Genomic DNA, 72,089 nt, shown 5'->3' with positions numbered 1-72,089 from the left:
CAGCCACGCTTGCACTCCTCCGCCATGTGAGTCAACCGCCTACTTTCCAAAGCTTTCAGCCACGGAACGCTGAGTGAATCATGACGTGAATCATTAGATTCGGCCAAACTTTGTTTAAGAAGTTGAAAACCGCTAATGCTATGGTGGAAAACAGGGAAGCGAGACAAGACGGAGATGACCCACTTAGTGCAATTATCACTAACGAAGACACAGAAGAGTCGCCGGCTCGGGAAAACACACAATCCTAAATGCGTTAAATTAATCCAGATAATTCAATATGCGATGATAAAAGGCCACAATCAAGGCTGGGGTGTTTGACTGATAACGCACCGGGGCGGTTTTATGCAAATACTAGCGCGTAAACCTTGCTGCTTTGTGTCGGGCACCGCGACTGCACGATGCTATGTTGTGTTTGTCGGCGGAACGTGACGCACACAACGCATTTGCATGCAGGCATTAATACACACACACACAGGGTAATCTATTGTCACCCTCGGACATTTCATGTGAGATTCATACGATGCGCTCAACCATGGTTTGCCCCCCCTCCGGGTGTATGCAAGTGCAATGTCTGTGGTTCAGTAACAAGATCATTAAAATAATCAAATTATGATAAGCGCGAGTCGGTGATGCTGAAAGGAGTTGTTTTGAGTCCATCAGCGGCGAAGCCGTTCGACTGAGCGAGGAGCATCATCAACATTAGCAGGCATCATGGGAACAAGCCCGCGGTGGAGCTGAGCAATAATAACATTAGCGTCGCTTTCTCACAATAACAGAGGAGGGAAAGTTGTTTTTTTTTTTTGTGTGTGTGTAAGTTTGGAACCGCGGAGCAAAAAGAATACACACACACATCACGGAGGAGGTGTGACCTGTACGGTTTTTGAACTGGAGGCCAACCAGACACGGAGACAAGACGGCAAAGAGACTCACAAGTGTCTTCAGAGCGGATGTAAGCACTTTTATCTCCTCGTTATATATTTGTTTGGTAATGGTAATGGTTTAATTTCATTTGAACATGCATCAGATTACAATTGAATGCATCACATAATCAGTTCACAGCTCCACATGTCCAAAAGGAGTAGGAAGAAGCAAAGCTTATTAAATCCTACCCCTCCATCTGGTACTTTTACAATCAGTAACTGTTACATTTGTTCACTTCCTGCTTTCCATAATACAGTTTAAGGGTTTTTTTTTAATAATGCACCTCGTCCCAAAGTACAAAGTGATATGACCAATTTTAATTTTAATTTTAATTTTTTGTCACGTACCAAAATACCATACAAGACTCTTCATCCTTGTAATTTTAATTTTAATTTTAATTTTAATTTTAATTTTAATTTTAATTTTAATTTTAATTTTAATTTTAATTTTAATTTTAATTTTAATTTTAATTTTAATTTTAATTTTTTGTCATGTACCAAAATACCATACAAGACTCTTCATGCTTGAATTTTAATTTTAATTTTTTGTCACATACCAAAATACCATACAAGACTCTTCATCCTTTAATTTTAATTTTAATTTTAATTTTAATTTTAATTTAACATGTCCAAAAGGAGTAGGAAGAAGCAAAGCTTATTAAATCCTACTCCTCATCTGGTACTTTTGCAATCAGTAACTGTTACATTTGTTCACTTCCTGCTTTCCATAATACAGTTTGTTAGTTTTTTTAATAATGTACCTCGTACCCAAGTACAAGGTGATATGAGCATCCAATGCCATAATGGGTACCATAGTAAGTGTCAATATAGTGATATATATAGCACATCATGACTGGTTCAAGACTCTTCATCCTTGTATTTAGCAAACATCAACTGCTTGTATTGTTTCTTGAATTGGCTCATTTGTTCATGAGAAAAATATGAGTCCACCTTTAATTACAATTGTCTCTCCTCCCTCCCCTTGCTTACAAACATCTCCGCCGAGGCTGCATCTTATTACAATTGCAGTTTAATCTGGAAAAGAATTAAAAGCGCGGTAATTAGTTTACAGGGGAGTTTAATTGTCTTATTGTGCTTTTAAAAAAAACATTGCTTCGGGAACTTTGAAAGTTTCCCCCTTGCTCATCATTTCTCTCATCCGACCCAGCAAAGCTATTCATTTAAAACAATCATCTCAAAGTCATTATCATCTATGAAGAAAAGCCCGCAAATCAATTACGTTTACTACGTGACTGTTCATTAGATATGTAAATTTGTACACATCACTTCCGAGAACCCGACCATTTGATCACAGTTGATTTATTTTCATTTAATTAAGTGTTTCTGTATTGCGGCCCCCTCATTATTATTATTATCAATGCGGGCTTTAATGTTATGGGGGGAAGAAAAAAAAGAAAAACTTAACCCCATCCTTTATCTATTCTGACACACTTTTACAGCAGAAGATTGGAGAGCGACATATCTTCATTTGTCGTGTATCAAACTGTCGTTACTTGAACGATTGGGGAATGAAACGTGGCTAATCGGTGCTGACGAAGACACGGCGTTTGTCGAGAAGATAAGGAGTCCGCCCGAGCGAAGTGGAGAAACAAATAGCCGAGAAGAGCAGAGACACATCGGACGCCGTAGACACCCACATTGGTCAACACATTGGGTCAACACCCCCATGTGACATTATTTTTAGATGTAAAAAAGGAAATGGAACCAAAGACAACCGTCCAGGCTGGTCAGTACAATATAGCTCAAGCAATACTAATCCAAATTCTAATAAAACAGAAGAAATATGGAACGTTACTGACTTATACCTCCTACAGTAATCCTCCATGTAAACACAAGTACTCGTTTATCAGTATTTACGTTAGCCAATCACAGGGCACATATAGACAAACAACCATTCACACTCACATTCAAACCTATGGATAATTTGGAGTCGCTAATTAACCTAGCATGTTTTTGGAATGTGGGAGGAAACCGGAGTACCCGGAGAAAACCCACGCATGCACGGGGAGAACATGCAAACTCCACACAGAGATGGCCGAGGGTGGGGAAAGTCAAAATAAGAAGCCATAAAGTTACCACTTCCACACAAAATAGGAGGAGAACTCATTCATTCATTCATTTTCTACCGCTTATCCTCACCAGGGTTGTGAGGGTGCTGGAGCCTATCCCAGCTGTCTTCAGGCGAGAGGCGGGCGGGGTACACCCTGGACTGGTGGCCAGCCAATCACAGGGCACATATAGACAAACAACCATTCACACTCACATTCATACCGATGGACAATTTGGAGTCGCTAATTAACCTAGCATGTTTTTGGAATGTGGGAGGAAACCGGAGTACCCGGAGAAAACCCACACATGCACGGGGAGAACATGCAAACTCCACACAGAGATGGCCGAGGGTGGAATTGAACTCAGGTCTCCTATCTGTGAGGTTCGTACTGTCTGTCAAACGTTTGCAGCATTTCTTGAAATGCTGTCTTTTCGCTGTGTTAAAGAGCAGCATTCCTTTTGACTTCCTCCACCAGCGGTTCGTGCTGTCTGTCAAACTTTTGCAGCATTTCTTGAAATGCTGTTTTTTCACTGTGTTAAAGAGCAGCATTCCTTTTGACTTTCTCCACCAGCGGTTTGTACTGTCTGTCAAACATTTGCAGCATTTCTTGAAATGCTGTCTTTTCGCAGTGTTAAAGAGCAGCGTTCCTTTGACTTTCTCCACCAGCGGTTCGTGCTGTCTGTCGAACTTTTGCAGCAGTTCTTGAAATGCTGTCTTTTCGCAGTGTTAAAGAGCAGCATTACTTTTGACTTTCTCCACCAGCGGTTCGTACTGTCTGTCAAACTTTTGCAGCATTTCTTGAAATGCTATCTTTTCGCAGTGTTAAAGAGCAGCATTCCTTTTGACTTTCTCCACCAGCGGTTCGTACTGTCTGTCAAACATTTGCAGCATTTCTTGAAATGCTGTCTTTTCGCTGTGTTAAAGAGCAGCATTCCTTTTGACTTTCTCCACCAGCGGTTCTTACTCTCTGTCAAACGTTTGCAGCATTTCTTGAAATGCTGTCTTTTCGCTGTGTTAAAGAGCAGCATTCCTTTTGACTTCCTCCACCAGCGGTTCGTACTCTCTGTCAAACGTTTGCAGCATTTCTTGAAATGCTGTCTTTTCGCTGTGTTAAAGAGCGGCATTCCTTTTGACTTTCTCCACCAGCGGTTCGTACTGTCTGTCAAACATTTGCAGCATTTCTTGAAATGCTGTCTTTTCGCTGTGTTAAAGAGCAGCATTCCTTTTGACTTGCTCTGAAAGCACACAATTTGTGCACTATTCCATTTTGCTGTGATAATCTTGGTGTGATAATCTTATTTTAAAATGCTAGAGAAATTATATGACTTTTTCTATATCATGAAAGAAAAGCAATGACTAAAACAGGTTAGAGTTGATCACTGTGAGAAAAAAAGATGAGTCCGAGTGAAAGAGGGAGGCAGAAAGTCGAAGACAAACTTTGGAAAAGAAAGCCAATTAAAAGATCCTCCTCAGTTCGGAACCACGCTGAGACCAAAGTCAACTATTTTTCACCTGGGAGGATGATGATGATGATGATGATTGATTTAATTGCGAGGCTCTAAAACCTGATTGATACCTTTCACGGACACACACACACACACGCGTGCTCAAGGATTATAGACATTGAAAATGCACCTGTGTGTGTTTTTTACCCGCCTCCACCTTAGACCCAAAATGTCACAAGGGCACAAGAACACACACGGACGAAAATATACACACACAGGTGCTGCTGGGTGGACCGTGGGGGAAGAGGTAAGAGCGCTTTTGCTCCACTGAGTGGAAAACTCAATCTTCTTATCTCAGCAACTTCAGATGGATGGACACAGTGGAGGTGTGTGTGTGTTTAAGTGTGTGTACAAAGAGAATAGTAATGGTAATGGTTTTATTTAGTTTGAACATGCATCAGATTACAATTGAATGCATCACATAATCAGTTCACAGTTCCACATGTCCAAAAGGAGTAGGAAGAAGCAAAGCTTATTAAATCCTACCCCTCCATCTGGTACTTTTACAATCAGTAACTGTTACATTTGTTCACTTCCTGCTTTCATAATACAGTTTTTTTTACAATTTTTTTTTAATTATTATTTTTTTTTTGTCACATAATCAGTTCACAGTTCCACATGTCCAAAAGGAGTAGGAAGAAGCAAAGCTTATTAAATCCTACCCCTCCATCTGGTACTTTTACAATCAGTAACTGTTACATTTGTTCACTTCCTGCTTTCATAATACAGTTTTTTTTACAATTTTTTTTTAATTATTATTTTTTTTTTGTCACATAATCAGTTCACAGTTCCACATGTCCAAAAGGAGTAGGAAGAAGCAAAGCTTATTAAATCCTACCCCTCCATCTGGTACTTTTACAATCAGTAACTGTTACATTTGTTCACTTCCTGCTTTCATAATACAGTTTGTTTGTTTGTTTTTTTATTATTATTATTATTTTTGCCACACAATCAGTTCACAGTTCCACGTGTCCAAAAGGAGTAGGAAGAAGCAAAGCTTATTAAATTCTACCCCTCCATCTGGTACTTTTACAATCAGTAACTGTTACATTTGTTCACTTCCTGCTTTCCATAATACAGTTTAAGGTTTTTTTTGTTATTATTATAATTTTTCTTTTTTCTTGTCACATAATCAGTTCACAGTTCCACATGTCCAAAAGGAGTAGGAAGAAGCAAAGCTTATTAAATCCTACCCCTCCATCTGGTACTTTTAGTAGTTCAGTAAATTTAATTTTGCTTCTTCCTACTCCTTTTCGACATGTGGAACTGTGAACTGATTATGTGATGCATTCAATTGTAATCTGATGCATGTTCAAATGAAATAAAACCATTACCATTACCATTACCATTACCAATACAATGACCAGGATGAATGAGAATATTCACAGGCATCCATTATAAGGGTGCTTCTAATGTCTCTTTCCAAGACAGGTAGTGGCAAAGATGAGACAATTAGTGTAAAAAAGAGCCATACTAATGTAACTGACACCAGTAGTCCAAACACTTAAGTGTGCCAGTAGGAGATAATTTCATCAGTCGAGCCTTTTATTCCACACTTTTGACCAAGTGTCTGCAATTACATTGTGACAGATGATGTTCTATTTCACACAAATTGATTTAAGTGGATTCGCCGCCAAACAATATCTTACTTTCTGTACCTCACACAAAGGTAAGCTCAGCCTTGGGAATAATAATAATAATATAATAAAAAAAAAAAAACTCACTCTCATCATTGTCGCAATTGTGGAAATAATCGTCATCGGATCCGTGTTGCGGCGCACGGCTCTGACAGAATTCAGCATGAACTCTGCTGGTGATAATTTGTGGCGATGTTGACGCATGTTCGAATACGGGAGTGCATCGCCAGTATTTACACAGCGCTATTATCTCAGCACATAATACCTTGCTGATTATCCTTTCAATGAAGGCGTCGCTATCTTAACGCTTATGATAATAGCGCCGCTATGATAATCCACACAACCGCTGCTCTTTCAGATGCTAATGGTCGATAGTGGGTGGTCGTACACACCGACGGTAATGGCTTCTTTTGGAGAGCGAACCAGCTGATGGATGAAGTAAATCGGGTAGGTGAGATGATGAAGAACGGCTGTCAGATCGTGCATCATAGCCAGTTTGCTGATTATGTCATTTGGGTGGACTAATTGAGTAATAGAGACACCTGCTTACCCCAATATGTTGCCATGACAACAAGCAAGAACCAAATGTATATATGTGCCCTGTGATTGGCTGGCCACCAGTCCAGGGTGTACCCCACCTCACGCCTGAAGACAGCTGGGATAGGCTCCAGCACCCCCCGTGACCCTCGTGAGGATAAGCGGTAGAAAATGAATGAATGAATGAGTTCTTCTCCTATTTTGTGTGGAAGTGGTAACTTTTTGGCTTCTTATTTTGTCTTTCCCCACCCTCGGCCATCTCTGTGTGGAGTTTGCATGTTCTCCCCGTGCATGCGTGGGTTTTTTCCGGGTACTCCGGTTTCCTCCCACATTCCAAAAACATGCTAGGTTAATTAGCGACTCCAAATTGTCCATAGGTATGAATGTGAGTGTGAATGGTTGTTTGTCTATATGTGCCCTGTGATTGGCTGGCCACCAGTCCAGGGTGTACCCCACCTCACGCCTGAAGACAGCTGGGATAGGCTCCAGCACCCCCCGTGACCCTCGTGAGGATAAGTGGTAGAAAATGAATGAATGAATGAGTTCTTCTCCTATTTTGTGTGGAAGTGGTAACTTTTTGGCTTCTTATTTTGTCTTTCCCCACCCTCGGCCATCTCTGTGTGGAGTTTGCATGTTCTCCCCGTGCATGCGTGGGTTTTTTCCGGGTACTCCGGTTTCCTCCCACATTCCAAAAACATGCTAGGTTAATTAGCGACTCCAAATTGTCCATAGGTATGAATGTGAGTGTGAATGGTTGTTTGTCTATATGTGCCCTGTGATTGGCTGTTGGCTAGTTTAAAGAACGTCCACTTCAGTGGACTGTGACGGACACGGGCCTGCTTCCGGAAGTAACGTGTGCGAAGTGCGTGCCGCCCGTTTGCTACCATGCTAAACGGCCTGACACTTTGCGGTCACAATCAATGCACAGATTCATCGGCTGCTCTTCTACTTCCGCCTTTTCGGTCTGATTTGAAGAGGGCAGCAATTTGGTTCTGCCCTCAGCACCCTCCCAATCAGCTGCCCAGAGATAATCAAGGTATTACGCGTGAAAAGTCAGAGTCATAAATCAGGAGCCCTCTCTTTTGCGCTCATGTTGTGTCACCCTCTTCATTACCTCCGCTGGCTCATCCAGGCTCAGATCCGGACTAGAGATGCACACCGTGATTCTAACAGAGTGAAACCATCATAATCATGAATTAGCCGCATTGTTGTTCAAAGCGTATAGTCTGGAAAAATGACAGTAAGTAAAATAATAGCGCTCAAGAAAGTTTCAAGTTGGAATATTTACACATATAGACAAACAACCATTCACACTCACATTCATACCTATGGACAATTTGGAGTCGCTAATTAACCTAGCATGTTTTTGGAATGTGGGAGGAAACCGGAGTACCCGGAGAAAACCCACGCATGCACGGGGAGAACATGCAAACTCCACACAGAGATGGCTGAGGGTGGGGAAAGACAAAATAAGAAGCCAAAAAGTTACCACTTCCACACAAAATAGGAGGAAAACTCATTCATTTTCTACCGCTTATCCTCAAGAGGGTCGCGGGAGTGCTGGAGCCTATCCCAGCTGTCTTCGGGCGTAGGGAAAGACAAAATAAGAAGCCAAAAAGTTACCACTTCCACACAAAATAGGAGGAGAACTCATTCATTTTCTACCGCTTATCCTCACGAGGGTCGCGGGGGTGCTGGAGCCTATCCCAGCTGTCTTGGGGCGTAGGGAAAGACAAAATAAGAAGCCAAAAAGTTACCACTTCCACACAAAATAGGAGGAGAACTCATTCATTTTCTACCGCTTATCCTCACGAGGATCGCGGGGGTGCTGGAGCCTATCCCAGCTGTCTTGGGGCGTAGGGAAAGACAAAATAAGAAACCAAAAAGTTACCACTTCCACACAAAATAGGAGGAGAACTCATTCATTCATTCATTTTCTACCGCTTATACTCACGAGGGTTGCGGGGGTGCTGGAGCCTATCCCAGCTGTCTTGGGGCGTAGGGAAAGACAAAATAAGAAGCCAAAAAGTTACCACTTCCACACAAAACAGGAGGAGAACTCATTCATTCATTCATTTTCTACCGCTTATACTCACAAGGGTCGCGGGGGGTGCTGGAGCCTATCCCTGCATGTTTTTAGAATGTGGGAGGAAACCGGAATATGTGAAACAAACATGTCAAATTGTATTTTTCGAATTGCTTAATTGCTACTGAATCCTGTCAGATTTTATTTTTTTTTACACAATAAAAAACTGCCTGTGTGAAAGGTGCAGCTGTGAAAATATTCCCCGCTGAACAGACTTGCTGCTGTTTCAAACTGAAGGAGCGAAAAAAAAAAAAAGAGAGAGAGAGAGATGTCGCCTCCATCCAGGTGTCAGACAAGTGATGTACAAGCTGACGGAAGAAGAGCAAAAAGAGGAAAAAGAGAGAGATAAAGAGAGGGTGGGATGTGTGTGTGTGTGTCCCCCGTCAGTCACTCACAGAGGGGGGACAACGACAGGCCACAATGGGGCCTTCAGTGCCTTGCTGAAAGTTGTAATTTAACATGAAGAGCCATTGAAGGGGGGGGGAGACTAAATATAGCCGCGCATATACATTGTGTCTTGTCGAGAGGGTAGCAATTAACAGCCAATTAAACGAACGGCTGGGGTCAGTCGTGGCAGAGCACCATGGTGGGGGTGTTGCTGCGCTGCTGGATCATCTAAGGAGACCAAAAAAAAAAGATTTTGAGGAACATTATGTGATTGAAAGTGGTCCAATTATCTGTCACCTGTTCGTCTGCTCTCATCCCAAGACAAGACTTACATTGCTTACATGCTAATCAATTTAGCGGCGTGTTGCTTTTTCGGAATAATTTATGTCCCGGATGCGGGTACTACCCATTGTTCCCTCCTAGCTTCTCAAGCCCACAGGCCTGTCATCCGATTTTCAGACGCTGGAGGCAGATGTCCGCCCTGCCTGGTGTCTGGAACTGTTTCAAAGGTAGTTTTTGTCTTTATACTTTCAATTCTTGCTGGTGGTGTTTTTGGCTTAGTGCAGTATTTGTAACAAGAATAAAAATGTCAAATATTGAATTTGAAACTGAAACTATGGGACATTTCTTCGGAAATTTGCATGAGAAGATCCGACTCAAGTCCAAGGATAATAACACTAACCCTAATCCCCCCTAACCCAGGGGTCAGCAACCCACAGCTCCAGAGCCGTATGTGGCTCTTCAGCCTCTTTGTTGTGGCTCCCTTTGCAATGTTTGTCAACAAATGTAAACATTCATTCATTCATTCATTTTCTACCGCTTATCCTCACGAGGGTCGCAAAGGTGCTGGAGCCTATCCCAGCTGTCTTCGGGCGTAAGGAAAGACAAAATAAGAAGCCAAAAAGTTACCACTTCCACACAAAATAGGAGGCGAACTCATTCATTTTCTACCGCTTATCCTCACGAGGGTCGCGGGGGTGCTGGAGCCTATCCCAGCTGTCTTCGGGCGTAGGGAAAGACAAAATAAGAAGCCAAAAAGTTACCACTTCCACACAAAATAGGAGGCGAACTCATTCATTTTCTACCGCTTATCCTCACGAGGGTCGCGGGGGTGCTGGAGCCTATCCCAGCTGTCTTGGGGCGTAGGGAAAGACAAAATAAGAAGCCAAAAAGTTACCACTTCCACACAAAATAGGAGGAGAACTCATTCATTTTCTACCGCTTATCCTCACGAGGGTTGTGGGGGGTGCTGGAGCCTATCCCAGCTGTCTTCGGGCGTAGGGAAAGACAAAATAAGAAGCCAAAAAGTTACCACTTCCACACAAAATAGGAGGAGAACTCATTAATTTTCTACCGCTTATACACACAAGGGTTGCGGGGGTGTTGGAGCCTATCCCAGCTGTCTTCGGGCGTGGGGAAAGACAAAATAAGAAGCCAAAAAGTTACCACTTCCACACAAAATAGGAGGAGAACTCATTAATTTTCTACCACTTATACTCACAAGGATTGCGGGGGTGTTGGAGCCTATCCCAACTGTCTTCGGGCGTGGGGAAAGACAAAATAAGAAGCCAAAAAGTTAATGTTAATGTAAATAAATGTAAACATTCATTCATTCATTTTCTACCGCTTATCCTCACAAGGGGTGCTGGAGCCTATCCCAGCTGTCTTCAGGCAAGAGGCAGGGTACACCCTGGACTGGTGGCCAGCCAATCACAGGGCACATATAGACAAACAACCATTCACACTCACATTCATACCTATGGACAATTTGGAGTTGCTAATTAGCCTAGCATGTTTTTGGAATGTGGGAGGAAACCGGAGTCCCCCGAGAAAACCCATGCATGCACGGGGAGAACATGCAAACTCCACACAGAGACGGCCGAGGGTGGGGAAAGACAAAAATAAGAAGCGAAAAAGTTACCACTTCCACACAAAATAGGAGGAGAACTCATTCATTCATTCATTTTCTACCGCTTATCCTTACAAGGGTCGTGAGGGTGCTGGAGCCTATCCCAGCTGTCTTCAGGCGCGAGGCGGGGTACACCCTTGGACTGGTGGCCAGCCAATCACAGGGCACATATAGGAATAGGAATAGGAAGGAACTGAACTAATATTGTTTGTTATTATGGTTGCTTTGGTGCAATTAATCTTAGTGCAGGTCAGTGCATGTCTACAATAGTAAAGTTATAAAAATAAATGAAAGAAAACTAGTATTACACTGTTAAATACACATGCTTGTTACACATTCTACAGAATGTGCATGCACTGTGTAGTACTAGGTTGTGTGTGTGTGTGTGTGTGTGTGTGTTTCACCATCCAGTGCTGTCATGCATTGATCGGCCAATAAATGAGAGCTTAGTAAGACACAGCAGTAGACCGAGCGCGGCCCAACAAGTCCCCTTCTAATTACCTTCGCCTTTGAAAAGGCGCCTCCTCGCTTCAAAAAACAAGGCACGTCATTAACGCCGCTCTGGCAAACACCCCATCTCTCACCCCCACCCCCATGCCCCCCCCCCCCCACCACCACCATCCATTTCTCTCCCCCTCGTCGCTGCAGCTGATAACACCTTGTTCAGAGGCCGTGATCAAGGCACAGCCATCTCCCTCCTCATCCTCGTCTCCTCTGCAACTCCACCTGCGTAATTGCTGCACCTAACCTTTTCAGCGCTGCCTCCGATGGGAGTCAGGCACCCCCCCCACACACAACCCCCCTCAATTGGGCTGCGGGTATTAATAGAATCTCATTTCATGCCTCCATCGGATAAAACAAAGGTTGGGTTTCACTGAGCAAGTTTGATCTTATTAATGCAACTGTTGAGAATGTGCGTTCCCTGGGAGTGTGTGTGTGTGTGTGTGTGTGTGTGTGTGTGTGTGTGTGTGTGTGTGTGTGTGTGTGTGTGTGTGTGTGTGTGTGTGTGGCCATGGTTGCTAAAAATGAGGCTGTAAGGGGATTATATGGTCAATTTGATCAGTCTTATGGTTCATGACCTTTCAGTGCTGCGTTTAAATGCTATGCATTAAGGTCTAAATACTCATAATGAGGGCGGCACGATGGTCGAGTGGTTAGCGCACAGACCTCACAGCTAGGAGACCAGGGTTCAATTCCACCCTCGGCTATCTATCTCTGTGTGGAGTTTGCATGTTGGGTTTCCTCCCACATTCCAAAAACATGCTAGGTTAATTAGCGACTCCAAATTGTCCATAGGTATGAATGTGAGTGTGAATGGTTGTTTGTCTATATGTGCCCTGTGATTGGCTGGCCAATCAGTCCAGGGTGTACCCCGCCTCTCGCCAGAAGACACCTGGGATAGGCTCCAGCACGCCCCACGACCCTTGTGAGGATAAGCGGTAGAAAATGAATGAATGAATAAGTTCTCCTCCTAGTTTGTGTGGAAGTGGTAACTTTTTGGCTTCTTATTTTGTCTTTCGCCATCTCTGTGTGGAGTTTGCATGTTCTCCCCGTGCATGCGTGTGTTTTCTCCGGGTACTCCGGTTTCCTCCCACATTCCAAAAACATGCTAGGTTAATTAGCGACTCCAAATTGTCCATAGGTATGAATGTGAGTATGAATGGTTGTTTGTCTATATGTGCCCTGTGATTGGCTGGCCACCAGTCCAGGGTGTACCCCGCCTCTCGCCAGAAGACACCTGGGATAGGCCCCAGCACCCCCCGCAACCCTTGTGAGGAAAAGCGGTAGAAGATGAATGAGTTCTCCTCCTATTTTGTGTGGAAGTGGTAACTTTTTGGCTTCTTATTTTGTCTTTCCCTACGCCCGAAGACAGCTGGGATAGGCTCCACCACCCCCCACGACCCTCGTGAGGATAAGCAGTAGAAAATGAATGAGTTCTTCTCCTATTTTGTGTGGAAGTGGTAACTTTTTGGCTTCTTATTTTGTCTTTCCCCACCCTCGGCCATCTCTGTGTAGAGTTTGCATGTTCTCCCCGTGCATGCGTGGGTTTTCTCCAGGTACTTCGGTTTCCTCCCACATTCCAAAAACATGCTAGGTTAATTAGCGACTCCAAATTGTCCATAGGTATGAATGTGAGTGTGAATGGTTGTTTGTCTATATGTGCCCTGTGATTGGCTGGCCACCAGTCCAGGGTGTACCCCGCCTCTCGCCCAAAGACAGCTGGGATAGGCTCCAGCACGTTTTTCATTTAAACTTGACTCAAAAGTGAAAGACATAAACGCAGGCAGGCCTTGCCGCACTTGATGCGGCGGATGTGAGCCGCCGGTGGATGAGATGCATCTTGGGAAATCTCTTTCAAGAACGATAAGCTTAAGCGGGGAAGCTTTCCACTTAACAACGACATCACCGACAAAGATGCTTGATACTGTCATGGTGTCGTTCTCCGTCTTTTACCTCCATGGATCCTTTTTCCTCAAGACCGAGTAGCACTTAGATGCTGAGGTTGATCTATCGGCGGCATCTTTGTAAATTGATGGACATGTACACTTTTGTACCGGGGGGTGGGGGGGTGCATTGACGCAAGAAGCAACACAGCGGGTCGCTCACGATCAACCACCCATTCAGGTCCCCATTTAGGGTTTACAACGGAGTGTGACAAAGGTATGCTTTTATCCAGCGTTGGGGGGTAATAAAGCAATAGATAACAGATACGCCATCATTATACAACCCCCCCCCATATACACAAATTAACACATGCACACACACAGTTGAGGGAGTCTGCTAGCCTCAGCTCAACCCTGCGTAAATGAAAAGTCTGACCAGAAAAAGCATTCATGTGCAATAAGGAGGTGTGTGGGTGGGCTGCTGTCTTAATTGGGACTTAATGAGGGAGCCGGGGTGAGCTTGGAAGGGGAGGCAGGCTGCTATAGGAGAGGGGAGGGGACTACCTTGGAACAATATGGTGAGTGGGAGGTGGGAGTCTCCACCCCCACCCGAGACAAGCGCACATATTTTATTTCCTGGATGGCCTGTCGACGTGCTTCAACGTATGATCATGTGATTGACGGGAGTTACGCGGTGATGTAAAGAAACAACGACATGCTGGACTTTGACAGTGATGATACCAAACTTGGAACCCAGGTCCTCCCTGCTGTGTGTCCAAAATGCTAACCAATCGACCACCGTGCAACCAATCAACCAAGGAATAAATATAACTCACACTCCAATTGAAGGTTTACAAAATGTATTAAAAAATGATAATGTAATGGTTTAATTTCATTTGAACATGCATCAGATTACAATTGAATGCATCACATAATCAGTTCACAGTTCCACATGTCCAAAAGGAGTAGGAAGAAGCAAAGCTTATTAAATCCTACCCCTCCACCTGGTACTTTTACAATCAGTAACTGTTACATTTGTTCACTTCCTGCTTTCCTGATATATATATATAACCAGGTGATATGAGCATCCAATGCCATAATGGGTACCATAGTAAGTGTCAATATAGTGATATATATAGCACATCATGACTGGTTCAAGACTCTTCATCCTTGTATTTTTATTAATTTTAATTTTAATTTTAATTTTAATTTTAATTTTAATTTTAATTTTAATTTTAATTTTAATTTTAATTTTAATTTTAATTTTTTTGTCATGTACCAAAACACCATACAAGACTCTTCATCCTTGTATTTTAATTTTAATTTTAATTTTAATTTTAATTTTAATTTTAATTTTAATTTTAATTTTAATTTTAATTTTAATTTTAATTTTAATTTTAATTTTAATTTTAATTTTAATTTTAATTTTAATTTTAATCCTCTCTGGTAGAGAAGTATTGGATGACATTTTTAGCTAATTGGTTATTTTTAGCCTTATGCATTATTTTAGCTGTTTGAAGATGAACTATATCAGCAAGTTGAAGTATTTGTGATTTTAGAAATAAGGAGTTAGTATGTTCTCTGTAGGCGGCATTATGAATTATCCTTACTGACCTTTTTTGCAGTACATTTAGCGAGTGAAGATTGCTTTTATAGTTATTAGCCCATATTTATATATCATAACCTTCTATTCTGTAGAGAATCGAACATAGCACATCTTAACTTTGGCCTTGTTGCTCCATTCTGTTGCTCATGTCAACAATTTCACTTCTTCCGTTATTGCTTGAGTCTTGTCTCCTTGACTTCCATTCACACGTACTTTTTTCCTTCTTTTATCCCCCCATTAGTTGTTCTTTCTTTATTCCAATCACCCTCCCTTCCTTTCCTTTCTTTTTTATCTTCCCTTCTGTTTCCTTCTTTTGTCCTGACTTCCCTTCTCAACCTGCTCTTGTCTCTCATCTATATTTATGTACTCCATTTTGAAAAGTTCTCGTGTGTTCAGAGGCGAAGCTGTGCGAGGCTCCTCACTGCAATTATGGATTAATTACAGGGAATTAAAGCAATTAGAGCTGCAGAGATGTACAATTAAGGAGCACACGCTTTCATGACGCCACACACTAAGATTGCAACGCAAATACTTTTCTCTTTTAATCTGTCACACTGTTTTTCTTTCATTTTGCTCCACGGCACTTACAAACACACACACACACACACACACACACACACACTCATACACACACAGGGGCAGGTTTTCCAGTTCATTAGATTGTATTTAATTTGAAAACACCTCTGTGCCGAGGGAGATGAAAGCCCCCCCCCCCCCCCAGGAGATGAAAGCTGAAGCAGGAGTGGGCGATGAGAAAGGGATTCCTCCATCTGTCCCCCTTTGGTGCCGAAAACCGGAGACGGCAGACGGCAACAAGTCGAGAGCAATGAGGGGAAAGAAAAGATGAAGATCACTTCATTTTCTCCCTGATGATATTTGAACTGACTAATTTACTATTTGTCATGAGACCGAAAGAACCCACTTCAGCCTCTCTCGGTCCTTTTCTGCCACTGAGATGTTTCCCAGAAGTGGATTAGACTCTGGCACTCACACAACAAAACTGATTTTGATTGACAGTCAGGGAGATCATTTAAGAATATATGGCACTGCTTTAAATGCAGGATTATGATGATTAATACATGATTAATCAACAAGAATAAACCTGGTGGCTCATATTTTCTATGCTGGAGCCTATCCCAGCTGTCTTCGAGCAAGAGTAGTCGCCAGCCAATCACAGGGCACATATAGACAAACAACCATTCACACTCACATTCATACCTATGGACAATTTGGAGTCGCTAATTAACCTAGCATGTTAACCTAGAACATGCAAACTCCACACAGAGATGGCCGAGGGTGGGGAAAGACAAAATAAGAAGCCAAAAAGTTACCACTTCCACACAAAATAGGAGGAGAACTCATTCATTCATTCATTTTTCTACCGCTTATCCTCACGAGGGTCGCGGGGGTGCTGGAGCCTATCCCAGCTGTCTTCGGGCGAGAGGCGGGGTACACCCTGGACTGGTGGCCAGCCAATCACAGGGCACATATAGACAAACAACCATTCACACTCACATTCATACCTATGGACAATTTGGAGTCGCTAATTAACCTAGCATGTTTTTGGAATGTGGGAGGAAACCGGAGTACCCGGAGAAAACCCACGCATGCACAGAGAGATGGCCGAGGGTGGGGAAAGACAAAATAAGAAGCCAAAAAGTTACCACTTCCACACAAAATAGGAGAACTCATTCATTCATTCATTTTCGCGAGGGTCGCAAGGAGTGCTGGAGCCTATCCCAGCTGTCTTCAAGCGAGAGGCGGGGTTACACCCTGGACTGGTGGCCAGCCAATCACAGGGCACATATAGACAAACAACCATTCACACTCACATTCATACCTATGGACAATTTGGAGTCGCTAATTAACCTAGCATGTTTTTGGAATCTAATTCTAAAATGCGATTAGGTCGCGACCCGTCCAGGGTGTACACCGCCTCTCGCTTGAAGTCAGCTGGGATAGGCTCCAGCATAGCCCTGCAACCTTAGTGAGGATAAGTAGCATAGAGAATGTATGGATGGATTTCATGGTAGAGTCTGGGACTTTAAATTACTATTTTTATTGTGTTTATTATGAAATATGCAATAATATCGATATGCAGGATGCTTTGTTTCATTTTGGTGGAATGGCCCATCGATGTAGAAAAAAAAAAGTGTCATGGCTGCTCAGCTGACTTACTTCAATTCTTCGTCTGTGTGGAGATGGCTTTCCTCTTCCACTCTCTTCAGGAAACATTGTTAGGTAAGAATGTGAACGTCTGTGCCTGCCTGACAGCGTCCACGGTGTCTGTGAAGAGGACGGAGTGGGTAGAAATATGAATGAGGGCCCAGTGCTGTGGAACTTGTGTGATGATGTGAAGCTGCGGTGAACGTGAAGTTTAAGACCATTTTTTTTACCACAACTATCGAAGGGGAGGAACGCTGACAGGAGCCCTAATGGCAACATAAAGTGTGCAGTCGGTGCACGGTAAATGAAAAGTGACAGCTTGACAACCTAAAGTCAAAAAAAAAAACACATTTGTCCCTCTTGACTTTTCCACTCCACTTATAAGCATTCAGTGTGATTGAAAGGCAAAACAATTGGGATGCACTTGAGAAGGAAAAACAAACAAATAAACAAAAAACCTGTAGAGTAAAGATTGATAGGTGACAGAAGCTTCCTGTGTCTTTCGCTCTTTGGCAACTCAGTGTGTGATGCCCTCGAGCGATGCCCACGGAATCGCTGCAACCCCCCCCCCCCCAAACTCCCCGCCCCCGACTTTGCTGTTATTAAACAAAAAAAAAAGCACCTTGACTCAAATGAACCTTAAAAACTTTTCTTACTTGTGTTAAAACAGCTTATAAAAATATTCCCGCCTATCCTGATGAAGCACTTAATTCAAAAAGCGTACGGTTAAATCCTACAACAGACCTCTGGTGGCGCCTGGCGCTTATATAAATGTTGAAATATTCATATACATACATATTTCCACTTCCTTTTGGTGCCCACTTTCAAAAAAAAAAAAAGAACATTTTTCTGCACTTTAGCTTCTTCTGTATTTATGAGGAAGGGGGGTAGGACGTGTCCCCGGCGGCAACGCCGTGACTCATTCCCAAGGTCCTGCAGCGGACGTCGGGTTGCACACTCACACCTGCTGCATCGCACGAATGCAACCACGAAATGAAGCCCACAAAAAGTTGGGTCGACGAGGAGGGTTCTTGGAAAGAGGAGGGAGAAGTGGAGCAGTCATCTATGAGGAAGTAGAGCACCACCAAAACAGGAAGAAGTAGCCACTTCACTGTGTACTAGTACTACTGTATTTACAGTACCATGCTAGGTTAATTAGCGACTCCAAATTGTCCATAGGTATGAATGTGAGTGTGAATGGTTGTTTGTCTATATGTGCCCTGTGATTGGCTGGCCACCAGTCCAGGGTGTACCCCGCCTCTCGCCCGAAGACAGCTGGGATAGGCTCCAGCACTCCTCGCAACCCTCGCGAAAATGAATGAATGAATGAATGAGTTCTCCTATTTTGTGTGGAAGTGGTAACTTTTTGGCTTCTTATTTTGTCTTTCCACACACTCGGCCATCTCTGTGTGGAGTTTGCATGTTCTCCCCGTGCATGTGTGGGTTTTTTTCCGGTTTCCTCCCACATTCCAAAAACATGCTAGGTTAATTAGCGACTCCAAATTGTCCATAGGTATGAATGTGAGTGTGAATGGTTGTTTGTCTATATGTGCCCTGTGATTGGCTGGTCACCAGTCCAGGGTGTACCTCGCCCGCTATCGCCCGAAGACAGCTGGGATAGGCTCCAGCACCCCCGTGACCCTCATGAGGAAAAAGCGTTTTAAAATTTTAATTTTAATTTTAATTTTAATTTTAATTTTAATTTTAATTTTAATTTTAATTTTAATTTTAATTTTAATTTTAATTTTAATTTTAATTTTAAAGATTTTTTTTTAATCACACGAGAAAGTGGCCGTTTAGATAGCCGAAGTGAGCAACGAACTTCAGGTTATTTTCAGAAAATAAAACACCCCCTTACTTTTCTCATACAAAAAAAAAAAACATAGTGATAAATCACTGCGGTGATGTCACGTTGCTTTGCATCCTGGGTAATTTAAGTGTGAGTAGTGAGCTGATGATACATAGGGAGTTAGTATGAGTACTAGGTAAGTACTTGTCGCCACCTTCACATGTATGAGAACATGTGATGACTGATAAGAGCACTCATATCCAACATGACCTTTGACCTTTCACAAATCCTCTTCCTGCATGAATGAATGGACAAAACATTGAGAGTGGAAGCTCCAACAGTAACTACAAGACTCTTTTTGGACCAATACTTTTGCTCATAATGTGCATTTAGTGAAAAAGCACCCCAGACTTGAGCAGAAAAGAAAGCAACGTGTCAGGAAATTGTGCTCACACTGCATCTGTCACTGTTATGAGACGATTTATACAACGTTTGAGCCTCGGTTCGGTGGCTACACACACGCCACTGCGGCACACTGAGTAGGTATGCAAAAAGAGGCTGATATCATTCCACGTCTTTCATCCGTGTGGTTAATCCCCACTGCTCTTTGCATGCTAACGTCGGAATACCGTCACTGTGTGTCCACTCGTGCTGTTTCTCACTCAACTGTTTTAACACATCATAACTGTGCAGCAGGATTCGAACACGAATGACATGTCGTGCAGTCAGCTCTGATATAGTTAAGTGCGCGTCCGAGCGTGTTGCGTTTCCATACGACTGCTTAGTACATCGTCGTAGAAACGCAAGAAGACGTTTTTGTAAAACAGCACCTAAGGGGAAGAGAGATAGAATGAAATGAGGGAGTGGTCACGGAAATTGAACCATTGTACGAGAACGGTTCCAAGGCTTCTCAACGGGTCTCCACCTGGGATACACATTTTCATAAAATTTTTGGAAGTTTTGTGAAGTCATGTGTAAACATACCTAAGTGGATTTCTAAGCGCATTTGAGGAAAGGAAGAGGAATGTAAGTAAAGTTCAAAATTAAACTAAATTGGGCCCAAAATTTGATGTTATACCATATTTTCTGGACTATAAGTCGCACTGGAGTATAAGTCGCACAATGCCAAAAATGCATAATTAGGTAGAAAAAAAACATACATAAGTCGCACTGTAGTATAAGTCACACAAGGCCAGAAATGCATGATTAGGTAGAAAAAAACATACATAAGTCGCACTGGAGTATAAGTCGCACAATGCCAAAAATGCATGCTTAGGTAGAAAAAAACATACATAAGTCACACTGGAGTATAAGTCGCACAATGCCAAAATGCATGCTTAGGTAGAAAAAAACATACATAAGTCGCAGTTGAGTATAAGTCACACAATGCCAAAAATGCATAATTAGGTAGAAAAAAACATACATAAGTCGCACTGGAGTATAAGTCGCACAAGGCCAAAAATGCATAATTAGGTAAAAAAAAAAAAACATACATAAGTCGCAGTTCAGTATAAGTCGCACAAGGCCAAAAATGCATAATTAGGTCGAAAAAAACATACATAAGTCACACTGGAGTATAAGTCGCGCAAGGCCAAAAATGCATAATTAGGTAGAAAAAAACATACATAAGTCGCACTGGAGTATAAGTCGCACAATGGCAAAAATGCATAACTAGGTCGAAAAAAACATACATAAGTCGCACTGCAGTATAAGTCACACAAGGCCAAAAATGCATAATTAGGTAGAAAAAAACCATACATAAGTCGCACAATACCAAATGCATTTTTGGCCTTGTGCAACTTATAATCCAGTGCGACTTATGTATGTTTTTTCTACCTAATTATGCATTTTTGGCCTTGTGCGACTTACACTCCAGTGCGACTTATGTATGTTTTTTTCTACCTAATTGTGCATTTTTGGCCTTGTTCGACTTATACTCCACTGCGACTTATGTATGTTTTTTTCTACCTAATTATGCAGTTTTGGTATTGTGCGACTTATGTATGTTTTTTTTGTGCCAAAAATGCACAATTAGGTAGAAAAAAACATACATAAGTCACACTGGAGTATAAATCAAACAAGGCCAAAAATGCACAATTAGGTAGAAAAAAAACATACATAAGTCGCCCTGGAGTATAAGTGGCATTTTTTGTGGGTAATTTATTTGAACTACTTGACCAAAACAGACATTACGTCCTCTTGGAAGGCAAGTTGTAATAATAATAAAAGAATAGAGAACAGGCTGAATAGGTGTAAGATGGCGGGGGGGGGGGGGACGGATTGACCCAAATGAGTCGGGATGTTGCCACCGTAGGGGGTTGGGGGGCTCCAAAAAGACCTCCAAGAGAGAAGAAGAAGAAGAAGGGAATATATTCATTAATTCTATGAAAAGCAGCCCATTAGTTTCAGTCAGGGTCTTTAACTTGTGCCGCCGTTATCTGCGAAGACTCGCCTGGAGTCTAACCTCACCCCGTGAAGACGCCATTTTTTCCAGACCCATCATGTGTGTGTAAATGTGTGTGCCCGTTGCACTTTTAAAAAGAGGGGTGGAACGTGAACGGGAAGCGGAGGACTCTGGAGATGCTTCCACCTCCCAGAGACGGCGTGCCGCTGCGGGGGTGAGTGCTGCGGGAGCACGCGGCCTCCTCTTGCAACGATGCTGCTGACGCTCCCTCTGAGACCGACTCCCTTTTCATCTCCTTGTCTCCTCGGGGCGACCAACAACAAACCACCCATGGAGGAAAAGGCGAGAGAAGCTTAGAGACGGAAACAGTTTGGGTAAAGCATTCCAGGAAGGGGTCAGCCTATTTTGTTGAATATGAATATGAATATGAATATGAATATATTTTTAGCAGTCTCTTTGCAGAGGTTGCAGAACACAATATAGTAGAGCAATTCATAACTGCTACTCATATCAACCAGTCTGTATTGGTTAATATGAGTAGCAGTTATGGATTAGTTATGAATTACAGCACACTGTAAAAAAAAAAAATTCAAGTTGACTCAACTTCAAATAATTTGTAATATGGCTGCCTTAAAATTGGGATTAAATCTAGCAAATTATTTCAAATGATTTCAACTGACAATAAAGTTTCTCCAACTTAAAAGATCAAGTTCAAGTGACTTATTGCTTTGTTTCAGGGACTTTCTTTATTAACCCTAGGGTTAGGGTTACTAAGTGAGTTGAGTTTAGGGTTAGGGTTAGCCTAACCCTAGAGTTAGGGTTAGGGTTAGGGCTAGGGTTAAGGTTAGCCTAACCCTAGGGTTAGGGATAAGGTTAGGGTTAGGATTAGGGTTAGGGGTTAGGGGTTAGGGGTTAGGGGTTAGGGGTTAGGGGTTAGGGGTTAGGGTTAGAGTTAGGGTTAGCCTAACCCTAGGGTTAGGGTTAGGGCTAGGGTTAGGGATAGCCTACCCTAGGGTTAGGCTTACTAAGTGAGTTGAGTTTAGGGTTAGCCTAACCCTAGGGTAAGGGTTAGGGTTAGGGCTAGGTTTAGGGTTAGGGATAGGTTTAGGGTTAGCCTACCCCTAGGGTTAGAGTTACTAAGTGAGTTGAGTTTAGGGTTAGGGTTAGCCTAACCCTAGGGTTAGGGTTACTAAGTGAGTTGAGTTTAGGGTTAGGATTAGGGTTAGCCTAACCCTAACGTAAGGGTTAGGGTTACTAAGTGAGTTGAGTTTAGGATTAGGGTTAGCCTAACCCTAGGGTTAGCCTAACCCTAGGGTAAGGGTTAGGGTTACTAAGTGAGTTGAGTTTAGGATTAGGGTTAGCCTAACCCTAGGGTTAGGGTTCGGGATAGGGTTAGGATTAGGGCTAGGGTTAGGGTTAGCCTAACCCTAGGGTTATGGCTAGGGTTAGGGTTAGGATTAGCCTAACCGTAGGGTTCAGGTTAGGCTAACCCTAACCCTAAACTCAACTCACTTAGTAACCCTAACCCTAACCCTCCATAATGTACTTGATTTACATTGTTGATACAACCAAAATATTTGGTTATTTGACCAAAAAAATGAAGTTCCCACAACAAAACAATAAGTCACGTAAACATGGTCTTATCATGTAGAAACTTAGTTGTGTGTTGAAATGACCTGAAATAATTTGCTAGATTTAATCAAAAATTTTAAGGCAGCGAGGTTACATATTTTTTTAAGTTGAGTCAACTTGGATTTTTTTTTTAGTATGTCTAAAAAATCATACATGGAGGAAGATTAGATTATTCCGCCGTTAAATGCGGCCCCTCCATCTTCCCTTATTGGCTCCCTCCCTCTATTTTCGCAATCTCCTTCCCTTCTCCTCTTCCAAACTCCTCTCCTCGGCTCACGCAGGATGAAACGTTGAGGAGGCAGTCGGCCGTCATGGAGGCAGCGACTAAAATGACGATAAAATCAATGTTTAATTCAGATGACTTGGGGCCATTGATGGAATAAGGGAGGCCTTTCATCTATAAAAGGAGCGAGAGAACGAGGGAGAGAAGACAAGAGACGATTCAGTGAATTGTAATCTCGGGGAAAAGGGGCGAGCGCCATCGCTCCTCTGTTGCCATTAACATTTAAGCTTACTTTTACGTTCTGACTGATCAACCACCACCACCTTCTTGTTTTGCCATTAGTTATTTCTGGAATTGTGTTGTTGTGTTGTTTCTGGAATTCAAAGAAAGAGCCAACATTTGGATAAAGAGGGTGAAAAATACAACTCAACTGTACTGAAGTTAAGAAATAACTCATGACAAAACAAGAAGGTGGTGCCCACGCTGTGTCTCGCCGCCATATTGTGTCTTTGGGAACACTCACATCATGTATGGCGCCTTCAATTAATGTAAAAGTAATGAACGAAAGGGATTAATTAACATTTAAGCTTATTTTTACGTTCTGACAGATCAACCACCACCACCTTCTTGTTTTGCCATAAGTTATTTCTGGAATTCAAGAGTGTTTCTCGCCTCAACAACCCAAAAGTCAGACAAAGAAAGTTTCAAGAGCCAGAATTTGGATAAAGAAGGTGAAAAATATGACTGAACTGTATTGAAGTTAAGAAATAACTCATGACAAAACAAGAAGGTGGTGCCCACACTGTGTCTCGCCGCCATATTGTGTCTTTGGGAACACTCGCATCATGAATAACCTTAAAGGTTATATATCCATTTCATTCCTCATTTATATACATTTATGAATAGTTTTATGCAAGTAAAACTAACATTTTTGAGAGTCAGCCACTAGCGGCCATTTTGTTCACAAGCAAGGTTCTTTGTCAGAAGCCAAAAATACATTAAGATGGACTCATGCAGTGTATTAAAAACACGACATATTGTACGCTAACTGGAAAACGGAAGTCAACAGAGGCAACATTTTCGACGTTAACTGAAAAAACATGCTAACCGAGGTTCCACGGCACCCTAAAAATATATATTTTTTAATTCCGACAAATTCCCAACATGCAGCATTTCCAAGCATTCCCATTCCCACGTACACACGTCTGCGGTTGTGCGTTTTGACACGGGGCAACATCACGTGTAGGCGAGCATCAACCCCCTGCTGTTTCAAATGTCAGACCTTTAACCTTTTCACGTCTGGCCCTCGGGTAGCATCCACTCATGCAAGTGGGCGCCCTGCCACATGCATGAGATGAAATGTGGCAAGGAAGACATAAAGTCTAATCACCGGCATCGGATGCTTTGAGCTGTTGTGGAACAGCTTGAAGCATCATGCAGAGAGAGGAGGGACTGGCTTCTCTGTACAGGTGGTGAACAGAAGGTGAAGGATGGGGGGGGGGGGGGGGGGGGGGGGGGGGGGGGGGGCTGCGAAGAGGGTGCGAGGTGCCAGCGAGAGAGGAAACCGAGGAAAACTGTAACGCGTGTTACATAATGAATAAGAGGAGAGGCTATTAGAGGTATTTGCTGCTTTATTCATATAATTCTGCTTCCTGTTTTGAGCCACTGAATGCAACGTCTTTGACAAAGTCCTCCATTTATTCTTTCAAGATGAGCGGATGCTCAGATTTGGAATTTGACCAAGGTTTTTTAGTTACACAAAACCGCAGAGGTTCAGCCAACTTCATTATAGCAAACATCACTTGACTAATAAATGCCTTCCTTTCACTTATGAATGATAACTGGCAATATGAAATAACCAAAACAACTTGAAATAATCCACAAAGTTAAGAAAAATGCGGTAAAACAGTAGCCACGTTTACATGATATCACCTCATACTTTGGTACGTGACAAAAAAAATTAAAATTAAAATTAAAATTAAAATTAAAATTAAAATTAAAATTAAAATTAAAATTAAAATTAAAATTAAAATTAAAATTAAAATTAAAATTAAAATTAAAATTAAAATTAAAATTAAAATTAAAATTAAAATTAAAATTAAAATACAAGAATGAAGAGTCTTGTATGGTATTTTGGTACGTGACAAAAATTAAAATTAAAATTAAAATTAAAATTAAAATTAAAATTAAAATTAAAATTAAAATTAAAATTAAAATTAAAATTAAAATTAAAATTAAAATTAAAATTAAAATTAAAATTAAAATTAAAATTAAAATTAAAATTAAAATTAAAATTAAAATTAATAAATAAAATGTAAACTATATTCAAAAAGCAGGAAGTGAACAAATGTAACAGTTACTCATTGTAAAAGTACCAGATGGAGGGGTAGGATTTAATAAGCTTTGCTTCTTCCTACTCCTTTTGGACATGTGGAACTGTGAACTGATTATGTGACAAAAATATAATGAAAAAAAACCTTAAACTATATTAGGAAAGCAGGAAGTGAACAAATGTAACAGTTACTGATTGTAAAAGAACCAGATGGAGGGGTAGGATTTAATAAGCTTTGCTTCTTCCTACTCCTTTTGGACATGTGGAACTGTGAACTGATTATGTGACAAAAATATAATAAAAAATAATTAAAAAAAAAACCTTAAACTATATTAGGAAAGCAGGAAGTGAACACATGTAACAGTTACTGATTGTAAAAGTACCAGATGGAAAATTAAAATTAAAATTAAAATTAAAATTAAAATTAAAATTAAAATTAAAATTAAAATTAAAATTAAAATTAAAATTAAAATTAAAATTAAAATTAAAATTAAAATTAAAATTAAAATTAAAATTAATGTAAACTATATTCAAAAAGCAGGAAGTGAACAAATGTAACAGTTACTGATTGTAAAAGTACCAGATGGAGGGGTAGGATTTAATAAGCTTTGCTTCTTCCTACTCCTTTTGGACATGTGGAACTGTGAGAGGAGAAGAAGTTATCCTTCCAGACCAGCTTGGGACAACTTTTTTTTTTATGTCTTTCATGCGCACATTATTAGCACTTATGTGCTAATTCAGGTATACATTCAAACTTAGAGAAAAACTGCACTTCCATAAAATTGAAATTGTGATTCTTTGCTAATATTTTGCCGCATCCGAGAGAGCGACAAGTGACCAAAGCACAAAGATAGAAATGTCAAGCTGAACATGATGATTGCAGGGAGGTGGAGGAGATGATATCAGAAGAAGTGAAAGAGGTGGTGGTGGTGAGAGAGGAAGCAGGAAGCCTGCAGTGATGAGGACATCGCTGCAGCCCTTGTCACTTCCTATTAGCTCCGCATACACGCTGGCTGTACTTGTAATTAATTCATCGGCTTGCTCCGAAACGTGCGTGTTGAAGTTTGTACGCTCACGTATGTGTTTGTGTGTGATGTCACGCTGGGGGTTAATCCAACAGGCTGCCGCTCCGCTCACTTTGACTCCTTTAGCCCTCCGTATGTCCTGTCATGGCCGCTTATGGACCACATATTAGTGACTGGCCGGCTTCATGGCGACTAAGCAACAGCATCAACGTAAGCAAGTGTATTTTTTTGCTATTTCTTTATATAGCGAAAAACCTCACAGCTTGGAGACCAGGGTTCAATTCCACCCGAGGCCATCTCTGTGTGGAGTTTGCATGTCCGGGTACTCCGGTTTCCTCCCATATTCCAAAAACATGCTAGGTTAATTAGCGACTCCAAATTGTCCATAGGTATGAATGTGAGTGTGAATGGTTGTTTGTCTATATGTGCCCTGTGATTGGCTGGCCACCAGTCCACGGTGTACCCCACCTCTCGGAAAAAGACAGCTGTGATAGGCTCCAGCACCCCCGCGAAAAGAAAATGAATGAATGAATGAGTTGTCCTCCTATTTTGTGTGGAAGTGGTAACTTTTAGGCTTCTTATTTTGTCTTTCTACACCCTCTGCCATCTCTGTGTGGAGTTTGCATGTTCTCCCCGTGCATGTGTGGGTTTTCTCCGAGTACTCCGGTTTCCTCCCACATTCCAAAAACATGCTAGGTTAATTAGCGACTCCAAATTGTCTATACAAATTGTCTATTAATTCGGTTTCATATGATTGTCTTTGAAAGCATCTTCTTATATTCATATTTTACTTCATTTGAATGATGACTGCAGCTAGGAGACCCGAGTTCAATTCCACCCTCGGCCATCTCTGTTTGGAGTTTGCATGTCCGAGTACTCCGGTTTCCTCCCACATTCCAAAAACATGCTAGGTTAATTAGCGACTCCAAATTGTCCATAGGTATGAATGTGAGTGTGAATGGTTGTTTGTCTATATGTGCCCTGTGATTGGCTGGCCACCAGTCCGGGGCGTACCTCGCCCGCTGTCGCCCCAAGACAGCTGGCATAGGCTCCAGCACCCTCCCCCCCCCCGGCGACCCTCATGAGTATAAGCAGTAGAAAATGAATGAGTTCTCCTCCTATTTTGTGTGGAAGTGGTAACTTTTTGGCTTCTTATTTTGTCTTTCCCCACCCTCGGCCATCTCTGTGTGGAGTTTGCATGTTCTCCCCGTGCATGCGTGGGTTTTCTCCGGGTACTTGCACAGTAAATGGAGCCTGGAATAAGTATACTGAATATAAAACAAAGTATTGCACAGATGTAGTACATAGTCTATTGGGAGCAGTGCTGGTTCTACACGAAGACCAGACCCGGCTATGAAACCAAATGAGGAACGCTGCCTTATTGTTTTTTTCCCAAGCATACTGTATGTGTAGGCGTAAGTGGAAGCATGTGCCGCTTCCTAACCGTGCCACGCCGCTCCGTAGGTGTGCACGCACGTGTCATTGTGCACGTTGCTGTGCGCCGGCCAGGTCTGGCCAGGTGCTCCGCATGTGTTTCCCTTGCCCAGATGGCCTCGTGGCAGGTGAGGGCCAGGGCACACGGTGTCCTCCTGGCCCTCCCACTCAGCCAACGCAGAAGGTCGACATGACCGTGCTGCCTTCCGCAGGAAATGATACTGGAAGCCATCTTGCTCATTAGGCAAGCGTAGCCATAACAAGTCTCTGTTAAACAGAGCAGACAAATATAAACGCAGTTTTAATTTTTTAAGCTCTTTCTACTTTTCAATATCACATATTCATATTTTTATTTTATTTTAAGTGCCTTTCCTTGTACGTTGTCACACCGAAAGAACAGCCATTGCAGACATTGTGTGAGCGTGTGTACAGAGCACGGTGCCAGGTAGGGTGTGGAGACCCACAGATGGTCGGGTGGTTTCCACTCAGTGAGATCTGGGCCGGGGCCCGCACTCAGATTAGCGGGCCTCTTTTCGTGAAGCACCACCCACGGCTTTCTGGGCAGACCTGAATCTTGACACAGAGGTTTTGTTTTGTTAGAGAGCGACACACTTTTTATGTGCTCATATTTTGCCGTGGGGCTCTCGAAAAGTGGGATGTCACCTTTTGTGGAAGCACTCATGGTGAGCCCCCCCCCCCCCCCCATGTCGAAGGTATGCCTGCAATGCTAATACGTGTGAATTTAAATGTATAATGCGATTAATGTTTCGTGTGGATTACTAAAAGGGTTTTAGTTTAACGAGATGATGCCTTCAAGGATGGAGGAAAAACCTAGTTGTTGAATGATGTTACCTTCAAACCATATCTTTTAAAATGATTTCCATTTGCTATTACACACGATCATTTCCACTCTGGTGGGCCCCCACCTCTTATGTACTGGAAATCATCTGTTTGAAATTATACTGTATATAGAATTATTAGTGGTTCATTCATCCATTCATTCATTTTCTACTGCTTATCCTCACAGGGCACATATAGACAAACAACCATTCACACTCACATTCATACCTATGGACAATTTGGAGTCGCTAATTAACCTAGCATGTTTTTGGAATGTGGGAGGAAATCGGAGTACCCGGAGAAAACGAGTGGCGAAAGACAAAACAAGAAGCCAAAAAGTTACCACTTCCACACAAAATAGGAGGAGAACTCATTCATTCATTTTCTACCGCTTTTCCTCACAAGAGTCGCAAGGGTGCTGGAGCCTATCCCAGCTGTCTTCAGGCACGAGGCAGGCGGGGTACACCCTGGACTGGTGGCCAGCCAATCACAGGGCACATATAGACAAACAACCATTCACACTCACATTCATACCTATGGACAATTTGGAGTCGCTAATTAACCTAGCATGTTTTTGGTATGTGGGAGGAAACCGGAGTACCCGTAGAAAACCCACGCATGCACGGGGAGAACATGCAAACTCCACACAGAGATGGCCGAGGGTGGGGAAAGACAAAATAAGAAGCCTAAAAATTTACCACTTCCACACAAAATAGGAGGAGAACTCATTCATTCATTCATTTTCTACCGCTTATCCTCACGAGGGTCGCGGGGGTGCTGGAGCCTATCCCAGCTGTCTTCAGGCACGAGGCAGGCGGGGTACACCCTGGACTGGTGGCCAGCCAATCACAGGGCACATATAGACAAACAACCATTCACACTCACATTCATACCTATGGACAATTTGGAGTCGCTAATTAACCTAGCATGTTTTTGGTATGTGGGAGGAAACCGGAGTACCCGGAGAAATCCCACGTATCCCACTGGGACAACATGCTAAGTCCATGCTAAGTAGGGAAGGACACAAACAACAATAACTTATTTGAGTCATATGTAATCCCAGATGTGGTTTTGCCAGAATTCAGGGTCCAGGTCCCAGCTTAAGGTTGTACTAGTGGGCATCATCCACTAGGTGGTACGTGGTGTGTACTGCTCCTTTGCTGTATTTGTCTTCTATGTGGGAGTGAGTTCCATTTTTTACCGGTGCTTTGCACCTCCCTGCTCCGCATGAAATCTGTTGAGGGTTTTCCAGTTTGGCCAAGGGAGGAGGTGACCGTTGGCAAGGTATTCAGTTGGTGTGATTCCTCTCTGCATCCACTCATGGGATCAGGAGTTGAATCCGAACCATTCATCTTCTCAGATGTTGGTCCTTGCTGTTTGCGTGAATGTAATGCATAAGCAAGGCATCGTGCAGTAAATCCTTTTAAACTTCTTAAAATATATTGAAAACTTTGGCAGCTGATTTCTGACACACATAACTAAGCTGCACAGTGGTTGAGTGGTTAGCGCACAGACCTCACAGCTAAGAGACCCGAGTTCAATCCCGGTTTCTCCAGTTTCCTCCCACATTCCAAAAACATGCTAGGTTAATTAGCGACTCCAAATTGTCCATAGGTATGAATGTGAGTGTGAATGGTTGTTTGTCTATATGTGCCCTGTGATTGGCTGGCCACCAGTCCAGTCCAGTCCAGGCTCCAGCACCCCCCCGCGACCCTTGTGAGGATAAGCGGTACAAAATGAATGAATGAAAATATTTTGAAAACAAAACAAAACTAAAAAAGTGCTTCCAAACTATGAACCATATAAGGAAGTCCACCCCTCTGTGACATCACAAAGTAACAATTTAACCACGCCTTTTCAAACAGAGCATTTTGAGCCGTACAATTTCTCACTTCCAAATGCGCGAACCTCTTTATCTGAAACTTTAGCATGGTTTAACACGAGAATACGACATTCTATTTTTTTTTTTTTTATTTCTGACACACGTAACTAAGCTGCACAGCGGTCGAGTGGTTAGCGCGCAGACCTCACAGCTAGGAGACCCGAGTTCAATCCCGGTTTGTCCAGTTTCCTCTCACATTCCATTCCAAAAACATGCTAGGTTAATTGGCGACTCCAAATTGTCCATAGGTATGAATGTGAGTGTGAATGGTTGTTTGTCTATATGTGCCCTGTGATTGGCTGGCCACCAGTACAGTCGGCTCCAGCACCCACCCCCCCACGCAGTACAAAATGAATGAATGAATGAATGACAATATATTGAAAAGAAACAACTAAAAAGTGCTTCCAAACTATGAACCATATAAGGACGTCCACCCCTCTGTGACATCACAAAGTAACAATTTAACCACGCCTTTTCAAACAGAGCATTTTGAGCCATACAATTTCTCACTTCCAAATGCGCGAACCTCTTTATCTGAAACTTTAGCATTGTTTAACATGAGAATACAATATTCTAACTACATTTTTAGGTCAGAAAAGTGGAAAAAGCATAATAAATACGTACATTTTTGAAAATGTTATTTCTATTTTAGGGGTGTTACAGTGTTTTTTTTTTGTTATGGTCTTAAGCTTTTGATCAGTTGCTAAACATCCAGTTTGCAATAAATTGCTCAGTCCAAAAAAAATAAAAATAATTCTCGCAATTTTTCAAATAACCTTATGATTTCAACCGGTGTACAAACGATTCCTGTTCACACTGAGCTGCAGAAGCGACTGAAAAGTGGTCATTTGCATGAAAGGCGAGTACCACGTGTGTGCAACAGCTTGTCCTCCTGGTCTTATCCGAAAAGCGCCCACTATATTTAATACTCCACTATGCGTCTCCACCGGCCACAAGCATATCAAGCTCATTATATTGAGCGGCACCCACACACACATACACACACACACGTTGCCCTCTTGTCCATGTTGAGCCGGATTGATTATTTGACGCACCAGTGGCGGCGGTGCAACAAATCTTGCACGATGACCGTGAACGCATCAAGAGTGGCCATGATGTTACCATTCTTATGGGATATTGCTTCTTTATTGGGATAAAAAAAATAAAAAAAATAAAAAAAATAAAAAAAATGAAAACTTTCTAAAGTCTCAAAGCCGATTAATGAATATAATCTATTGCGTAGACTGACCACAAAGGTACACCCATACAGTATTTTCACTGTACCGCCTTCAATTAGCATGAGCAGGTCAAGATCAAGTGTAAAAGCGTTGCTTTGATGAACATCTCAAATCAACCTCACCGTCCATTGTTACCAGCCCAGAGTTTAATTAGTGATCTATTCAGCTGGATTCAACCGATAGGGGTCAAACGAGCCGATTTATGAATAGACTTCAAGCGAGAATGCCGCATACATGCGCTGTTCTCGCATGTGGAACGTCTGAATAAGTTATTACTAACATAGCGAAAAGGGGAAAAAAAACAAAAAAAACCACAGAAATAGATGGCTGCTGAACCTGTCTATCGTCAAGTTTGCAGCAATGACAAGCAAAACTATAGCTTTGTCAAGTGCACAATTATTCAATAACTACAATAAATATATCACAAAGATTAAAAACCTGCTCTGTAAGATGGAAAAGTAGCATAAAAAAAACAGCCAGATTTGAACCATCAGGCAAAATACCATATTTTCCGGACTATAAGTGGCACTTTTTTTCATAGGTTGGCTGTTCCTGCGACTTATACTCCAGAGCGACTTATGTATGTTTTTTCCTACCTAATTATGCACTTTTGGCCTTGTGCGACTTATACTCCAGTGCGACTTATGTATGTTTTTTTCTACCTAATTATGCATTTTTGGCCTTGTGCGACTTATACTCCAGTGCGACTTATGTATGTTTTTTCCTACCTATTTATGCATTTTTGGCCTTGTGCGACTTACACTCCAGCTCAACTTATGTATGTTTTTCCTACCTAATTATGCACTTTTGGCCTTGTGCAACTTATACTCCAGTGCGACTTATGTATGTTTTTTTTCTACCTAATTATACACTTTTGGCATTGTGTGACTTATACTCCAGTGCGACTTATGTATGTTTTTTTCTACCTAATTATACACTTTTGGCATTGTGTGACTTATACTCCAGTGCGACTTATGTATGTTTTTATCTACCTAATTATGCATTTTTGAAATTGTGCGACTTATACTCCAGTGCGACTTATTTATGTTTTTTTTCTACCTAATTATGCACTTTTGGCAGTGTGCGACTTATACTCCGGAGCGACTTATGTATGTTTTTTTTCGACCTAATTATGCATTTTTGGCCTTTTGCGACTTATTTATGTTTTTTTCTACCTAATTATGCACTTTTGGCATTGTGCGACTTATGTATGTTTTTTTCTACCTAATTATGCACTTTTGGCATTGTGCGACTTATACTCCAGTGTGACTTATGTATGTTTCTTTCTACCTATTTATGCATTTTTGGCCTTGTGCGACTTATACTCCAGTGTGACTTATGTATGTTTTTTTGTCTACCTATTTATGCATTTTTGGCCTTGTGCGACTTATACTCCGGAGCGACTTATGTATGTTTTTTTGTACCTAATTATGCATTTTTGGCCTTGTGCGACTTATACTCCGGGGTGACTTATGTATGTTTTTTTTTTTTACGTAATTATGCATTTTTGGCCTTGTGTGACTTATACTCCAGTGTGACTTATGTATGTTTTTTTTCTACCTAATTATGCATTTTTGGCCTTGTGCGACTTATACTCCAGTATGACTTATGTATGTTTTTTTTCTACCTATTTATGCATTTTTGGCCTTGTGCGACTTATACTCCGGAACAACTTATGTATGTTTTTTCCTACCTAATTATGCACTTTTGGCCTTGTGCGACTTATGTATGTTTTTTTTTTTACCTAATTATGCATTTTTGGCCTTGTGCAACTTATACTCCGGAGCGACTTATAGTCCAGAAAATACGGTAATAAAGTTACACCCACGCTAGACAACGAGAAAACACACCTTCATCCGTTTAAAAACAACCACCACTGTTTGATCACCTCGTTTTCAACTAGTTCATGTCTTTGTGCAACACACCATGCACACTCACACGACTGCAGCTAATAATTGCAATGGCGTGCATCCACCATTTGTCGCATTGATCTGTGAAACATTGTGTTAATAAGTGACCATAGTCATTGTTTGATTCCCAAGCCATCACTAGAAGTGACACGGATTGCCTCAAGTGGTTTCAAGCCAGCAATACGGTTTTTGTATCTTAGTCTTAGCATCCCTGGTTTCTAGTACAAAGCGTCAGCATTGCTAACAAAACATACGCAATTGTTATTTTAACTCCGATGATGCATTTGAGAGCGTTTGATGTCGCGGAAGCCATCTCGGATTGCGGTGCGCGTAAACGTTTGACAGGAATGTATGATGCATGCGTGCGTATGACTCGCAAAACGATCTTTGTGCATTAGTATGCGTATTATCAAGAATACATCAGGAGACGATACGCGAGACCGGAGACTCCCACTCCAACCCACACACACACGCCTTTCACACAGCACTCGTGCGTGTATGGTGATGTTAATGTTAAGCCCCTCTGCTTGTGCCTGCAGATGAGTGTTTTACATTTGCTTCCAACAGATTCAGCCTGCGCTGCTTTGGAGAGTGCTACATTTGGTTAAAAGCCATTATTATGGTAATGTGAGGGTGCTTGAGATAATGGCAAGATGAGAGCGACTCGACTGCTTCTGACATAACAACCCTACTTTATCTATCTCTTCAGCTTCTTCCCCGCTCGCACTCTCTGGACCGTATTTTGGCCCACTTTCTCACCCCGCCGACTCACCTCTCGCCTCCCGAATTGCTATTTTTCACAAGATGCTTGCAGCATTTTATCATTTTACCAAATATTATTTTGCGAGACACATTGTATTCATTTTTTTTGGTGATATTTACTACGCAGATGGAGATGTGTTGCAGTCGAGATCAGGTAATACCCGTTTGCAAAGGGAAGTTGTGTAGCGTTTTTCTGTCCTTGTTAGACCTAGTTTGTGCTGCTCTCTGAAGGGAGTAGTTAACAACATGGTAAGAGATTTTAGTTTTAGTTTAGATTTTTAGATGTCTTTTCTATTCTTTTTTTTCTATTTTTCTATTTTTGACCCACTTATGGAAGGTTGGTGTACTAACACCATAACAAAAATTTCTTAAAATGTATAAAAGGTAAGTTAAAAATATGAATGGCATGATATCAAAAACATGGTCTTTGAGGAATACCTGGAATATGAAATAATAAAAATTTTTCATTATGAAGATATTTCAAGAAAACAACCTGACCGGGTCATTTTTGACCCACTTATGGAAGGTTGGGGTAGTAACACAAAAACTAAAATTTCTTAAAATGTATAAAAGGTAAGTTAAAAATGTGAATGGTATGATATCAAAAACGTGTTTTTGAGGAATACCTGGAATATGAAATGATAAAAAATTTTAATTACCAAGATATTTCAAGAAAACAACCTGACGAGTCATTTTTGACCCACTTATGGAAGGTTGGGGTAGTAACATAAAAACTAAAATTTCTTAAAATGTATAAAAGGTAAATTAAAAATATGAATGGCATGATATCAAAAACATGTTTTTTGAGGAATGCCTGAAATATGAAATGATAAAAAACATGTCATTATGAAGATATTTCAAGAAAACAACCTGACCGGGTCATTTTTGACCCACTTATGGAAGGTTGGAGTAGTAACACAAAAACTAAAATTTCTTAAAATATATAAAAGGTAAGTTAAAAATATGAACAGCATGATATCAAAAACATGTTTTTTGAGGAATACCTGAAATATGAAATGATAAAAAATTGTAATTACGAAGATATTTCAAGAAAACAACCTGACCGAGTCATTTTTGACCCACTTATGGAAGGTTGGGGTAGTAACACAAAAACTAAAATTTCTTAAAATGTATAAAAGGTAAGTTAAAAATGTGACCGGGATGATATCAAAAACATGTTTTTTGAGGAATACCTGGATTATGAAATGATAAATTTTTCATTATGAAGACATTTTTGACCCACTTATGCATCTAAGGGTTAAATAAAAAACGATACCACCGCACTACGCAGCTACAGATGTGTTGCAGTCGAGACCGGGTGATACCCGTGACCCGTGGAGCTCGTCTGCAAAGAGGAAAGTCGGAATCACATTGAACGCTCCATCTGTTCAGACAAGAGGAAAAGATCGTGGAAGCCGTCGCCAACAGATTTTTCAGGTCACTAGCATTGAAATATTCTAAGACGACTACGATGCTGACAGATAGAAAGAAAGCAGAGCGGGAAGAAATGGAGTGAGAGAGTCAATGAGAGGAAAAGGGAGCAAAGATGAGAAAAAGAAAGTAGGGAATGGAGTGGAGGGGTGTGGGGGGGGGGGGGGATTGAGAGCAATGTAATGCCATGCACATCGAATTTTCCTTAATATGATTTTGTGTTCTGTGTCTATTCAAGTCAGTCCTGATTTGGTTGTGTGTTCTAATCGCATCAGAGCAGGGATTTGCTGGAGCTTTTTCACTGCTGTTGTGTTGGATGCCCCCCCCCCCCCCCATCCGCACCCCCCCTTCTTCTCCTCTTATTGGAGTTGGCATCAGCCATCATGACACAAATCCCCTCTGATAAATTAAAAATGATTGATTCAGAGTCAAAGATGGAAAGTGCACCGCAGGGAGTGAACAAGTGTCTCCACTTGTACACCGTGCACGACGACTTGCAGTGCAATTCTGCGTCCGTGCAGGCGTGTTGTGGTTGCAGGTCTCATCTGCATGTGTATGTACGAGACAGAATAGCGGGCTTATTACAGCGGATTCCTGTCAGTTGAATACCTGGAATATGAAATGATAAACATTTTTCATTACAAAGATATTTCAAGAAAACAACCTGACCGGGTCATTTTTGACCCACTTATGGAAGGTTGGGGTAGTAACACAAAAACTAAAATTTCTTAAAATGTATAAAAGGTAAGTTAAAAATGTGAATGGCATGATATCAAAAACATGTTTTTTGAGGAATACCTGGAATATGATATGATGAAAAAAATTGATTTTTGTAATTTTTGACCCACTTATGGAAGGTTGGGGTAGTAAAACGAAAACTAAAATTTCTTAAAATGTATAAAAGGTAAGTTAAAAATGTGAATGGCATGATATCAAAAACATGTTTTTTGAGGAATACCTGGAATATGAAATGATAAAAAAATTTCATTATGAAGATATTTCAAGAAAACAACATGACAGGGTCATTTTTGACCCACTTATGGAAGGTTGGGGTAGTAACACAAGAACTAAAATTTCTTAAAATGTATAAAAGGTAAGTTAAAAATGTGAATGGCATGATATCAAAACATGTTTTTGAGGAATACCTGGAATATGAAATGATAATTTTGTTTCATTATGAAGATATTTCAAGAAAACAACCTGACAGGGTCATTTTTGACCCACTTATGGAAGGTTGGGGTAGTAACACAAGAACTAAAATTTCTTAAAATGTATAAAAGGTAAGTTGAAAATGTGAATGGCATGATATCCAAAACATGTTTTTGAGGAATACCTGGAATATGATATGATAAAAATTTTTCATTTTTGTCATTTTTTACCCACTTATGGAAGGTTGGGGTAGTAACACAAAAACTAAAATTTCTTAAAATGTATAAAAGGTAACTTAAAAATGTGAATGGCATGATATCAAAAACATGTTTTTGAGGAACACCTGGAATATGATATGATAAAAATTTTTCATTTTTGTCCCACTCATGGAAGGTTGGGGTAGTAACACAAAAACTAAAACTTTTTAAAATGTATAAAAAGTAAGTTAAAAATGTGAACAGCATGATATCAAAAACATGTTTTTTGAGGAATACCTGTAATATGAAATGATAAAAAAATTTCATTATGAAGATATTTCAAGAAAACAACCTGACCGGGTCATTTTTGACTCACTTATGGAAGGTTGGGGTAGTAACACAAAAACTAAAATTTCTTAAAATGTATAAAAGGTAAGTTAAAAATGTGAATGGTATGATATCAAAAACATGTTTTTGAGGAATACCTGGAATATGATATGATAAAAATTTTTCATTTTTGTAATTTTTGACCCACTTATGGAAGGTTGGGGTAGTAACACAAAAACTAAAATTTCTTAAAATGTATAAAAGGTAAGTTAAAAATGTGAATGGTATGATATCAAAAACATGTTTTTGAGGAATACCTGGAATATGATATGATAAAAATTTTTCATTTTTGTAATTTTTGACCCACTTATGGAAGGTTGGGGTAGTAACACAAAAACTAAAATTTCTTAAAATGTATAAAAGGTAAGTTAAAAATGTGAACGGCATGATATCAAAAATATGTTTTTTTGAGGAATACCTGGAATTTGAAATTGTAAATTTTTTTCATTACGAATATATTTCAAGAAAACAACCTGACCGGGTCATTTTTGACCCGCTTATGGAAGGTTGGGGTAGTAAAACGAAAACTAAAATTTCTTAAAATGTATAAAAGGTAAGTTAAAAATGTGAATGGTATGATATCAAAAACATGTTTTTGAGGAATACCTGGAATATGATTAAAAAATTTCATTTTTGTCATTTTTGACCCACTTATGGAAGGTTGGGGTAGTAACACAAAAACTAAAATTTCTTAAAAAGTATAAAAGGTAAGTTAAAAATGTGAATGGCATGATATCTAAATATATTGCACTTGTACCCCGTGCACGCCGACTTGTGCGATTCTGCGTCCGTGCAGGCGTGTTGTGGTTGCAGGTCTCATCTGCATGTGTACGTATGTACACTCGCTGCTGCTTCGAGACAGAATAGCGGGCTTATTACAGCGGATTCCTGTCAGTTGAAAAGAATGTGAGAAGATGGCAGATACCCGACGTGTGAACCTCAAAAGCCATCGGCGTGCATGTAATGCTCTAAGCGGCGCATCTTGCCAACATCAACTAAAAAGCGTGAAATCCCGGACCCAAAAAAAAAAGTGTGAAAATCGTCCAAGAACAAGGAAGAGAGCTGCGAATATCTACATAAGCACAATAACTAAGCTTAAAGTGCTGCAGGTTTAATTACTAGACCATGTATGTCTAGTTTGTCTTACATTCACTTATTGCTCCTAAAACAGATATACTGCCTTTTTGACACACTCACACACACACACACACACACACTGGTTGTGGGTTCTGGCTCTCCCAATTAAGCGGAGGAGTGTTGTGGAGCATTGGTGTCGGGGGATTCTGCTTTCTTCTCCTCTGTCAGGTCCCATCACAAAGGCTCCTCATTAGTGTCAACCTCAGCTGTGCCACCACTTTTCTCCTTCGCTCTTCCTCGCTCCTGTCTCTCTCTTTGACTTTTCCTCTTTACGCATCTCCATCTCTATATGCCCCCCCCCACACACTGTTTGACTTACTCACACGGCATTTATTACCGAATAGTCCCCCCAAAAGCGGATGCTGATCACTCTGTCGTCGCTCATGCTGTGCGGCCGCCATTGCTCAACTAAGGATAGTCAAGGTGGAACGAAGAAGTGGTCGAACCGTAAGCGAGGGAAAGTCGTAACGTCGCCAGAATGTCGTACATTATAGTCGAAGTACTCAAAGATGGATGATGATTTCAGATCTTTTGTAAAAATCACATTCAATTCGATTTATTCTGAAATTCTGAATGTGTAAATTGGAATAATTTTGGTTGGCTTCAATCATTTTAAGAGTGTATTTTATTACATCTCACATCATTTTTGTTTATATTTAGTTTTATTTAATTGTAATGACTGTTTTTATTGTATTATGTTTGAAGTATGTAAAATTTTATTTTTTGGACCCCTGAAAGGCTGCACGGTGTACAAGTGGTTAGCATGCAGACCTCACAGCTAGGAGACCAGGGTTCAATTCCAACCTCGGCCATCTCTGTGTGGAGTTTGCATGTTCTCCCCGTGCATGCGTGGGTTTTCTCCGGGTACTCCGGTTTCCTCCCACATTCCAAAAACATGCTAGGTTAATTAGCGACTCCAAATTGTCCATAGGTATGAATGTGAGTGTGAATGGTTGTTTGTCTATATGTGCGCTGTGATTGGCTGGACACCAGTACAGGGTGTACCCAGCCTCTCGCCCAAAGAGAGCTGGGATAGGCTCCAGCACCCCCTGCAATGCAACCTTTGTGATGATAAACGGTAGAAAATGAATGAATGAATGAGTTCTCCTCCTATTTCGTGTGGAAGCGGTAACTTTTTTTGTCTTTCCCCACCCTCGGCCATCTCTGTGTGGCTGTGAGGCTCCAGCACCCCCGCGACCCTTGTAAGGATAAGCGGTAGAAAATGAATGAATGAATGAATGAGTTCTCCTCCTATTTTGTGTGGAAGTGGTAACTTTTTGGCTTCTTATTTTGTCTTTCCCCACCCTCGGCCATCTCTGTGTGGAGTTTGCATGTTCTCCCCGTGCATGCGTGGGTTTTCTCCGGGTACTCCGGTTTCCTCCCACATTCCAAAAACATGCTAGGTTAATTAGCGACTCCAAATTGTCCATAGGTATGAATGTGAGTGTGAATGGTTGTTTGTCTATATGTGCCCTGTGATTGGCTGGCCACCAGTCCAGGGTGTACCCCGCCTCTCGCCCGAAGACAGCTGGGATAGGCTCCAGCACGAACATCATGAGGATAAGCGGTAGAAAATGAATGAGTTCTCCTCCTATTTTGTGTGGAAGTGGTAACTTTTTGCCTTCTTATTTTGTCTTTCCCCACCCTCGGCCATCTCTGTGTGGAGTTTGCATGTTCAGCAACCCTCATGAGGTAAAGCAGTAGAAAATAGTCTTCACTGCAGTGAAGCCTAATGGGGATCTATAATAAACAATATTATAGACGCTCGACGCTGCGCAAGCGACAATGGCGGCAAACAGGTGTGTTTCATTTTAATGACAAAAATGAGGGGAGACATTCGTCAACAAAAGCGAAGGTTGCCAGTTAGTCTTGATCATTAAACCCCTTTGAAGGCTCGGAAGCAGTGTTGATTTTTGTGCCTCGACATGCAGTATCATAGACCCCATAATGATGGTAATGATCAATGCGCTTGCCGACACAGCAGCGCCAACAACATGTAAACAAGGCAACAGGGGAGTCGGCGTGGAAGCGTGAAGTTCATAGATCACTGCATGCACGCCAAGGAGGATGAGATGTGTGGAAGAAGAAGAAGAAGAAGAAAAAATAAAAAAAGGCAAACAAGATAAAACAAGGCGATTGTTGTTTGTTTGTTGTTGCTGTTGTTCCCCAGAGCAACCGTTCCCTTTCTGCCGCTACTTCACCCCCTGTTGTTTACACAAACCCCCCCCCCTTTTTTTTTGTTTTCCCGCCTCACCACATAGTCCATCATCTCTGCTCCGAGTGCGTCTCCTTTCATTCCGCAATTAAGACATCCGGCTTTGATTTCAAAGAAGGGTTACGGGTTGCCATATTGGAAAAATACAGTGTAAGTTTCACTCCCAAAGTCCCAAGTCCTGGTGTGAACCTTTCCACAGTACAGTATAAACTCTCTCTCTCACACACACACACACACACACACACACACACTTTTGTCTTTTTCTGCACAATTTGCTATCAAAGACATGATAATTAGGCTGAACACAAGTTCATCTGGCTTCTATTATTTCTCTTTAATTAATAGTGTATAATAATGACATAGATACTCCACTGCACTTTGTGAGTCACTGTGTTGCTGTGTGTGTGTGTGTGTTCCGGGTGCGTGCTCGTGCTATCTGTTAGCGCGCACGTAAACTTTAAACCGAGCCCCGCACAGATAAAAGGCGCAGTGTGTCAAAAACTTGCAAACTTTTTTTCTCCCTCTCTCTCCTCTCTCCCTCCTGTGTAGCATCCCTCTCCTCCTCACTGCAGACCTAATGAGGACATTTCTGTCACGGTCCTCAATCACACGCACAGCTGCCAGCCCGGACCAGCTACAAGTCTCAGGTAGCCCCCACCCCCCGTGCTGGTATATATAAAAAGTAAACAAACACATTTAATGCAATGGGGCAATTGATGGAAAAAAAAAAAAACAAGTGGAGCACATAAGAGAAGACTTGAAAGGAGACTCGGTGGTGGGAAGAGCAGGGATGAATTCCCTAATCTCCGAGGAGGCATAAAGTGAACATGCCAACCACCTTTGGCTCCAGGAGTGGTTGGAGTGGTTAGGTATTTTTGGCATTGTGCGACTTATACTCCAGTGCGACTTATGTATGTTTTTTTTTCCTACCTAATTATGCATTTTTGGCCTTGTGAGACTTATATTCCAGAGCGACTTATGTATGTTTTTTTGTACCTAATTGTGCATTTTTGGCCTTGTGCGACTTATGTATGTTTTTTTCTACCTAAGTATGCATTTTTGGCATTGTGCGACTTATACTCCAGTGCGACTTATGTATGTTTTTTTGTACTGAATTATGCATTTTTGGCCTTGTGTGACTTATGTATGTTTCTTTCTACCTAATTATACACTTTTGGCCTTGTGCGACTTATACTCCGGAGCAACTTATGTATGTTTTTTTGTACCTAATTGTGCATTTTTGGCATTGTGCGACTTATACTCCAGTGCGACTTATGTATGTTTTTTCTACCTAATTATGCATTTTTGGCCTTGTGAGACTTATACTCCAGAGCGACTTATGTATGTTTTTTGTACCTAATTGTGCATTTTTGGCCTTGTGCGACTTATGTATGTTTTTTTCTACCTAATTATGCATTTTTGGCATTGTGCGACTTGTACTCCGGAGCGACTTATGTATGTTTTTTTCTACCTAATTATGCATTTTTGGCCTTGTGCGACTTATACTCCAGTGCGACTTATGTATGTTTTTTTCTACCTAATTATGCATTTTTGGCATTGTGCGACTTATACTCCAGTGCGACTTATGTACGTTTTTTTTTCTACCTAAGTATGCATTTCTGGTCTTGTGCGACAGTTCTGTCACAGTCCTCAATCACATGCACAGCTGCCAGCCTGGACCAGCTACAAGTCTCAGGTAGCCCTCACCCCCGCCCTCCTATAAAAAGTAAACAAACATTTAATGCGGTGGGCAATTGATGAAAAAAAAACAAAACAAGTGGAGCACATGAGAGAAGACTTGAAAGGAGACTCGGTGGTGGGAACAGAGCGGGGATGAATTCCCTAATCTCCGAGGAGGCATAAAGTGAACATGCCAACCACCTTCGGCTCCAAGCAAAAAAAGGAAAAAAAAAAAAATCAGTTGGTTTGGTGATAAATAGGATTTAAGTTGAGGTGACAGCTCTTGTGTGTGAGCGCTTCAATGTACGCTCGCATCCGTATGTATGTGTGTGTGTGTGTCTGCTTTGCGTACATAAGCACATTGGACTGATACACAGCAGTGGGCATCCTTCCAGCCAGCCCCGCGCGCTTTTTTGCTGTGCGCTGCTTGTGACTTATCTCTCAGAAACAAAGATGGATGTGTCAGTGCGCTTATTAAAACATGCTTTTAGCCCTGGCCGCCACTCTTCAGGAGGAAATCGCTTTCTGCCAGAGATTGACAGAACAGAAAAGAGAAAACAACATCCTCATTTAAGCCCAACATCTTGGACATGATTGCTCGCTTTAAGCCGGGTGTTCCTATTGAGGTTTTTTAATTGTTGTTTGCTTTTTTTTTACCCCCCCCCCCCCCCCACACACACACACCCCCAACCGCTCGTAGCTCCACATTCATAAGCCACGGTTGGAATCTTTAATTACCTTCAATACGTGCCCCCTTATTTCAAATTGCACAAATAAAGTAGCGCAGTGTTGTTTATGTCAATGTTTTCCTTAAAAAGAGCTCGCTTAAGTCAACAAACTTCTTTCATTTCTTTTAACCCTTAGATGCATAAGTGGGTCAAAAATGACTCGGTCAGGTTGTTTTCTTGAAATATCTTCGTAACGAAAAAAATTTTATCATTTCATATTCCAGGTATTCCTCAAAAAACATATTTTTGATATCATGCTATTCACATTTTTAACTTACTTTTTATACATTTTAAGAAATTTTAGTTTTTGTGTTACTACCCCAACCTTCCATAAGTGGGTCAAAAATGACCTGGTCAGGTTATTTTCTTGAAATATCTTCGTAATGAAAAAAAATTATGATTTCATATTCAAGGTATTCCTCAAAAAACATGTTTTTGCTATGATACCATTTACATTTTTAACTTATCTTTTATACATTTTAAGAAATTTTAGTTTTTGTGTTACTACCCCAACCTTCCATAAGTGGGTCAAAAATGACCTGGTCAGGTTGTTTTCTTGAAATATCTTCGTAATGAAATTTTTTTTATCATTTCATATTCCAGGTATTCCTCAAAAAACATGTTTTTGATATCATGCCATTCACATTTTTAACTTACCTTTTATACATTTTAAGATATTTTTCTTTTTGTGTTACTACCCCGACCTTCCATAAGTGGGTCAAAAATGACAAAAATGAAAAATTGTTATCATTTCATATTACAAGTATTCCTCAAAAAACATATTTTTGATATCATGCTATTCACATTTTTAACTTACTTTTTATACATTTTAAGAAATTTTCGTTTTTGTGTTACTACCCCAACCTTCCATAAGTGGGTCAAAAATGACCCGTTCAGGTTGTTTTCTTGAAATATCTTTGTAATGAAATTTTTTTTATCATTTCATATTCCAGGTATTCCTCAAAAAACATGTTTTTGATATCATGCCATTCACATTTTTAACTTACCTTTTATACATTTTAAGATATTTTTCTTTTTGTGTTACTACCCCGACCTTCCATAAATGGGTCAAAAATGACAAAAATGAAAAATTTTTATAATTTCATATTCCAAGTATTCCTCAAAAAACATATTTTTGATATCATGCTATTCACATTTTTAACTTACTTTTTATACATTTTAAGAAATTTTCGTTTTTGTGTTACTACCCCAACCTTCCATAAGTGGGTCAAAAATGACCCGGTCAGGTTGTTTTCTTGAAATATCTTTGTAATGAAAAATTGTTATTATTTCATATTCCAGGTATTCCTCAAAAAACATGTTTTTGATATCATGCCATTCACATTTTTAACTTACCTTTTATACATTTTTAGGTCCTAAATATAATACTAAATATCATACAAGTGATTATTCCTAACCAAAATGGCAAAATTGTCATAAAAACGCATTGATTCTAGTATGGGTCATTTTTGCCCCACTTATGGAAGAGTGTAGGGTCCAGTCACTCGTGCATTTAAGGGTTAACGCTACTAACTTGTCCGAAATCCGGCTCGGTCTCCATCACGCCATGGCGCCGACATGATGGTGTCAGCTTACAAAGAAAATGAAAGACCTGCTGGTGACAAATCAACGCTGACAAGAGTTAGCTGAAGAGATCCCTCCGAGCTTCACCCGGGATTAGCCGTATGCCATCGTAAAGACAAACAGTAGCCTATGTGTTGCTATTTACATCACAGTGGATGGAACACAAAGGGGGGGGGGCATAGGAAGGCTTGTCTTAATACTTGGCAAGATGACGGCCTTTTTCATTCGGTATTAACAGATTAGGCATATTTTATGAGCCAATCAATCCAGATGATGTGAGTACAGGAATGCATCAAGGGGGAAAGTAGGCGGTCCCCCCCCCGCTTATAGATTTATAATTTAAGATGGAAAACAATATAGAATGGGAACTGTTGTCATGTGACATGATGTGTCTTTACATTTACGCTTTCAAGGGTGTGTCATATGAAGTCAAGTTTGCTATACGTTTGATCTAAAACGTATACTTTATTGATGAACCGTATGGTTAAAACGCCGTTGGTACTCGACACGCAACACTGGAGACAAAGTAAAAAAAAAAAAAAAAAAAACTTTTACTTGAATAAACTACAGTGGAACCAGTTAGCATATTTTTTGGTTGACGAGTTTGCATACATTACATGGCATCTCTCTGTTAGCATACTGTTAGCATAGGAGTCATTGTCCGAAAACTATGACATCACATTCATTCATTTTCTACCACTGGTCCTCACGAGGGTTGCAGGGGGTGCTGGAGCCTATCCCAGCTGTCTTCGGGCGAGAAAGAGCGGGGTACACCCTGGACTGGTGGCCAGCCAATCACAGGGCACATATAGACAAACAACCATTCACACTCACATTCATACCTATGGACAATTTGGTGTCGCCAAATAATAAGTTTGGAAAATAAATAAAACACAAAAAATGCGACTTATACTCCAGTGCAACTTATGTATGTTTTTTTCTACCTAATTATGCATTTTTGGCCTTGTGCAACTTATGTATGTTTTTTTTCTACCTAATTATGCATTTTTGGCCTTGTGCGACTTATACTCCGGAGCGACTTATGTATGTTTTTTTCTACCTAATTATGCACTTTTGGCTTGTGCAACTTATGTATGTTTTTTTCTACCTAATTATGCATTTTTGGCCTTGTGCGACTTATACTCCGGAGCGACTTATGTATGTTTTTTTCTACCTAATTATGCACTTCAGGCCTTGTGCAACTTATGTATGTTTTTTTTCTACCTAATTATGCATTTTTGGCCTTGTGCGACTTATACTCCGGAGCGACTTATGTATGTTTTTTTCTACCTAATTATGCACTTTTAGCCTTGTGCAACTTATGTATGTTTTTTTTCTACCTAATTATGCATTTTTGGCCTTGTGCGACTTATACTCCGGAGCGACTTATGTATGTTTTTTTCTACCTAATTATGCACTTCAGGCCTTGTGCAACTTATGTATGTTTTTTTTCTACCTAATTATGCATTTTTGGCCTTGTGCGACTTATACTCCGGAGCGACTTATGTATGTTTTTTTCTACCTAATTATGCACTTTTAGCCTTGTGCAACTTATGTATGTTTTTTTTCTACCTAATTATGCATTTTTGGCCTTGTGCAACTTATGTATGTTTTTTTTCTACCTAATTATGCATTTTTGGCCTTGTGCAACTTATGTATGTTTTTTTCTACCTAATTATGCATTTTTGGCCTTGTGCGACTTATACTCCGGAGCGACTTATGTATGTTTTATTCTACCTAATTATGCACTTTAGGCCTTGTGCAACTTATGTATGTTTTTTGTCTACCTAATTATGCATTTTTGGCCTTGTGCGACTTATACTCCGGAGCGACTTATGTATGTTTTTTTCTACCTAATTATGCACTTTTGGCCTTGTGCGACTTATACTCCGTAGCAACTTATAGTCCAGAAAATACGGTAAATGACGATAAAGGGGATAAAAGGTTACTTTTACCTTCACTCCTGACGTGATCGTTCCCAAAGACACAATATGGCAGCAAGATCAACCACCACCACCTTCCTGTTTTCAATCACGTCAGTAAGCACGTCTTCAGTGAAGGTAAAAGTAGCCTAGAACGTTCACGTTGTAGAAAGAGAGTTGACGCTGGAGTAAATGATGAATGACAGCAGTTCATGGTACTTGGTACTTCATAGTACTGAAGAGGTAATATTGTTCCTTTGTCAGGCTAAGATACGTAGGTCTGAAAATGTCTGAAAAAGATCTGTGAAGAATCTGTGTCGATTGTGTTCAATTCCAAGGGCATCGGACTATAGAGGCTGCACTGTGTATTCCACCTTGCCTGCTAGCCATGATGCAGCCCCACAACAGTAATTCTCTCCTCTCAGTTTCTTCAACTTCTCAGTCCGTTGTGATGTCTTGCCAGAGTAATCGAGGTAATCTCTGGGAGGACACGAGAGGGAAGAAGAGGAGATCAGAAATGTGGAATGGTATAAGGACAGAAGGCCTGCCAGCAGATCAGCTTAAAGCTTACATAAGTGAAACTCCTGGCATTTACCTTTCCTGGTCCCTGGACAACCCGTGGATGATGCTGAGGAGTTTTCCCATCAAATTACACCACAGGTAATTGGTCGGTATGGAACTATTCACCTGTTACAGGAACGATGTTGGATCCCAGAACTCTGGTTCTGGGTCATAAGGGCAGGAGTCTCCGCAGGGAAGTCCAGACTTCCCTGTCCCAGCCACATCCAACTGGGGGAACCCAAGGCGTTCCCAGGCCAGCTGTGAGATATAATCTCTGCATTGTGTCCTAGGTCTGGACCGGGGCCTTCTCTTTTGCTGGGCATGCCCATAACACCTCACCTGGGAGGCATCTAGACTAGATGCCTGAGCCACCTCAAAGGGCTCCTCTTGACTCGACTCTACTCTGAGCCCCTCCCAGATGACCGACCCCCCCTAGGGGGCAAACTCATTTCAGTTGCATGTATCTGCAATCTCGTTCTTTCAGATCATCTGGATTTTACAGACTTCCAATCGGCGTTCCCAAAGCATTCCCAGGCCAGCTGTGAGATATAATCTCTGCATTGTGTCCTTCGTCTGGACTGGGGCCTTCTCCCTGCTGGGCATGCCCATAACACCTCACCTGGGAGGCATCCAGACTAGATGCCTGAGCCACCTCAAAAGGCTCCTCTTGACTCGACTCTACTCTAAGCCCCTCCCAGATGACCGAGCCCCCCTACGGGGGCAAACTAATTTCAGTCGCTTGTATCTGCAATCTCGTTCTTTCAGATCATCTGGATTTTACAGACTTTGAATCTGCGTTCCCAAGATGTTCCCAAGGCGTTCCCAGGCCAGCTGTGAGATATAATCTCTGCATTGTGTCCTAGGTCTGGAACGAGGCCTTCTCCTTGCTGGGCATGCCCATAACACCTCACCTGGGAGGCGTAAGGGAGGCATCCAGACTTGATGCCTGAGCCACCTCAAAGGGCTCCTCTCGACTCTACTCTAAGCCCCTCCCAGATGACCGACCCCCCCCCAGGGGGCAAACTCATTTCAGTTGCTTGTATCTGCAATCTCGTTCTTTCAGATCATCTGGATTTTACAGACTTTGAATCGGCGTTCCCAAGGCGTTCCCTGTGAGATATAATCTCTGCATTGTGTCCTCGGTCTGGACCGGGGCCTTCTCCTTGCTGGGCATGCCCAGGCATCTAGACTAGATGCCTGAGCCACCTCAATGGGCTCCTCTCGACTGTACTCTAAGCCTCTCCCAGATGACCGAGCCCCCCTAGGCGGGGGCCAAATCCCGTTCTTTCAGATCATCTGGATTTTACAGACTCCGAATCGGGCTTGCCTCTCACAGAGAAACACCCACAATGGTCCGACAGATGACCACCAGTACCCGTTGATGTGGCTTTAAGTTTAAAAGAGGTCAAGTTGGCGAAGGTGCATGAAAGAACCGCCTCTCTGTCCGAGGGGGACAGCCCTGGCCTATCCCTCGCCCTCACGTGCCACCCTGCCTAGTCGCGTGGACATCTGCCATTCTGACTGGTGTCAGCGGCCCGTCGCGGCGTTGCAGCTAATGACTGCTGACACTCATGTAACCGCGGGCACGCCGCCGTTGCCGAGCGGCGGGCATCTCGTTTGCGCGGCGCATCTACAAATCAGCAGACACATTGACCTATTCTTTTGGCTTTAGCGTCAATGTCAGACGGCGACCCCCCCCCACCCCCGATGCCCGTTCCTTCTAAACACCTCCAGATAGACCCAACATGCCACATTAGGGCCATTCAGTAGGAAACTTCAAAGAGACAAACGAGCGTGCCGGCTAACACGGCTATCAGGGGAACTGCGGAGTTAACCCTTTCAGTGAAGCACTTCTGGGACGACTTCAAACACTTGACTATGCCAGGGGGGGCAGGAGCGCGGTAAGTGATTACCGCAGCAACTGCCTACAGTGGTTGCTATAGTGACAGCTCCAAAGAAAGTCCACACATTCAATCCGAGGCTTCTTATTAGCGGTTTTCATGTACAAACTTTCGGAGAACCGCCATCAGCCAAAAAGTTCCGAGTAAACTTTGAGGTTGAGAGACGCATCATCTGCACATCAGCACATCAAGCTCCGACAGGCCCCCGAATTAAATGACTCTGCTGTTGACCAACTCCACGATGGATCCGCTGTGTGTTATATATATCCTAGACGTATTATAATAAAAATGCTAGCTCGGGGGGCGGGGGGCAGCTCCCACTCGCCAATGTCTGCCCGTTCTGATTTCATTTCCCTCCCCCTGAGCGCACATTTTGTATTGGAAGACGCAGCGCGGCTCTATTTCCGTGGATGCCGCTAATGCTACTTTGGAGAAAACAAACTCATTTCAGTTGCTTGGATCTGCAATCTCATCTGGATTTTACAGACTTTGAATCGGCGTTCCCAAGGCGTTCCCAGGCCAGCTGTGAGATATAATCTCTGCATTGTGTCCTAAGTCTGGACCGGGGACTTCTCCCAGCTGGGCATGCCCATAACACCTCACCGGAGAGGCGTTAGATACCTGAGTCACCTCAAAGGGCTCCTCTCGACTCGACTCTACTCAGAGCCCCTCCTGGATGACCGACCCCCCCTAGGGGGGCAAACTCATTTCAGTTGCTTGTATCTGCAATCTCGTTCTTTCAGATCATCTGGATTTTACAGACTTCGAATCGGCGTTCCAAAGGCGTTCCCAGGCCAGTTGTGAGATATAATCTCTGCATTGTGTCCTAAGTCTGGACCGGGGACTTCTCCTTGCTGGGCATGCCCATAACACTTCACTTGGGAGGCATCTAGACTAGATGCCTGAGCCACCTCAAAGGGCTCCTCTTGACTCGACTCTACTCTAAGCCCCTCCCACATGACTGAGCCCCCCTTGGGGGGCAAAACTAATTTCAGTCGCTTGTATCTGTACCGGCGTTCCGTACCGGTATCTTGTATCGGCGTTCCCAAGGCGTTCCCAGGCCAGCTGTGAGATATAATCTCTGTATTGTGTCCTAAGTCTGGACCGGGGCCTTCTCCCTGCTGGGCATGCCCATAACACTTCACTTGGGAGGCATCTAGACTAGATGCCTGAGCTACCTCAAAGGGCTCCTCTTGACTCGACTCTACTCTAAGCCCCTCCCAGATGACCGAGTCCCCCTTGGGGGACCAAACTCATTTCAGTCGCTTGTATCTGTACCGGCGTTCCGTACCGGTATCTTGTATCGGCATTCCCAAGGCGTTCTCAGGCCAGCTGTGAGATATAATCTCTGCATTGTGTCCTAAGTCTGGACCGGGGCCTTCTCCCTGCTGGGCATGCCCATAACACCTCACCTGGGAGGCATCCAGACTAGATGTCTGAGCCACCTCAAAGGGCTCCTCTTGACTCGACTCTACTCTAAGCCCCTCCCGGATGACCGAGTCCCCCTAGACCCCCGTGGTCTATTTCCGTGGATGCTGCTAATGCTACTTTGGAGAAAATTCCCAGGAATTAGCGCTTCGCTACCTTAAAAAAAAAAATAAAAAAATGACACAGTTAAGCCAGTGAAAAAGAGCATCGGGTCAGCGAAGATTCCCACCGGCTCCGAGACCATCAAGTGCTAGCTGGCGGACTTTATATTAGATCATTGTATAGACATTATAAAAGAAAAGGACCCAGGGTACTTTTGTACGAGTCCCAGGTACTCCGTGTTATGATTACCTATGGTGAGATAATTCTCAGCTTCATAAAGAGCAACATTGAAAGTCGTGCAAGTGTGTGTACATGCACTTTTTTTTTTTTTATATAACGCTGCATGTATGCATTAGCGCGCCGACGCACCAAAAGATCCATTTAGACCTCCATCACACGCCCGCCCGGTCGGTCGGTCTTTCTCTCTTTTCCAAAAGGGTGAGACCAAAACAACGGAACACTACCAAAGTGGAGCGTTGTGGACTCATAAGGCCTCTGGGCCTTTAAGAGATTACTGCGGTTATTGCTTTGAGACTTTCCGACTGACATCAATTGTGTAACATCAACAGCTGACCACGCACACACACGGAAGCAGCAATAAAGTGAGCGAAACAAAAGTCGGAAAAAGAAAGGAACGCTCGCGGAGAGAAAAGGTCAAAGTGACATGTTTGATACCGAGGTAGCAGCAAAGTCGATACAAAAAGCAGAATGAGTAAATATAGAAGAAAGGTGCCGGGGAATGTGGGAGTCTTGGGGGGGGGGGTCCGTCCAGTACCGAAGAGAACTAAAACATGGAGGGACCTCACGGTGTAGCGAGAGAAATAGATGCCGTGGGTGGTAAAAAAAGAAAAGACGTCGGGCACAGGAAGTGGGCGTGGAGAGAACAGAAGAGAGAGAGAGAGGTAGTCCCTCGCCCCCTCAGCTTGGTGACAGTGGAGGAGAACCTGGTTGCCGCCGCCGCCGTTGCTGCTCGCCACCCACAGAGCAACAGTAGCCAGGGGAGCCCTACTTGCCGCCCACTCGGGCATCCAGAAACATACCCAACCTTTCCACCCACAGCCGGGGCGCTACTTATTACCTCACACGCCCACACAAGCCAAACACAGACAACTAATTCGTCAACAGCGATGGCGCAGAACGACATACAGTACTTGCTCACGGTGCAACAACAACACAAAGACACAAAAACACACCCACAGCGAGTGAATGCGTCACATAAATCGACAACTAAACGCTAAATATCTCACGCATCTTAAAACTGTGCTTTCCGAATACCTGCAAGGCATGCTGGGTAGTTGAAGTATTAATGATAAAACACTGGATATTTAAGAGTATGCTAACTCCTTCTTGTTTTACTTCTCTGATGACTTCCTCGACATATTTTTGCAGTTTAGCAAAAATCCAACAAACATGGCAATAAGATACCCAGAATGCCTTGCGGCAGGAATATATTGTGCATATGGCTACTGGTTACTTTGTGTGTCGTGTGTGGACATGTTGTGTTGTTTACTTCGACAAGCTACTGCTATATATAAATATTAAAATTAAATATATATATATATACATTTAAAATTAAAATTAAAATTAAAATTAAAATTAAAATTAAAATTAAAATTAAAATTAAAATTAAAATTAAAATTAAAATTAAAATTAAAATTAAAATTAAAATTAAAATAATTTTTTTTTTAATTTTTAAAAACTTAAATTATATTAGGAAAGCAGGAAGTGAACAAATGTAACAGTTACTGATTGTAAAAGTACCAGATGGAGGGGTAGGATTTAATAAGCTTTGCTTCTTCCTACTCCTTTTGGACATGTGGAACTGTGAACTGATTATGTGATGCATTCAATTGTAATCTGATGCATGTTCAAATGAAATTAAACCATTACCATTAGCCTTGGACATTCCTCATGAAACAACAACCTTACTAAACAAGCAAACACACACATGCACAAAGGGCTTCCCCCCTGTGTTGTATCAGGCCTCGTGTCAGATGGAAACTTGGATTGTAAGCCGAGCTGACTCCGCTTAGCTTAGGTTACGTGGGTCTCTACCCTTTACCGTTGTTGTTTTTTTTAAATCAGCTATCAGCCCTTCAAAATATGAAATGCTTTCCAGGAGTTTCTGTCGTTTGTGTGGCTGCTTAGCATACATAAGACGGCAAAGATTACATAGAAGAAAAACCCATTAAAGTTAGATCAACAATGTAATATTCATGGAGCCATATCAAGAAGGTCATGTTTCATTATTTAAGGCAGTAGTTACAGAGTGTGTGTGTGTGTGTGTGTGTGTACTAACCTACTGAAGCGACAGATGTGGGCGGAGAAGGGCTTTCCCGATGACATGGAACAGTGAAAAGCTTGATACTCTTATGTAAACGCATATTCAAAAGGCTCTTTTTCTGCACAAAGTACACCTACACACACACACACACACACACACACACAAGGCCAGCTGTTATATAAAGATAAATAATGGGATTATCAATACTGAATAATACAATACTGGAATACACAAGTGTCAACTGTAAGACACCATCAAAGGAGCTACTATATAATAATAATAATACTGTATGTAAGCATTATTATATAGCTTTATGTATTTGTATTGCTGCCATGACAAATAATACTACAAACTCGGCTACTACTAGGAATAATACCAGTTTTATTCCAATCAAAACGTCTCCACTTTGGCGGAGGAGCCCGTCTATACAGCACAAGCAGAACAACATACAATACTTGCTCACGGTGCAACAACAACACAAAGACACGACACACCCACAGCGAGTGAATGCGTCACATAAATCAAAAACTAAACGCTAAACATCTCACGCATCTTAAAACTGCGTTTTCCGAAATGCCCGCAAGGCATGCTGGGTAGTTGAAGTATTTATAATAAAACACTGGATATTTAAGAGTGGGCTAACTCCTTCTTGTTTACTTCTCCGACGACATATTTTGCAGTTTAGCAAAAATTCAACAAACATGGCAATAAGATACCCAGAATGCCTTGCGGCAGGAATATATTGGAGGAAGGTTACTTTGTGTGTTGTGTGGACATGTTGTGTTGTTTACTTAGACGACGAAGCTACTGCTATATATATATATCACTATATTGACAGTATATTTTATAATTATTTTAATTATAATTATTTTAATTATAATTATTTTAAAATTAAAATTAAAATTAAAATTAAAATTAAAATTAAAATTAAAATTAAAATTAAAATTAAAATTAAAATTAAAATTAAAATTAAAATTAAAATTAAAATTAAAATTAAAATTACTTAAATTATATTAGGAAAGCAGGAAGTGAACAAATGAAACCGTTACTGATTGTAAAAGTAAACTGTATTATGGAAAGCAGGAAGTGAACAAATGAAACTGTTACTGATTCTAACGGAATCCGACAGGATTCTCTGCATCTGATTAGTCATGTCAACAATGTCATGAATTAAGACGCTTAGCTAGCCATGATGTGGCCCACGGGCCGCAGTTTGCACACCTCCGGCATATAGGAATGAACCCAACATACGCTGTATGCAGAAATTAGCATAACAAACAACAACAAGCACCAGAGGATGTGCTTAGGCTGTAAATTTCCACTTAGTAACAGCAACGTTATTTTTTGACACGTGTTCAATTGCCATTTTTTTATGCTCAGACTCCCGCACACTTCGATGTGTTAATACAGGCATTTGTTTGCTATGCTCTGCGGAACGCTGGGAATCATTTGTTCTGCGATCTGCTATGCCGGGCGCTAGCATGCTACGCAACAAGCGGTGAGCTGTTTGTGTGTCTGCCATGCAAATTAAAAGTCTCCCCCCCGCCCCATCATATCAACCTGATTACAGTACTTATTGGAATGCTAATTAAATTCTGCTTTGTTATTATTATGTATTTATGCTAGAATTAAGCTAGTGTGTATCTCATAACGATCCACCTCCTGAGCTATCATTGCACTTTATTTCTTGACCTCTTTTTTTTTTTTTTTTTTTTTCTGGTCTTCCTGTCAGCGTAGTTCTCGCAGTTCTCACCCCGTGTGTGTTCATTGTCCTGGCGTGGGGGAAACAAATTGTCTTGTTTTCAGTCTTGTGGTTCCACACCCAGCAAGGTCGTCCCAGGCAAGCTGTCAGGACGAGCCTGTGTCACTCAAAAACGCGCCTCCGCAGGATTTCCCTCATTCAATGTCTGAGCGCTCAGACGGCGACAGGCACGACCGTGTGTGTGTGTGGGTGTCTTCTCGTGGTCTTGTGTTTCGGATTCAAAGTGAGCAAAAAATAAATGTTGTAAACAAAAGGCCAGCGCGGTGGATAAGAGCGATGGCTCATTCTTTTGAGGAGTTGGCATGTTCTTATTGTGATTGCAGTCATTTCCTCCCACTGGACAAAACACGCAGTTTAGCATGACTGGAGACTCTAAATTGAGCAGAAGTGTGAATGTGGGTGAAAATGGTTGACTTTAAGAGAGGGGTACACCCATGGCAAATATAGACAAACAACCATTCACACTCACATTCATACCTATGGACAATTTGGAGTCGCTAATTAACCTAGCATGTTTTTGGAATGTGGGAGGAAACCGGAGTACCCGGAGAAAACCCACACATGCACGGGGAGAACATGCAAACTCCACACAGAGATGGCCGAGGGTGGGGAAAGACAAAATAAGAAGCCAAAAAGTTACCACTTCCACACAAAATAGGAGGAGAACTCGTTCATTCATTCATTCATTTTATACCGCTTATCCTCACAAGGGTCGCAAGGGTGCTGGAGCCTATCCCAGCGGTCTTCGTGTGAAAGGTGGGGTACACCCTGGACTGATTCGAAACGAGAGATTCGAAACGAGAGGTTCAAAACAAAAGATTCGAAATGAGGGTTCAAAACGAGAGATTCGAGACGAGAGATTCAAAACAGGAGGTTAAAAACGAGAGATTCGAAAGGAGAGATTCAAAACGAGAGATTCGAGACGAGAGATTCGAGACGAGAGATTCGAGACGAGAGATTCAAAACAGGTGGTTAAAAACGAGAGATTCGAAAGGAGAGATTCGAAACGAGAGATTCGAAACGAGAGATTCAAAAAGAGAGATTCGAAACGAGAGATTCGAAACGAGAGGTTCAAAACGAGAGGTTCAAAACGAGAGATTCAAAACGAGAGATTCAAAACGAGAGATTCAAAACAAAAGATTCGAAACAAGAGATTCAAAACGAGGGATTCAAAACGAGAGGTCCAAACGAGAGGTTCAAAACAAGAGATTCAAAATGAGGGATTCAAAACAAGGGATTCAAAACGAGAGAATCGAAACGAGAGATTCGAAACGAGAGATTCGAAACGAGAGATTCAAAATGAGAGATTTTTGAAACAAGATATTCAAAACGAGAGGTTCAAAACGAAAGATTCGAAACAAGAGATTCAAAACGAGGGATTCAAAACGAGAGATTCAAAACGAGAGTTTCAAAAACAAGAGATTCAAAACGAGGGATTCAAAACAAGGGATTCAAAACGAGAGATTCGAAACGAGAGATTCAAAACGAGAGATTCAAAACAAGAGATTCAAAACGAGAGATTCAAAACGAAAGATTCAAAAAGAGAGATTCGAAATGAGAGATTTTTGAAACAAGATATTCGAAATGAGATATTCAAAACGAGAGGTTCAAAACGAAAGATTCACAACGAGGGATTCAAAACAAGGGATTCAAAACGAGAGATTCAAAACAAGTGATTCAAGAGATTGCATTGACTCGAAATATCTCACACAGTTGTAACAAATGTACGCATGTCTTCCAAATCACCACATCCCATAGGGGGCGCCAAACATTCCAAATCATTTCCAGATATGTGGGGGGAAAAAAAACCTTAGGGTGTCCTAATTTTTCACTGAATGTGAAAAATGAAGTTGCACTTAGTTACCTTTGTTCATGGAAAGTGTTGATGCATACAATATGAAAAGGTCCTGTTCTTCACAGCAACATTGGTGCATGGCTCCAAGCACGAGGAAGAGAAGGGAATGTCGATGCGGCCCCTCCATAAACCTCCCCGTGTGGAAAGCACTCCAGGGAGAGGATATCCTCTTGTCTCAGTGTGTAACACATAAAATCCCCAACTCGGCATCACCCCCCCACCCATGGTAAAACGCTGCCCGTCCCCTCCAACCCCCAACCCCCCCCCAAACCTAAATCTGTGTCAGTTATGTAAAACGCAGGGTGAGGAGTATGGGAAAGGTCCCCCGAGAGCAACGTTGTCATCATACATTAAACAGCACCCCAGGTCTGACTAAACACCCGCTCATTAATAAAGAATGAGCGGTTAAATATAGACCCCACCACCATCATAACCCCCCCCATTGGCCCCCAGTGTTCTTGTTCCGACAGGATTCTCTCCATATGGAGAGTCTGCCCCAGCCAGGCTTGTGATGCTACACTCACACTGGGTTCAGGACCAAGGAGAGCTCCACTACTGCAATCATGGGCGTTCATCTATTTTCTATATATCTATTTTCCTTATTAGGGTCAGGGCTGAGCTGGAGCCTATCCCAGCTGACTTTGGGTGAGAAGGGGGGGGGGGGGCAGGACAAACAACCATTGACATAATTTAAAGCAGGGGTGTCCACATATTATATATAATATAATATAGTATATAATATAATTAATAATATGCCCACAAAATGGGCATATGCCCAATAATAATATATAAATATATATTATAATATATAATAATAATAATTTATAAAATTTAAAAATAATAGATAACAATAAATAAAATAATAAATAATAATATATAATATATAAATATAATAAAAAAAATCATTAATTCACTCATTTTCTACCGCTTTTCCTCACAAGGGTCGAGGGGGTGCTGGAGCCTATCCCAGCTGACTTTGGGTGAGAAGGATGGGGGCAGGACAAACAACCATTGACACAATTTAAAACAGGGGTGTCCAAATATTATATATAATATAATATAGTATATAATATAATATAATAATATGCCCACATAATGGGCATATGCCCAATAATAATGTATAAATATGTATATATTATAATATATAATAATAATTTTAAAAAGTTAAAAAAATAACAATAAATACAAAAATAAATAATATATAATATATAAATATAATAAAAAAAATAATAAAAAATGGAAGGATGCCACTTTTTTCCATTTTTGCTGTTATTGGTTCTTTCATTAACTTTTCTTGTTTAATTATATTTTCAGAAAAAATGGGCCCCCAGGCTGCACTTTGGAGACCCCTGATTTTGAACATACAATCAACCTTCCATTCATTTTTGGGGGATGTGTCATGCATATTCATAATAACATAATAATATAATAACATAACAGGTATGTTCCTCCAAAACAAAAGGCCTTACTGAACGTGATATCAACACCACACTCCATCCTTCCTCGCTTCTTTCCGTCCACTCTCTCCATCCTCTACCTCATCGGTCTCCCTTTTCATTCTAACCCCTCAACATCTATCACTCTCTCCTCTTTTTACCACCCTCTTCCTCACCACCCGGGTGTAATGTCAGCGACTCCTCGGTCTCCATCGACAAACATTTCAGAGCTCCCTCACCTTGGTGCTCCCGTGAACACTTTCCTTTCCTGACGCCTCTATTTCTATTTTTTTTTCAGTCTATCCTAAGTACTTCTATCCATCCTGCTGTCTGATTTAAACCACAGGACTACTTTTTACTCTTTCCCCTAAAGGCCAGATGGATTTCTTTTCATGAGCCTGGAGCAGAAGAAAGATGAGCGGAATTCCAAACCCCCAAAGTGGGATAAAAAGGATCGGGCAGAAGAAGCGAGGGATGCATAGAGAGTAGCACACACCTTGACGACATTCAGCACTTTGACATAAAGAGCAAGGGGGGACATGGGGGGGGCCTTATTGTGACGTTAAAGCACTGGAACTCGTAAAGTGGGAGACCGAATGGACAAACGTTGGACTAGACATCTTAATCAATCAATCATTCATTCATTTTCTACTGCTTTTCCTCACGAGGGTACATCCTGGACACAGGGCACATATAGACAAACAACCATTCACACTCACATTCATACCTATGGACAATTTGGAGTCGCTAATTAACCTAGCATGTTTTTGGAATGTGGGAGGAAACCGGAGTACCCGGAGAAAACGGGTAGAATTCCACACAGAGATGGCCGAGGGTGGGGAAAGACAAAATAAGAAGCCAAAAAGTTACCACTTCCACACAAAATAGGAGGAGAACTTATTAATTCATTCATTTTCTACCGCTCATCCTCATGAGGGTCACTGGAGCCTATCACAGCTGTTTTTAGGCAAGAGGCGGGGACCAGCCAATCACAGGGCACATATAGACAAACAACCATTCACACTCACATTCATACCTATGGACAATTTGGAGTCGCTAATTAACCTAGCATGTTTTTAGAATGTGGGAGGAAACCGGAGTACCCGGAGAAAACCCACGCATGCACGGGGAGAACATGCAAACTCCACACAGAGATGGCCGAGGGAGGGGAAAGACAAAATAAGAAGCCAAAAAGTTACCACTTCCACACAAAATAGGAGGAGAACTCATTATTTCATTCATTTTCTACCGCTTATCCTCACGCTCGTTGTGGGAGGTGCTGGAGCAAGGGCGGAATTGAACCCTGGTCTCCTAGCTGTGAGGTCTACGCGCTAACCACTCGTCCACCGTGCAGACACATCTTAATCAATCATAATACATAATACATTTTTTAAGGTATGATGTAGAGAGTGTGATGCGTATTATATTATATTATATTATATTATATTATATTGTATTATGATGGTGTAAGGATGCTTAATGTTATGCCTCATAAAGAACCTTCTGGTGTTTATCATTGTCAGCTAAAGGCACAAATAATGTGCATGTTTTTTTTTTTTCCTTCCAAGGTAAACTAATGAAACGGTGCTCCTGGAGGCTGTGAAGGTCAAAAGCTCCACCCCTGGTTGGAGGCCAGTTGTCTATCTGCCCAATCGGATGGAGCAGGTGGGGGTAGGAGAGTAGATGAAATTGTTTTTTTTTTGTTTTTTGGTTTTTTTTTTGGAGCCAAGAGCCAAAGATTTGGCAACTATGACAACAATATCGCATCAAGGCCTTCTTAGGAAGTCCAAGATGCTCACGGAGATGTCAGTCATAGATGATGGAGGAGATGATGCCCACAAGGTGAGCCAATCGTCCTGCTCACTTGACCCCTCCAATTACCACGGCGACGGTTAATTAGTGCAGAGGTAAGCTCTCGTAATTACAACACTACGGTTCGGACAAGAGGCTACGAGACACACACACACACACACGCGCAAAACACGTTGCTATGGATACCTTCCCGTCTTCTGTATAGCGCTGTGCATGGAGAGGATGAAGATAGAAATAGATGAAAGAGTTAAGGGGGGGGGGGGGGGAATAACAAGAAGCCGAGACAAGAGAAAGAGAAGGCAAACAAAAAAAGCGAGAAGTAACAACGTTTAGTTCAGAGGGGGGGGGGTCGACGGCGTGTCATCCGCTTTAACGGCGAACTCTGTCGAGGAATATGACAGTTGAAAAGACAATCATCAGGCAACGTTTGAATCCCGGCCTCGTGTTCCCGACACCTGCAGACATTTGAAAAAGATCTGCCGGAGCGCACCTTTGTACGTATTCATACGCATCAGCGGGTCGCCTATGCCTGACATTTCTCATGACGGCGGCCATGACGGCGGAAGCCTGTGTAGATAATAACCGGTAAATATATGTTGCATATAATTACATACAAACATACTGTAACAACCACAAATGCTGCATTCAAGCTCACGTAACCATGTTTAGCTGACGTGTTACATAAGATGTTCAGAAGTGTATATCTCATAGGACCCATCATGGACGCCTCCTTACACTTCAGCAGCCTCTCAAAAGGTCACATGACAAGCTGCGCCATAGTTAAACCGATGACCGACCTCAGGGGTGGCCTGCTCTGCATGGCATACCCGGCATACCTTGTGGATTGGGAACAAAATGCTATGAAGTGTTTACGTAAAAAGGACCCAGGACTCCTGCTGGAACAGATGGCACACCACCAACCAACCAACCAACCAACCGGGGTCACCCACCCCCCCTTCTGCTCAAGTCCAGGAGGTTGGATGTGCTTGGTATGCTCTAGTGTTTCCTTAGTGGATGGCTCCACCATGTGTTCAAAACACGCATTACATGTTACTGGGGTACAGTACAGGTGCTGGGTACTTCCTGTATAAGATTGGTACTACTATTACTATCATATGTACACAGTTCCTCCATGTTGGAATAGCAAACATTCCGGTTTTCATGGAAGAACTTGGTCATGCACCCTTGTTCTACAAATCAAACTAAATAAGATAACATAAGCCTTTATTCGTCCCTCAGTGGGGACATTTTCATATATAATAATATGTATAATGTATAATAATAATAATAAATAATAAGAAAATAATTCATTTATTTTCGACCGCTTTTTCCTCACGAGTGTGAGTCGCTAATTAACCTAGCATGTTTTTGGAATGTGGGAGGAAACCGGAGTACCCGGAGAAAACCCACGCATGCACGGGGAGAACATGCAAACTCCATACAAAGATGGCCGAGGGTGGGGAAAGGCAAAATAAGAAGCCAAAAAGTTACCACTTCCACACAAAATAGGAGGAGAACTCATTCATTCTTTCATTCATTTTCTACCGTTTATCCTCACGAGGGTCGTAGGGGGTGCTGGAGCCTATCCCAGCAGTCTTCAGGCGAGAAGCGGGGTACACCCTGGACTGGTGGCCAGCCAGCCAATCACAGGGCACATATAGACAAACAACCATTCACACTCACATTCATACCTATGGACAATTTGGAGTCGCTAATTAACCTAGCATGTTTTTGGAATGTGGGAGGAAACCGGAGTACCCGGAGAAAACGGGGAGAACTCCACACAGAGATGGCCGAGGGTGGGGAAAGACAAAATAAGAAGCCAAAAAGTTACCACTTCCACACAAAATAGGAGAACTCATTCATTCATTCATTTTCTACCGTTTATCCTCACGAGGGTCGTAGGGCCTCAGAGATGGCAGAGGGTGGAATTGAACCCTGGCCTCCTAGCTGTGAGGTCTGCGTGCTAACCACTAGACCACCGTGCCTAAGAAAATACTACTACTAATAATAATAAATATAATATATATAATAATGACATAAATGCAATGAAAAATTAATATATTATTATAATGGGTTTTAACTTTACCAATGTAATAAATACAAAAAAAACAACAAGTGAATTTACTCTCCTTTATTAGCGGTTGTATTACCGATACATGAGCAAGTAAGATATCATTTTTCCGGCACACTTTAATGTGTTTCACATGGACGTTTTGTGAATTGGCACAGATGTACAAATGAGAAACTCAGTGTACAATACTACTTTAAAATGAAAAATAAGAATGGGTGGCCTATACGCTGCATAAAAATGCGGTGTTGACCAAAAATATATATATATTTTTTTTTTATAATTATCGCCAAGTGTTCCAGCAGTAGGCCTAAAAAGACCTTTTAGGGTGAAAACAGGGAGCAGTGTGTGCATTAGTGTCTTTGTTAAAGAATTAAATCTTAAGAAAAACAAACAAAAAAAAAATACACAATTAAAAACTAAATTCATAACATCAGACACAGAACTGAAAACCCTGGATAATTAAAAAAAAAAAAGCCCAGAGAATATATAAGGCAAGCAAGCTCGCACTGTATTTACAGTAGCTACTATTTACATTGTCTTTATTTATGTTATGCCAGCAGTTGAGGTGGACTTTGTCTCCCTCTATTGGTTTAAAGTAGCTGCACACTTCCAGCATCATGCTTTAAAAGGTTCACTCACAGGGAAAACTAAAGCCGAAAAAAGGATGATGGGACATCATTGGAACCCTGTGGACCAGACCAGACCCCCCTCCCTCCCCAGTTGGGAAGCAAGAGTAGAGGAAGAAAACTAAAAAATGAGCCACAACGGAGGAAATGTTAAAAGAATATCATACAATACGTGGAATAATTACACAATATGACAACACAACCGGAAAATCACGGAATAAGGATGCTGCCGAAGTTGGAATCTGAACTTTGCCGAGCCAGATTGAACCGGACACTAGGCCCGTTATTTATGTTTTTAAAAAAAAAAAAAAAAAAAAAAAAATTCCCGTCACTGGTATGTTGTATATACTTTCTCACGGGTATACTAAAGTCACCAGGAAAAACCGGGAAAGAGAGAGAGAGCGAGAAAAAGAGGATAAAAGGAGTGAGAAAACTAACAGCTAAAAGGTGCATTAATGGTGCGTTTGTGTGTTCGTGTGGAGATCAGACATAAGAGTGGGTGATGTCGGGCTGTGGTGGCGGACAGAGAGGCTAGGTCCGTGGGTGTGGACAAGAGAGGCCCTCACGGAGGCGTCTCTGCACTGGATGTGGTCTTTTTCTTTGGTGGCTTCTTCACCGTCTTGGTTTGAGTCTTCCCAAAAGAGGAAGCGGGACAGGAAATATGAAAAGTAAAGAAGAAGAAGAGGTGGTGAAGAACGGCATCAATACAGGAGTGTGAAGTGCGAGCGGAAAAGCGGATACCGGTAAGTCACAACAAGATCTTTGTAACCATGTTCCCGCTGCTTGTTATTTTCCTGGATGCGTTTAGGGTCCGTGCATAGCAAGGTTTACACTATAAAACAACCATTTTATCATCTGTGCAGCTTCCTAAAAGTATGCGTAGAAGCGATAGCGGCCATGTCACTGGACGGTGTGTTTACGTTTTTGCATGCAGGCTAAAGCAGAGGGCGCTACGGAACTAACATGTAGGACTTATTCCGAAAGTTAACTACTTTTACTACTTTTATTTTCTCATGATGTCAATAGAATCTCTACCATAACGTACACCGCTTCCTTCGCCAAATACTTGCATAGTCATCCATTCGATAATAACGACACACGTAAAAAAAAGGCGGTACAGTCATCCCTCGAAATATCACGGCTCAGATGTTTCGTGGTTTTTCAAAATAAATCACTTTCAAAAATATCATTTGAGAACTTTGTTATTTTGAACACAAACAAACACACAAATTGAGGTAAAAGAAAGTACACATGCGTATTAGTAGACGGTATGTTTACAGGATTATATTGCACCATCATAAAAGCAGTACTACACAGTTGAGAGTACTGTGTAATGTACTATGAACTCGAGACCTTAAAAAGTGGCGTGCTGCAAACAATTACTCACTCGGTAACCGTTTTATAATTATAGGTTATCACATGGTTTGTTTCGTATCAGGCCTGGTATCATGCCCCCGCGTGCCAGTATCAGCCCGAGACCGCAGGTCTGATACCAGACAAACCATGTGATGATGTTATTATCACATACTATTTAATCATGAGCTTATTATCACGTACTATTTCATCAAAAAACCAATTTGTTTCCAGAAAATGTTCAGTTTATTACATGTATTATATCTAAACAGTGTAATCACAATAATTGCAACAATATTTCAACAATAATATTTTATCTTATTAATGTCTGACAATTAAAGTTCCATTAATTAAAAGTTTGGGTTTTTTGGTGACTGGAGAAGCACTAGGCACTAAGCACTCGTGCGCTGTTCTCTGATTGGTTGTTTCACTGGCACGATACCAGAGCAGCGCGCTCTGAGTGGACAGCTACGGGGGCTGATACTGGACATGGTTAATCTCTATATTTTATCAGTATCACTGCCCCTGGGCTTTGACACAGTATCATTTCGGCCTTTTCCCGTATCATTCATGGGCGGTTTCTAGGGTACAGGGACAATTAATACTGTAGTATGTGATAAAGAAGGTTATTATATATATATATATATATATATATTTTTTTTTTTTTTTTTATTTATAGTAAAAAATATATATATATATTTTTATTTTTTTATTTTTTTTATATTTTTTTTATATATAATATATATATTTATATATATTTTTTTTTTTTTTTTTTACTTAAATAGGTTTTTAACAGTGCTCACAGTCAGGAGATAAATGGTTCAAATCCCTGTTCTCACCATGCGTGCATGGCTTACTATGTTTCAAAGGTATGCATGTTAGGTTAAGTAGACAAGATTAATCTGTGTAAAAAAAATTAATGAATGCTTTTCACATTAAAAATTAAATAGCTTGTATGGTTGTATGGTTCCCAATTCAAAGCCATAAAACTGTTGCTAACGTTTTTTGACAATTGTCGGAGAATGCTAAGCTAACTGTGCATTACAGTGTGTCCATACCTCCGTCTTTGCAGCGGGTTTCTTGGTTGTCTTGACGGAGGTGCTGCGTTTGGGAGCCCTTTCCCCCACGTCCTCATCAGAGTGTTCGGTCCTTGTGTCTGATTGGTCGGAGCTGTGTTGGGACAGCGTTTCGTCTGGAAGTGACGTGGCTGCCAAAGAGCGAGCTGTTGGATTCAAATAAGAAAAAATATATATACAAATGAGCTGTACGATTGTGTTAATTTAAAAACGTGGGTCTTACTCTGCCGTGCGGCGGTGCTCCTGGCCCGAGGCAGCGTGCTGGCCCCCGAGCTCATGTCATCCACGGATTCCCGCCTCATTCGGCCGTCTGAGGAGTGCAGAGCCAGCTCATCCTCCGCGTTGATGAGAGTCAGGTCCTGCATGCTAAAACTGCGCAGCTTGTCTGACAGCACGCCCTGCCCCTGCGTAGCAAAGCGTGCACGTGTGGAAGTGGTAAGTTTTGGGCTATTTAAGTTTAAAGGAAATAACTTGAAGGCTACCGTTTATTACGTTTGATTAATGTTCATGTTAAAGGTTAAATAACTGTTAATAGTTATCCTCCCTATCCGTGTGGAAGTGGTAAGTTTTTGGCTATTTAAGTTTAAAGGAAATAACTTGAAGGCTACCGTTTATTACGTTTGATTCATGTTCATGTTAAAGGTTAAATAACTGTTAATAGTTATCCTCCCTATCTGTGTGGAAGTGGTAAGTTTTGGGCTATTTAAGTTTAAAGGAAATAACTTGAAGGCTACCGTTTATTACGTTTGATTAATGTTCATGTTAAAGGTTAAATAACTGTTAATAGTTAATATCCTCCCTATCCGTGTGGAAGTGGTAAGTTTTTGGCTATTTAAGTTTAAAGGAAATAACTTGAAGTGGAATGTTTTATCAGAGCTTTTATTGTAGAAAATTAGAACCAAAGTGAAGTTTTTTATTTTTTTTTTGTTTTTAATAAATTTTAAATAATAATAAAAAATAAAATTTTAATTTTTTTTTTTTTTTTGAAAACCTGATGCGGCCCAGTCTCACCCAGACCCTAGCTCCAGTGGCCCCCGAACTAAATTGAGTTTGAGACCCCTGCTCTAAATGCAATATATTAAGTTCTATGTGAAGTATTTCTATAATGCCTCATATTAACTCACTAGCAAGATATCATAGTGTATATATAGACTGGTCATATATTTATATCTTGTTTCATATTATCTACATATTGTAGTTGTATATAACTCTGGGTAAAAGTGTTGATTTGTTAATACTTGGGTTGTTTATTTTTCTATATTGTGTATTTTGTACTGCTTAACTGATTCTGTACTCTTATTGCTGTGCAATGCAAATTTCCGAACTGAGGGACGAATAAAGGCATATCTTATCTTAACTTAGATTGTACGCATGGAGGTGATGCGACTCACCTTGGTGGCTGCGGTGACGGCAGCGTTAGCAGCCAAGTTGAGACCCCTCTTTCCAAAACGCATCATGGTCTCATAACTCCTGTCTTTGGCCTGGGCAATGTAATCATCTATCTCCTGCAGGACGAAAAAAAAAAAGGTAAATAAAGCCAGGCAGGGGGACAAAAAAAAACATCACAAGAGTCCTACCTTCTCCTTGTTGGACAACGTTGGGTGGACAAATTTGCGGTAGAGAACACTTGAGCCTTTGGTGTACGGCGACAGGAGCCAGATCACAAAGGCGATCTTCAGCTCAAAATAAAACGGAAACCTGTGAAATGGAAAATCAATTCAAGCAAGAACGGATGATAATCGCTATAACAGCCCTAATAGCTGTACATGGCAACGGAAACACACATGAACGCATCATATGACATTATATAAGTGTTTACTTATTTAAAGTGAGAGTGCTGATGGGGCCCATCATGAGCATCTCGTAACTCACCATGACAAGAAGAGGTCTGTGGCCGTCTCCGCCGTAGAGAACAAGGCAAACACTATCCAGTACATCATCCACTTCACCTGAACACATGGAAAACACACGTATATTGAATACATAATAATAACCAATTACCTAAGAATGTCAAGCAGTTGATGTGACAAAAAAATTAAAATTAAAATTAAAATTAAAATTAAAATTAAAATTAAAATTAAAATTAAAATTAAAATTAAAATTAAAATTAAAATTAAAATTAAAATTAAAATTAAAATTAAAATTAAAATTAAAATTAAAATTTCAAAAATTTTAAAATTCAAGGATGAAGAGTCTTGTATGGTGTTTCGGTACGTGACAAAAAAAATTTAAATTAAAATTATTGTATGGTATTTCGGTACGTGACAAAAAATTTAAATTATTACTTCAGTATGTGACAAATAATAAATAATTAAATAAATAATTAAATACAATTTAAAATTACATTAAAAAAACAAAAACAAACAAAATTTAAACATTTAAAAATTTAAATGCTAAATACAAGGATGAAGAGTCTTGAACCAGTCATGATGTGCTATATATATCACTATATTGACACTTACTATGGTACCCATTATGTCATTGTATGGTCATATGACCTTGTACTTCTGTATGTGACAAAAAATACATTTAAAAAAATTTATAAAATTAAAAAATTAAATAAAAAAACAAAAAAAATTTTTACTATATTAGGAAAGCAGGAAGTGAACAAATGTAACAGTTACTGATTGTAAAAAGTACCAGATGGAGGGGTAGGATTTAATAAGCTTTGCTTCTTCCTACTCCTTTTGGACATGTGGAACTGTGAACTGATTATGTGATGCATTCAATTGTAATCTGATGCATGTTCAAATGAAATTAAACCATTACCATTACTATATAACGACAGCATGTGAGCGCTTGCAGGACCCCGTTGAAACACGCGGCGAGACACGTGGAGTTTAACAAGATGTTTACACGCTAAACGCAACATAGTCCAGTGGTGCCAGAGCACATCAGTATGCATGGTTTCACCTCCCAGAGACACAGAAGGGAATGTAGGGCATCATTGCTGCAATTAAGACCAAAACATTGCCTAATAGCAGAGATAAAGTATCATCAGAAATAATCAGGATGCTGAAACCAAATCAAAATGAAATGACATTGATGTCGAAGCCAGTTATTTGTTAGAAACCAGATCAACCGGAAATAAAAAACATCAGATCTAAAAATGGTGTCATGCACACTCTCCTCCTTCTGTTGCCGTCTGCTGGAGTAGAGACTGAAGGGGGTTGCTATGGTAACCTGTCGGGAAGGAGGAGATTGTTTTCTCGTGCAAATCCAGGCGGCAGGCCAGAGTGCTGCTGCTCCTGCATTTCCCCCCTCCTCCTCCTCCTCCTCCTCCTCCTCCCTCCACATGGACCTCCTTGTTCTCATCCTTTGTGGTGATGAGGTAAGCAGGGAGGACCCCGTTTGTTTAGGATTCACATCCACATGCACTGGGGAGTCTTTCATTTGAACTGGTCTTAGCTGGCCATCCAACATTGGACTCTTTACCATTGGTTATGGATCTTTTTATTCTCTTCATAACCTGTTTTTTTATGTTTGTATTTACTCAGGCTGCACGGCGGTCGAGTGGTTTGCGCAAAAACCTCACAGCTAGGAGACCCGAGTTCAATCCCACCTCTGTGTGGAGTTTGCATGTTCTCCCCGTGCATGCGCGGGGTCTCCTCCCAGATTCCAAAAAACATGCTAGGTTAATTGGCGACTCCAAATTGTCCATAGGTATGAATGTGAGTGTGAATGGTTGTTTGTCTATATGTGCCCTGTGATTGGCTGGCCACCAGTCCAGGTTGTACCCCGCCTCTGGCCTGTGGTCAGCTGGGATAGGCTCCAGCACGACCCTCGTGAGGATAAGCGGTAGAAAATGAATGAATGAATGAATTAGTTCTCCTCCTATTTTGTGTGGAAGTGGTAACTTTTTGGCTTCTTATTTTGTCTTTCCCCACCCTCGGCTTTCTCAGTGTGGAGTTTGCATGTTCTCCCCGTGCATGCGTGGGTTTTCTCCGGGTACTCCGGTTTCCTCCCACATTCCAAAAACATGCTAGGTTAATTGCCGACTCCAAATTGTCCATAGGTATGAATGTGAGTGTGAATGGTTGTTTGTCTATATGTGCCCTGTGATTGGCTGGCCACCAGTACAGGGTGGACCCCGCCGTTCGCCCAGCTGGGACCTCAGGGTCTCACAGTATTTCTGTGCATTCAAAATACCATCAATACAGTAAAAGGGACCTGTGTTTCGAATGAAGTGGCAGTGGGGGGGGGGGGGGGGGGGGGTATGAAGTGTTATGGACAACAGATGCTTGGAATGGTCACACCAGATACTGATTCACTTTGTGGTAACAGGGGCTTATGTAATTTAATACCGGTCTCAAGGCCCACACCCACTAGGACACAAAATCATTTTTGCTCAGAATCCTGCTAAAAGACAAAACAAACACAAGCCGATGAGACGTCCACATTGGAGCTGACAGCACCCTTGGGCAACCCCCCCCCCCAAAAAAGTAGAACAGCAAAAGGAAGGGGGGGGGGTGTCAGAATGACACACTTGGATTTGTAACCAGAGGTGATACTCACATATTCCTTCACATTCTTCGTTTTGACAGCCTTGTATGACGCGTACGCTGGGTAGAGCGTCCCGAAGGCGAGGCTGCAAATAAAATAAAATAAAAAAAATAAATAAAAGCAAGAAGTTAGGTTCAGTCGATTAAAGAAATACAGTATCTGGGTGTCGACTCTGAAACGTAAACAAATTACTTCCTGCCTAACAGCAGGTGAAACGTAGCTTATCTGTACTATTAGCAGCATCATTGTACTGATGCTATGAGGTAGCTAGCTTGCAAAAACACACAGAGCTGATACATGGAGACAGGATGTGAGATAAGGCTGACAAGAGTCAGCCATGGGGGGGGGGGGGGGTGACATGCAGCATTTTTTGTGGTGTGCAGAAACAAAAGCAGACATATGACGCATGAAGCACCTTTAAAGATGCACTGCTTCTCCGATGGTGACCTGACATGAATGGACCAAAAAGCCCTTCAAGAAAGTCTTCCAATGTCACTTCCAGCGTGTCTCCATTGTGTAAACACCCAGTATTTCTACTACCCAGCTGGTGCTATTCAGGGCACATTTAAGTAGGTCTTCCATCCCAATATGCATGAACTCCAGTCATGTGTACTGCATCACTTAGCTCTGTGCAGCCCACTATGCTACTGAAGTGGTCTGTATCTATGAATGTATGTATGTATGTCGCCACCATGACAATGCATCCTTGTTTTACCTTATTCTTCACCTTCTAAATGTTATCTTTCTATTATGTAATCACAGAAGCATAATAACAGGCATAATATTGCAGCACTGTGGATGTACTAAATGCAAGAATATGAGCAATGCAGCAGTGGAGTGCTTTCTGGCCAAAAATGGTGACATCTGACTTTCATCCAGTCCTGCCCTGCCGAATTAGACTTAAAAAGTCATTCCATGCTTCAATTTATCACAATTTTGTGTTCCAAATATGCTCCTTTTTAATGAGCGAATTACTGCTACTGCAGTCATATCGACAATGCATTCAGCCTTGTCATCACACTCGATAAATTAATGTTTCCATAAGCTGATAAAATATACTTAATATGACAAAAAATTAAGTTAGTATAAGAGTTAACTGTTGAGACTTTTGTTTAAATAGCAAAAAAAAAAGTGTTTAGCCGGTTTATAACTCCTGCCAGGTGTTACTGGCTAGCTGTTAGCTAAAAGGCTACTAGCTTAGAACGCGTCGTGTTAATTAGCGGGTGAAAATAAGCGAGTTGTTCATTTATTTTAATAATGAATGGCAGCTTTTTTGTGTTGTTTTTCTATATTGGATATTAGGGGGTAAATGTGTCAAGGTAGACTCCTGACAGAGAGCGACATGGAACATCAGTATGACAGCTGATGAATGACGCTCAGCTGGCTAACGTTCGAGCACCCACAACAAAAAAAACAGCCCCGCTACTCACACAACTATCCTCGAAATGATCCACGACACCATCTTTGCTGGATGTCAGGCTTGCCTTTGTCCGCGGTGGCGAGCTAGTGGGCTAGCGTACCCCACATAGCCGCTCTTGAACGCGGCTTGTGGTGGTGAAGTGGAGTCGGCGGTCAGGTGCGGTGCGGTGCGGTGCGGTGCTGTGTGGTAGCAACCGAGGATGTGCTGCAATCTCTGGGTTGGAGCTGCTGGATGTCTGCGTCTTAAAGGGCCAGTAACACTCATTCTACGGTGCTCCTCCCATTCATGACAAAAAGTTAAACTTTAATGCATTTTCTTGTTACATTTTCCTTGTATTTATTCAGTGCAGTAAATATTATACCTAAAAATACAATCTAAATGCGTAAAAGCAGTACATCTGTCATAAAATGACATGCTTATGGAGTCCCATTTAATGAATGCAAAGTCTGCGTCTTAAAGGGCAAGTAACACTCATTCTATGATGCTCCTCCCATTCGTGACAAAAAGTTAAACTTTAATGCATTTTCTTGTTACGTTTTCCTTGTATTCATTCACTGCAGTAAATATTTTACCTAAAAATACATTCTAAATATGTAAAAGCAGTACATCTGTCATAAAATGACATGCTTAAGAGTCCCATTTAAATTAATGCAAAGTCTGCGTCTTAAAGGGCAAGTAACACTCATTCTATGGTGCTCCTCCCATTCGTGACAAAAAGTTAAACTTTAATGCATTTTCTTGTTACGTTTTCCTTGTATTCATTCACTGCAGTAAATATTTTACCTAA

The 72,089-nt window shown here is 41.3% G+C and overlaps 1 protein-coding gene across 3 annotated transcripts; it reads right to left on the bottom strand.

The window, feature by feature from the left end:
* Window positions 1–17,126: 17,126 nt before the first annotated feature.
* On the bottom strand, window positions 17,127–71,518 carry reep2 (receptor accessory protein 2). 3 transcript variants are annotated; one of them, XM_058063165.1, is made up of 8 exons: window positions 71,313–71,518; window positions 69,895–69,967; window positions 67,252–67,328; window positions 66,957–67,077; window positions 66,771–66,884; window positions 65,603–65,783; window positions 65,362–65,525; window positions 17,127–17,328 (listed from the first exon to the last, which is right to left on the bottom strand). In XM_058063165.1, the coding sequence occupies exons 1-8, from the start codon at window positions 71,342–71,344 to the stop codon at window positions 17,155–17,157; spliced, it is 936 nt and encodes a 311-aa protein (XP_057919148.1). In that variant the 5' UTR covers window positions 71,345–71,518; the 3' UTR covers window positions 17,127–17,154. The 3 variants fall into 3 exon arrangements, with proteins under 3 accessions (XP_057919148.1, XP_057919149.1, XP_057919150.1); XM_058063166.1 differs by lacking the exon at window positions 17,127–17,328 and adding an exon at window positions 62,359–63,071 and having other exon boundaries at window positions 71,313–71,517; XM_058063167.1 differs by lacking the exon at window positions 17,127–17,328 and adding an exon at window positions 63,251–63,581 and having other exon boundaries at window positions 71,313–71,515.
* Window positions 71,519–72,089: the final 571 nt, after the last annotated feature.

The sequence above is a fragment of the Doryrhamphus excisus genome, chromosome 23, assembly GCF_030265055.1.
Source record: "Doryrhamphus excisus isolate RoL2022-K1 chromosome 23, RoL_Dexc_1.0, whole genome shotgun sequence".
NCBI lineage: Eukaryota > Metazoa > Chordata > Actinopteri > Syngnathiformes > Syngnathidae > Doryrhamphus > Doryrhamphus excisus.
This window is presented reverse-complemented; position numbering and strand designations above follow the sequence as displayed.

What these genes read in the sequence shown, in the direction of transcription:
- reep2 (XM_058063165.1), bottom strand. Translation starts at nt 71,344, where the DNA reads ATGGTGTCGTGGATCATTTCGAGGATAGTTGT. An exon ending in GAGCACCGCCGCACGGCAGA is followed by an intron (nt 65,526 to 65,602) that starts GTAAGACCCACG and finishes TGAATCCAACAG; the next exon opens with CTCGCTCTTTGGCAGCCACG. An exon ending in AACCCGCTGCAAAGACGGAG is followed by an intron (nt 17,329 to 65,361) that starts GTATGGACACAC and finishes TCCTCTTCACAG; the next exon opens with ACACCGTGGACGCTGTCAGG.